The sequence below is a fragment of the Schistosoma haematobium genome, chromosome 1, assembly GCF_000699445.3.
Source record: "Schistosoma haematobium chromosome 1, whole genome shotgun sequence".
In the NCBI taxonomy this organism is placed as follows: Eukaryota; Metazoa; Platyhelminthes; class Trematoda; order Strigeidida; family Schistosomatidae; genus Schistosoma; species Schistosoma haematobium.
Window position 1 is genome coordinate 93,029,717 of NC_067196.1, and position 72,089 is coordinate 93,101,805.

Here is a 72,089-nt window from a genome sequence, read left to right on the forward strand (position 1 = left end):
TAACCTTAACCTAACCCTAAACCCTAATCTAACCCTAACCTTAACCTAACCCTAAATCCTAATCTAACCCTAACCTTAACCCTAATCTGACCCTAACCTTAACCTAACCCTAAACCCTAATCTAACCCTAACCTTAACCTAACCCTAAATCCTAATCTAACCCTAACCTTAACCCTAATCTAACCCAAAAACCCTAACCTTAGCCCTAAACCCTAATCTAACCCTAACCATAAACCCTAACCTTAACCTAATCGTTAACCCTAATTTTAACCCCAAACCCTAACCCTATGGACGAGTTTCTATACAATATGCATTATGAATTCAGAACTTCTGAACCTTTATCAAACCTCAACAAGTTTTTAAATCATGTAAAAGAAGAATATCCACTGTAATTCATTACTTTCTTGTAATATATTTTTACTTTATACTGTCTTCTGATTGGCTAATAATTGAAATTGCTCAGACGCTTCTCATTGGCTCGTCCCTAAATTATAGTTTCGCCGTCCCATCTGTTGTAACCTCTCATTAATCACCTACTCTCTAAAATCCGCTGTGAACCGATCGTATGTTAGCAGCGCGTGTTGAACTTGGCTCCGTGACCTTGAAATTGCTCAAACGCTTCTGATTGGCTCGTCCCTAAATTAGAGTCTCGCCTAATACTCTTATCTCTTAACCTGCGTCGACCGTTTCACTCGATGGCCAGAAGCAGTACCTATCAAGGACATCACTGCTGGAACAGTGGCTCGCGCCTTCGTTGAACGATGGGTAGCAAACTTCGGCTGCCCTTCAACCATCACTACAGACCGCGGACGTCAGTTTGGATCTGATCTTTTCCGTCGTCTGACCACACTTTTAGGAATCACTCGATTCCGAACGACCGCCTACCACCCACAGGCAGACGGGTTGGTGGAACGTTTTCACCGACAACTAAAGGCTTCTCTATCAGCTGCAAACGTTTCACAGTGGACTGACGCTCTTCCACTCGTCTTACTAGGTATTCGCAATGCAGTGAAAGCTGACATTGGATACACTGCAGCTCAACTCGTTTATGGAACGACACTTCGACTTCCAGGAGAATTCGTGGATCCTTAATCCTCTTCAATGAACACGAATCTAACCTCCTACACGAACAGGCTTACAAACGCAATGCGTTCAGTTAAATCTGCTTCCACTCGACCACAACCTGACTCACGATATGGTACACACGTCTTCGTATGTCGAGACTCGCATAGACGACCATTCGAATCAGCATACGAAGGACCTTTCAAAGTTCTTCAACGTGAATCTAAGTACTATATAGTCGATAAGAACGGAACAAACGATAGCATCAGCATCGATCGCTTAAAAGCAGCGTATTTAGAAGGAAATCATATTCACGTCGACTTTCCTTCGGTACAATCGCACAACACGACTCCTACGCTTACAATACCCCAACCGACAGGCAACACACACGATGATACTTCCGTGGTATCAGAAAATAAACTTAAGACGATGCGTTCTGGAAGAAGAGTAAGATTTCCAGAACATTTAAACGATTATTGCACGTAAGGCACTACTTGACATTTTATATTATCTCGATTTTTCTTTTTACGATAAATAATGTTTAAAAAAAACGATTTCAATATGCTTAGATATTTATATTTTCATTTCAAAAAAGACAAACACAAAAACAACATAAAAACCCTTTTTAACGATATTACGTGTACATGAGTTTATTTTCCATTTATTTCGTCGGCATTGTGTTCTTACGCGCGTACGAGTGTATTTCGACATGCACTTACATTTTCTTCTTTCTTTTCCAGGACGGCTGGGGAAGAACGATGAAGTTTACGAGGAGCCAAAATTTTTATTGTACTTTTTTCGACACTGGATGCTGACCAGATTAGTTTTAGTGGACTAATCTAGCTGAAGGCACTCGGTCATGCATGCGCACCAGATCACGTGTGGGAACGCCGTGCTCAACTGCTACTGCAATCGCCAGCCGGATTAGATCAGATAATTCCGATATACTGGCAATCGTCAAATACAACTTCTGATCTACTCGATTCTGTCTTTTGATTTCTCTTGGTGGGTACGAGTTATATTAGGTGTTACTGGTAAAAGCGTTGTCAAACACTGAATACCTGTGCCATCTTCAACACCGTCAGACAATAGCTCATACCAAGTTCTTCCGGTTGTGTACAACTAATGCAACCTTTGAAAGATTCGCTTAAAGGAAAACCAAAAGAATTCAAGCTGACTTCTGTGTCTATTAAACAACCAAGGAATAAACCGGCTCAAGTACCTACGATGACATATCCGAATTCCCATTCCCCACTCACTTTGATAGTGGAAGATTGGGACAAAGCAGTAGGGGTATCCTTAAGCAACTAGTTGAAAACTCCTGGAAACCGATTGCACTGTTCTCAAAAAGACCTACTCAAGCAGCGACAAAACATTCTACCTTAGGATGAGAACTTCTCGCAATCCACCTAACCGTTAATCATTTCAGACACATGTTGGAAGGTAGGAAATTCACAGTTTATATGGATCCTAGACCACTAATCAACGCACTGAAAGCTAGAGCCGATAAATATTCTCCTATATAGGTCCGACACATGGAATGTACATCACAGTTCACCTGTGATACACGACATGTCAAAAGTCAGGAAAACCAGGCAACAGATGCAATATCTCATCCAAAAATAACCATAATACAACAATCTAACGACAATTTCGAGGCGGTCTGAGAAAGCCAATGAAAGGGTCAAGAAATAAAAACCTAATAACAATAAAAATTTTAGTCTTTAATGAGCACAGCTACCATCATCTATTGAAGAAAACATGATTAAATATGACATGAACAAGGTGATGAATTGATACTTCGTTCACCAAAATATAGGAAAATCAATATTTAGTAACTTTCAAAATCTGCAACTTCAACTGCAGCCCTTCTAGTGATACACCGGTTCTAAGCTCGAGAAAAAGAGGAGGGTCTGGCACAGAGTCAGCAATACTATTACGCGGAAAACAACCTTGCCGAAAGCGCCGAACGACAGGAACAAATTAAACTATTTAAATTCTTCATTAGGAGTTGAAGGATCTTCATCCAGAAGAATTATGACACCTCATGGTGACAGTCAAGATTCTTCGAAAGCCACGAGGTCAATGTCCATTCTAGCAACAACAGCAACGGTTAACATAGATAATTGAAATGTTCGGACAATGTGCGAGACTGGAAGGACTGATCTAATAATTAAGGAAATGCGGAGATACAACATGAATGTTCACGGAATCAATGAAAACCAAATCTGCACAGTAAAGGTTAGATTCAGGAGAGCTGCTGCTGCACTCTGGTTACGAAGAAGGAAATGCTTTACACACTCAGGAACTTGCTCTGATAATGTACAAAGAAGCATATGGAGCACTCACAGGATGAAAACCTTATCAACCCGGAATAATCAACGCATCTTTCAAAAGAAGGTAAGGAGGGAGTCACAATGTTATCCAATGTTATGCACCAACCAATGATAGCAATGATGATGATAAAGATCAGTTCTATGAGAGGCTACAATCAATCGTAGCCATGTGTGCAGGGAAGGACATGATGGGAGACCTAAACGTTAAATTCGGAGTGGACAACACCGAGTATCCAGATATCGTGGAACGACACTGACTGATTGGGAGAAACGAACGAGAATGGTGACAGATTTGCAAATTAGTATGCATTCAAAAAAATGATCATAGGTGGTACTACTATATTTCTCCACAAACACATACACAAAGTTGCGTGTGTCTCACTGGATTATACCACACAAAACCAACTCGATCATATTTGCATCATTAAAATATTCACAAGGTCAATGGAGAACGTGAGAACCTGGAGAGGAACTGACATAGCTTCAGATCACCATCTACCTGGTGGTTGCCAAGAAGAAAACTGATGCTAGAGAAACACTGGACAACTGGAGAAATAGTACTCTAAAAGTTCAATACAGACTTCCTTCGATATACTGACAAACTCAACCAATTCAAGATAACTCTCAACAACAGGTTTCAAGCCGTACAAGATTTACTCAAAGAAGAAGAAAATACTATGGAGGACAATTGGAAAGGGATCACAGAGGCGTTAACATCAACGTTTCAGGAAATGCTAGGTCGCAACAAGCATCACCATAAGGAATACATCTCCATCAAAACCCTCAACAAGATTCAAGAAAGGAAGAACAAGAAGACAGAAACTGACAACAGAGAAAGTCAAGGCACAAACTGAATACACAGAAGCAACAAGTAAGTGAAGAGGAACATTGGAGCTGACAAACAAAGATATATGGAAGACCTAGCAACGAAGAGGGAAAAAGTCACAACAGGAGGAAATATGAAACAACTATATGACAAGACGAAGAAACTGACAGGGAAATATAGTAAACCAGAGCGACCGGTCAAGGATAAAAGGGATAAGACCATCACAGAGATTCAAGAACAGATGGGTAGAATACTTCGAGGAACTCTTGAGTAGACCCGCCCCACTTAACCCAACGGACATCGAAGCATCACACACAGACCCTCCTATAGTTGTCACTACACAAACGAACGAAGAGACCAGAATGGCCCGTCATCAGACAAATCAATAGTGGGAAAGCAGCACGAACTGAAAATATGCCACTTGAAGTACTGAAGTCACACATAGAAGTAACTGCAAACATGCTCTGCTCTCCATTCAGGAACATTTGGGAGAAAGAGCAAGTGCCAACTAACTGGAGATATCAGCTAATGTGAAAACTACAGAGGAATCACACTACTATCGGTATCAGGATAAGTTCTCAACAGTGTTGCTGAACCGAATGGAAAATTCAGTAGACGCTCAACTCCGAGTTCAACAAGTTGGATTCTGTGAGGACCAGGCGAGCACACGCCAAATCGCGAAACTATAGATCATTGTTGGGCAATCAATTATATGGAACGTCTCACTATAAATCACCTTCTTTGGCTATGAGAAATCAAACGACGGCATGAGTAGGAGAACCTTATGGAACCGACTTTGACACTATGGAGTGAGTAACTGAGGAGATCATCGACATCATACGGATTTCTTACAACGGACTACACTACAAAGTCGTACATGGATGGCAGGTGACAGACGCATTCCAACTGACAACTGGTGTCATATAGGGCTGCTCTCTCTCTCCGTCTCCCTCTCGTATGTTGGTTAACTAGATTATGAAGACCCTCACACGTGATGGGATGCACGGAACACAATGAACAGCTCGGAATGAATTCGCAGATGAACTGACCCTTCTATCCCATAGACACCAACAAATGCAGACAAAGATAATTAGTGTAGCAGAAGCCTCTGCTTCATTGGTCCTCAGCGTACACAAGAGAAAAACTGACATCCTCAAATACAACACAGAGAACACCTAACAAACCAATCACACTTGATGAAGATGATTTGGAATCTTTCATCATAGATGAACGAAAAGGATTTGATGAAGACGTAAAGGTGAGGATTGGCAAAGTGAGGGCAGTATTCCTCTAGTTGAACGGCATATAGAACTTACAACAACTGTCAACCAATATCAAAGTCATAATCTTCAATACGAACGTCGAGATAGCTCTACTGTACAAAGCTGAAACTTCAACAACTACTACAACCGTCATCAAAAAAGCACAGGTATTTATATGGAGAATTCTGGTCGATGACCTATGCTCCTCCATGAGGGTTGACTGTCGTAGGGAAGTAATAAGGGATGCTTATTAGATGTTTAGTGAACTGAATTCCTGATTGATCTCAATGGCAAAGGGATAAAGAACAAAGGAATCTGATTTTATGTCACTAAAAATTTGATTCTGTTGAAGATGTTACAGGTATTTGTAGTTTGACAACGCTTTGACTAGTAACACCGTACCCATCAAGTGAAATTAAAAGTCAGAAGCGACAGGGTTCGAAGATATATTTGATAGGTCATCGATATATATAGGATCGACTGATCTAAACTGGCTAGATATTGCAGGGGATGTTGATCACGACGTTCCCACTCGTGATCTGGTGCGGATGCATAACCGAGCGCCTTCAGATAGGTGAGTCCATTAAAACTAATGTGATCAGCATCCAATATCAAAGACTTACAGAGCTATTTATTTTGGGGATTTATTTACTACTACATTGTCTTTTGATGTTCACCCCCAGCAATATGCACATTTTTGATGGTTATCTTTATTGATGTTCCCCCTGTATAATCGCTAGCCGTCCCATTCCTCCGTTTAGTAACCGTCCTTTTCATTGGATGCCATATAGATTGCTTCTCCAAAATAAGATATTAAGAGAGTGTATTATTAATTTTTAACTTGGTAACCAGTGTCATATGTGATTAAATCACAATTATCTTTATCTAAGACTCCATGTAATCCGTCGACTTTATCATTACTCTGAGGATCAGGTCAACAACTAATTTGTTTCCATCACCATATTTTAAGGATGTTCAGTGATACATTTCAAATTAAGCTGTATGGAAACCTTCATAACAATAAACATCCATATAACCACTAGATTCCAGCTGTTATTAATCAAGAAATCATATCTCTGATGGCATCATTATTCTATTGTTTAATACAGTAGTTTGCCGTAAAAAATGTTTAAACAATTATTCCTGTCGTGAAAACTAAAGTTTGAAGGTATACATTGATTTTACTGTTTAATTTAACCAATTTTCACAAACACCACAGTAACGGATAAAATCAACAGAAATACCTGGGAAATACTTATTGAATCTAGAACATGGTCTAGCTGTTGAAATTACTACAATCTCCACAAAGCCCCTTCTGATACTTGTTGAATTATTTTTTTCTGGTTAGTGTGTTTTTAGCGAGTTAAATTTCTACGGGATGGGGTCGCTAACCCCATGCTCAACCCTACTTTTTTATCCGGGCTTGGAAGCGGCAGTAACCCAAGAGGGGCTTTGGAAGGATTTAGGGAACTACTTGCAAGACATATCTAAAACTGATATGTATTCCTTTTAATACTTAGGACGCTAATTTCTTTTAATAATAACTTTCTTATTTATTTAACCTTAAGCACAGAGTCTAGTTCATACAATTTTGAAATGATCCTACTCGTATAATTAAGATAGTGGACAATTATCAACTAAACATAATAAGCTTCAGATTGAATACAATATTTATAAATAGTTGTCTATGCAAGATACTCAACATCCTTTGGCCGGATACAATCAGCAACAGCCTTATGTGGGAGAGGACAAACCAAATTAGGAAAAGACGATGGAGTTGGTGGATAGGACATGCATTACCGAAATCACCAAACTGCACCACAAGACAAGCCCTATCTTAGAGTCCTGAAGGGAAGCGAAAAAGAGGAAGGCCAAAGAACACATTACGTCGGGAAATAGAAGCAGATATGAAAAGGATGAGTAACAACTGGAAAAGATAGCCCATGGCAGGGTTTGATGAAGAGTGCTGGTAGGCAGCCTATGCTCCTCTACGAGGAGTAACACGCGTAATTAAGTAAGTAATATTTGTTTAGCAAGGTTTAATCATTTTCCTGAGCAGTAGCAGTACAAAAAACACACTCAATTTATGATATACTAATCAATTATTATATTTAATATTCTTACGAAACACTTGTTAACTGTTATTCATTTTCATCTCTGTTGATATTAGATGATACCTGTAGTTAGTAATTCACCAGTGTATTGAATTTTACACACCTAAACAATGCTGGCGATTGCGCTCAACTGAAAATTAATGACAGAAAAAAATATAATAATGTGAATGGATATTATATTGATAAACAGTGTATAGGTTATCATTAGCTTCTACTAGCGAAATTAAACAATCAGATGAGCTACGTTAATCCTAGCCATTCACAGTACTGTAGAGGTATTCACACAAAAACTGAGTAATTTACCATCTTACTTGTTCTCATGGAAACTGAATAACGTCTAGAATTTTTAATATATGAAATGAACAATTTAGTAGTGTGGTTTGACCGCATGGGAATCCAAGTAGATGATATACAATGTTATATCACTCAGTTGATGTTGTTATTATCATAAAATACTATGTGCTACAGTTTCGAATGTTTGGTGTTTAGAATATGATGTATTAATATCACGTCAGGTAAATGTTTATTCATTCGCTACAATGGTCTGTATAAATAGTCATATGCAGTTTGTTAAATTTCGTAGTTTGCACAATAATTATGGACTTAGTGATACAGAACCTGATGATAAAGTTATTGAAAACAATTTTAAACTCAAAATATTCTGTGAGTAATTTGAAACTGAACAAATCAATATCCAAGCCATTACAAGTCAAAGGTCAACAACATCCAATCAAAATCAAGATTGATAGATTGAATTGTTTATCATATGTAGATAATAAGAGAGGGGATTTGTGCATATTATAGCAATTTCTATAGTTGAGATCATGAGTTAATTGAAGATACACCAACATGGAAAAACTGGAAGCACTGGATGGAACACAAATAGAATGACATGTTCCACTTTCTTGTTATTGCCATAAAACGTAGAGGAGACGAGACAGTTCAACGGTTGGTTGGTCAAAAAAGTATCTGGATTTCAATTGTTTTTGTTCAGTCAGTTACAAGAAGACACTGGTCAAAACACTAACTTATGGGGTAAAAAGGATATGTGCCACCGACAAACTGGAAGAATTGATCAACGTTGAAAAATGTCTAAGAAACAACTGCTACCCACATAAACGTGATGATGAATATAAAAACCTAAAGAAAATAGGACAGAAGTGGTTATGGTCAATAAAAACCCATATCTGTGAATCTCAACTTCAAAAGTGATAATGTCGTAAACACAATCAGCAGGAAACTGAATACTGCACTAACCAGAACTTATCCCGCAGCCGAACTATTAATTCTGTATAAAACAACAATAACCCAATCAAAGGTCGACAAGAACCCCTTTCATATTACCGCCAACTGTGTTTATAGATTTACATGTACCTGCCAAAGAAGCTACATTGACCAAACAGAAAGAAGAGCATATTTTAAATTTTTTGAGCATATCTCAAAAAGCCCCAAAACAAAAGAAAGAAAGACTAAACAATGCAATCAACAAACATCTCTTGGATATAGAATATCAGGTCGATACCTTGCAGTCTTTCATGGTAGTTAATAAACAACCAAATTACAGTCTTCTGAAGTTTTGCTGAAGCCGTTACTATCGGACATCAAAAACCTGATTTATGTGTTCATAAGGAGACGGTTATCAATCATTCCTTGCCTTGGTGACAAATATTCCGTCGTTGAATCTTAAACTTCTTTCTTTAACTCTTTCTTGCATTTATTGCATCATTGAGTTTTATTTCAACTATCTTCCAGATTTTTATGCTGCATTGGTAGTATCATGCATAAGTAAGTAAGTAATCTTATTTTATTAACTGAGTTCTACTCATTTTATACATATCAATGTTGACTCATTATGTAATCACTTGTTTCTAACCGTTTTAACTCTTATCACAATCGATGTTGTAGAGTGTTCTTTCACACAAGCTCTATATTTACAATGTTCAGTCAGTTAAATTTATTTACATCCTTGTTATACTATACTAATATGTCTTCAGCATAATTTCCAACTAAATTATATGTAATTCTGATATTTTAAGACTCGAATATTGCAAGAACAATTAAATAGTACTATAGAGATAAATAGAATACTTTAATAACTAAATCACCTTGTTGTAGTAACGCCGGATACCAACGACGCCAAAACAAGCATTGACGGTGACGTGGTCTTGTGCTAACGAGAAGGTTTGCCGGAGCTGAACGAAAAACGATGTAGGCCTTTGTACTATTTCGAAATTCAGGCCATCCAATGAATGGATTTTTACGCCCTTGTTTATGATTCAGTGAATCTTCTAACTCACCTCCAGTTATTTCATCTGGACCTTCTGGATTTACATTATCAGTCACGTGTCGACCATCTGGTAAAATATTAGGATCCCTTTAAACAAAAATTTAATACCAATTATTGAAAGCCGACAATATGAGGTCCGCTTATGAAACTGCAACAAAACTATTGCTTTCGAAATAAAATAAAAACTAATATGGGTTAATTATTAAATTACATAAAATGAGGATGTAGATTTACGAAAATGAGCATCAGATACCACGTGGGACAAGGAACATAAATGAATTGATCAAAGTTGCCATACCACATTAGCACAGCAAGGTGAACACCAAATTCATAGAAGTAATTACTTCAGTGGTAGTAAGATATAAAAGGAAGATTGTGCATAACGATATGATACATGGAGAAAGAACTAGTTCGTAAGCATAAAGGTATGTCATTTTAATCTGACGGTTTAAGGGAACACAAAGAGTGTATACACCGACGCTATTGTGATCGATTCTGAACCATGTCTCACAGGGTCTCCAACCATTGGTTACGATAGTCACGCGGACCCCAACCAAGTAGTCTGCATCTACCAACATGGCTTAGACTAGAGATTAGTGTCTTCAAGCACTGATGCCACGTTTTGGTTTGGCCGCCCCTAATTCTCTTCCAACCATCTCTAACACCCGTTAGCATTGCACGACGTGGTAATCGGTGTTCAGGCATACGTAACACGTGGCTCAACCATCTCAGTCGATGAAGATTTACAACCTCAAGTCTGAATCTAACCTCACTATTACTTGCTTAGTGATGCCAGCAGATGCGAGCAATATTTCTAAGGCATATGTGGTCAAATACTAGTGGCTTGCGAGTATCTTCTACTCTTAATGGCCAGGTGTCGTATCCGGAAAGAAGAACAGAACAAACTGCCGCGCAGTATAATCATCCCTTAATTGATAGATGGATATCTCACCTTTACCAGAGGTGACGTAAGTTGGTAAGAGCCAAGTGAGCTTTCTGAATCCGTGAAGAGATTTCACCACACACCAAACTATTGCTGCTGATCAGACTGCCCGAAAATTCTGTCGACAAGAGCACTATTTTCAGCAGCAGGCCTATGATGAAGTTAGACAAAATTGGAGGTAGTGGACAGCGTAGCCGAACACCACTTAAGGTTGCGAAATCAGATGACCTTTTGCTATAGACTCTGACTCGACTGTTAGTGTTCGAGTAAAGAGCCTTTATAAGGTTTATGTACACCTTTGAATGGTTACTTACTTACTTACGCCTGTTACTTCTAATGGAGCATAGGCCGCCGACCAGCATTCTATAACACACTCTGTCCTGGGCCTTCTTTTCTAGTTCCATCCAATTCTTGTTCATTTTTCTCATGTCTATCTTCATTTCCCGGCGTAATGTGTTCTTTGGTCTTCCTCTTTTCCTTTGGCCTTGAAAATTCCATATGAGAGCTTGTCTTGTGACACAGTTGGGTGCTTTTTTAAATGTGTGTCCTATCCATTTCCAGCGCTTCTTCCTAATTTCTTCCTCCGCTGGGATATGGTTTGTTCTCTCCTACAGTTGGTTGTTGCTATTAGTGTCCGGCCAACGGATCCGAAGTATTTTGCGTAGACAGCTGTTAATGAGCACTTGTATCTTCTGGACGATGGCTTTCGTAGTTGTCCAGGTTTCCGCCCCATACAGTAGAACTCTCCTGACATTTGTATCGAAAATCCTGACCTTGGTGTTGGTTGACAGACAGTTGTTTTGAGTTCCAGATGTTCCTCAGTTGTAAATATACTACTCTTGCTTTACCGATCCGCGCTTTCACATCCGCATCAGATCCACCATGTTCATCAATAATGCTGCCCAAAACTCCGCCTGGAGTCCCCCCGGGGGCTACTGCCGATCCCAAGCCCGGATAAAGGAGGGTTGGGCATGGGGTTGGCGACCCCACCCTGTAGAAAAATAACTCACTAAAAAACGTTAACCATAAAAAAATTCAAACCTTTTGAATGATAGACACTACTAAAAAACCTATCGGTCTACAGAGCCAAATGCTGCTTTTAAGTCAAGAAAAACTATCATTGTCGGGCGCTGATAAGCATGCCTGTGTTCTAAGATCTGACAAATGGTGAATATGCGGTCGATGCAGCCACGACCAGGTCTGAAGCCAGTCTGATTTTCTCATGTTTGCAGTTCATGAGTCTTTGTTAGGTGTCCGATCATCATTGAGGCCAGTATTTTAGATGCTATTTTAGTTAAACTAATCCCTCTATGGTTGTCGCAGGATGATTTTGACCCTCTCCTATATATATTGGGACAATGAATGATTACGACCAATCAGATGGGATTACGTCCAGTTTCTAGATTTTAGCTAAAATATTAGTCAACCAACCGATGTGAGTATTGCAATAATGACAGTGTACGGCGAAACAATATAGTTGTTTACTACTGATTTTACAACAATTTAAGCAAATACTCTGCTTAGATATTTGTATTCAAACTAGTCATTCAATGTAGAAACATGCACAAGTTGACAGTTTTTTAAGCGAAAATGATCCTCAGAATATATTTAGGAAATAGAAATGGTAATATAGTCAGGAAATAAGTGGACCATAAACATTACTGGAGGGCTAAAATTAAAAAACTTCATGTATCAAGAGTGCACATCTTTACAATTGATTGATCCCTGGGTAGTGACTAACGTTTTGTGTGTTATGTCCTTCTTAGTGTAGGTCGAATTCTATTGATCAAACTGCAACGTAGCCACTAGGCTAGGTGGCGCGACATCGCATGCTCTATGTTGTGAAGCCAAGTGACACGGGATCGAATCCATCAAGAAGCATCAGTTCCCTCAAGATTACATGTATGCCTTGCTGAAACGGGTTCTAAATAACAAAAAACCTAAGTCCAGGGTTTCTTGTTGACTACCTCCAACCACCACATAATGTATATCTTAATCAAAGTAAAGTTTTGTTAAATGAAATTTAGTCCTGAACTTTTTCAACAAGCAAACATAGTTCTTCGAATCAACTTACCCTGTGCGTGCAAAGTTAGCCCAATACGTCATCATAATATCACTGAGTTGACGTTCTTCATCAGTGAATCGATAAAAGCTAGCTTGAAACTGAGGACTAAATGGAATACCAAAAACATATTCAATTTCATAACCATGCATTGTACCAGTCCATTTAGGCATTGGTAATGAAAGTGTTCTATGTTGAAATTCATAAAAATATACAGGAAGCGTATGAGCACGACGTCGACCTGGTATACGATAATCATTAGTTACTGCAGTTGCCATATTGATCGTAGGACATTTGAAACTTCTATCACTACTGATTTCTTCTAGTCTTTCAGTCCAACTTTCAAGTGTAGGCTATGAGGAAGATAAATTATGAAATAAAATTAAACAGATCTCAATTTAAACAAGTCTCATGATTTTACTGCCTCACAATAAATATATTTATCATCATCAGACGGATGTTTTTGTAGAAATTTTAGTAATTTTATAGTTGAATTCACGAGTCAATTGAAGCTAGTCCACCATGAAAAACCAGGGAGCATTGGATGGCCGTTTCGTTCTAGTGCGGGACTCCTCAGCAGTGCTCATCCACGATCTCGATCCTCCAGATTTGAACCCAGGACCTATCGGTCTCGCACGCGAAAGCTTAACCTCTAGTCCACTAATCTGGCATCAAATGATGCTAATGTCTAACTTCAACCAATGAAGAACAACATGAGTGAAATTGCTATAAATGTCGTTTGAATTCTCAACAAAAATTACTTCCCAGATACATAATTATGTAATGGACTTTGATCCAATCCATTCAAATGAGAGTTGATGAAACTATGCTAGTGTCCAAAACAAATAAAGATTAAAGAAATTCAAACGTTCCAGTTCAAGGTTAGAAGTAGACTGCTTCAACTCCATAAGCTACATAACTTTAATCTAACACTGAAAGTTATAAACAGTGAGCACAATAGACTGTTAACTTGGTCTTATAAATCAAGCGAATGAAATACCACCTACTTATTATTCTCAGAAACGTCTTGTGTTCATATTATAGTAATTTAATAGTTGAGTTCATGAGTCAATTGAATTTCAGTTTCGTGGATTGGTTGAAGTTGGACAGAAACAACGTTGAATGCCGGCTCAGTGGTCTAGCATTTAAGCCTTCGCACGCGAGACCGATAGGTCCTAGGTTCAAATCTGGCGAGGTGGGATCGTGGATGCGCATTGCTGAGGAGTCCCACAACATAACGAAATGGCCGTCCAATGCTTCCAGGTTTTCCATGGTGATTTAACTTCAAATGACTCAACTATTAAAATTAAGAATAACATGAGTTGAGATCAGTTAGTTTAAAAGTAAATAAGGTTATGCCTTCAAAGAAAGTGATGAGATTGAAGTAAAATATAGAGAGTGTGAACAGAAGAGAATTACAAAACCAATGTAATAAACTGACGAGGAAGTCTATATGGTAAGGATAGATTTGTAACTGTTTCTTTTTGGACATATAAGTTCACCGTAAGTCGTTTGACGGCTATGGCTTCGGAGAATTTAAGAAGAACGGAATTCGAATGTCGATTGGTGGTTCTGTCTGTCAACCAGATATCCTGTGTACAGAGATGTTTCGCGATAGCACTGTTTAAGAGCCCTGAATTCCATTGACCTGAGACCTTTTTGGGATATGTTCTTGAAATCAAACGTGGGCCCTTCCTACTGTTCTATCAATGTAACTGGTTTGGCAGGTACATGTAAGTTTGTAAACACAATTAGCGGTAACATGGAAGGGGCACCTATCAATCTTTGTTCGGAGTACAGAACATATTGTTTTATACAAGATAATCAGCTTGGCTACAGGGTAAGTTCTGGTCAGTGTGTGAATGATATTACGACCAGTCGAGGGCTCAGATGTTGTACTAATGCACACATTCAATTATATTACTAGAATAAAGTCCACTTTATGCAACAATTTTGGGTCAAGGCTAATAGATATAACGAAGACTTAACTGACTAAACAGATAGACGAACCACGAGTATACACAGGGAGCTATTGGAGAAGAAAATTATTAATTACTCTAACTATAATGATTTAAGACCTCGTAGATCTCATTTATTACATACGTATGGCCTACCAAAGATTCATAGACATAATCGTGTTCATAATCGTTCATAATGGCTCAGATACATCCAATCTTTGTCCTTTCTCAAATTCGGAGCCAATGAATCCCTCAAAATGTCCTTTTTTCGTGTTTTAATTTTACTAATTTATATTTTCTTACCGAATCGTAACTTTTAGACCTCGTCTTTCCACTGTTACCACCTCAACAATTCTGGGATTTGTCCTGACTTTTTCATCTTTCTGTGCTGATGGGGTATGGCAAATTGAACTGATGTGCATACTTAACAGGTTTTACGACTTGTCTGACTGATCCGATTAAGGAATCTGAAATTTTCCATTTACTCGCCTTGACTCCTAGAACGGAATCACGCTATCTAATAAAGACACTGTATTTTTTCATTTCGAATTGTGATTATTAGTTAGGATATAGAAAATTGGTATCCATAATCGGAATGGTGAAATAGTAGTAATAATTTTAAAATGATATAAATATAACACCACAGAGCTATTCCATCAGTTGAAACGAAAAGCTTGTATATTTAACAAAGCGATATAGAAATAACTGTGGTTTCTCAAAATAACACTGAAATTCAGATAAACGTAGGTGATTTTTTAAATTTAGAATTTCAAGAACACAAAACTATCTTGACTATGAGGTCGACCAGAGCCATCAAACGGATACTGCCTATCCCATGCACAAACAAATGGGGAGGGTCGGGCATGGGATTAGCAAACACATTACATAGAAAACCTTGTCAAGAAACGCTGACCAGAAAAAAGTCATTCGAAACATTTAAACTATGCCCTCTGTGTAAAAGTATCTTGATGCAGAAGAGTTATGGCTCCTAATGGTGAGAGCCGAAATCCTTCAGAATTCACGGGGCCGATGAGATGTACAGACAACGTGGGAGACCGGGAGGAGCAATCAAATTGTTATGGCAACGAAGAGATGCAATTTGACGGTGCTCGAAATCAGTGAAATCCATTGGATCCAATCTAGGCAGAAAAGATTAAGTTCCGGCTAGGTGCTGTTGTACTCTGATATTGAAGAAGAACACGCTTCGTAACCATAAGAAGTTGCGTGAAAGCTATTTAAAGAAGAACGGAAAGCGATTATAGGATGGGGATCCCATAAATTATTAAGACTACCACATCTCAGGCAAAGCAAGGAATACAATGAACAGCTTGGATGCAACTAACTGATTTAGACTTCACAGATAATATAGTTCTTTTATCCCATACACACCAACAAATGTGGGTCAAGACAACCAGTGTAGCAGCAAAATCCTCTATATCAGTAAGCCTCAACATACAACGGGGTCAAATCAACCTCTTCAAATGCAACAGCTACACAATTACACTTGATGGAGAAACTCTGAAACAGCTGGAAACTTTCGGTACATGACATGGTCAGCATCATCTATGAACAAGGAGGTTGTGATTCAGATTTAAAGGCAAGGATTGGCGAAGTAAGGACGACATTCCTGCAGTCGAACAATACATGGAACTTACAACAACTGTCAACCCATATCAAAATCACGATGTTCAACACGAACGTCGAGATAGTTCTACTGTAGCAAGCTGAAACTTCAACAACTACTACTACATTCATCAAAAAGGCATATGTATTTATAAACAATTCTCTACGCAAGATACTCAATGTCTGTTGGTCGGATACCATCAGCAACAGCTCACTGTGGGAAAGAACAAACCATTTTCCAGCTGAAGAGGGAATTAGGAAAAGTTGTTGGAAGTGGATACGACATACATTAGGGTAACCATTAAACTGTATCACGAAGCAAGCCATAGTTTGAAATCCTGAAGGTTAACTGAAATGAGGAAGACCAAATAGCACTGTGTCGAGAATTGGAATTAGACATCAAAGGGATGAGTAGCAACTGGAAACAACTGGAAAGGATTTTCCAGGACAACGTTTGATGAAGAATCCTGGTGGACGGGCTTTGTTTCCACACGGAAGTAACAGGTGTAAATAAGTAATGAAATGAAATTGAAATCTAGTTGAACTGACATTACATTTTTTAAAAAAATTTTCAACTAGTAATCTTTAATTGATTAAAATATTTTACGAGATGATGTAAACGATTTGTAGCTCAAATGGAGACGATGACATAATGACATTGTTCAGAAGAACGATGAAAGCTCCTCGACCAAATTATCCAGCTCAGATAAGAAAGCTTCATGAAAATATAATCACTCTACATATTGATAATATAACTTACCAATTGTTGATATGTTTGATATTCAAAATCTGTATAACGTATTAATGGTTCTGTAAATTCTGGTCGATCATCATCATCAAGATCTAGAACTTGTCGAAGACATCTTAAATAATCCATACGATTTGTAATTGGTAAATCAGTTAAATTTTTCATCCATTTTGAATTAGATACAAATGCGTATAATAAAAAATAACTACCTTCATTTTTATTAATACCAAACATTAAAGCACCGGATGGTTTAAGATATTTTAATTGACGAAATGATTGACTATTCTCATATGGAAAAAAATTATTATCTAATACAGGTGGAAATGGTACAGAGAAATAACTAGCTGGATCATACATTGTATCATGTGCATCTAATATTTCTGTAATTGATTTTGATCGTAAACATTTAATTTGATCCATTGATGATCGATATCCACAGCCAAGAATTTTTGCAAGCCTATAATAATATTTAGAGAAAAAAACAAACTGTTTGTATACATTTACATGTATCTGCTAAAGCAATTACATGGATAGAATAGAAAGGAGAGCCTAAGTCCAATTCGAAGAAGATATTCCGAAAAGTTTAAGATCAAATAGATTAAAAGTATTCAGGAGTTTCGTTGTAAGACATCTCCTTGACATAGGACATGAAGTCGATACACTAAAGTCTTTCAAGACGATTAATAAACAATCAAACTCTAATCTTTTGAAATTCGCCGAAGTGATCACAGTCAAATGTCTGAAACCAGATCTATGTATCTAAAAATAAACAATAATAAATCTTTCTTTACACTGGTAATATTACCCTCCCCCTTCTTTATTGATTACGTCATTCATTATTTCAACTCTTTCGAAAGTTTAAATTAGATCATTGTCATTTCTCTTTAATTCATAATTGACTGATCTCAATTCATATCATTCTTTATTACCATCAATCATATAGCAACTGACGTTCAATTGAGTTTGTTCACATTTGATTCGGTTAAATCATTTTGTTAACTGATTAACGAACTGAGTCATCCGTACAACAACAACAACAACAACTTATCTATATCATTGTATCTTAATTATTGTTGCAAATGTATGAACATGTATGCTTGAGCATTGCTTACTGCCTACGCATCTATTCACGCTGCTAGCCTTACTACTAACCGCTTAATTGATTCGATGATTCATTCATTTCACTTTATATATATATATATATATATATGTATGATATTCATGTTCATTGCTCTCTCTCGCTTACTCGTACTCATATTCGCTGACTTACTCGCTTGCCTGTTTGCCTTTCGGTACAATTCTTCTATGCTTCTTTAACGCATCTGTAATTTTGGATATCTGTGTGTGGTCCCATAATAAACGTAATGAATATTTCGTATTCGCCTTTTGATTAATATACCGTTGAGGCGTTATCTAGTGACGGTTATCAAGACGAACTGTATACGAAGTTTAAGGATTATATTGAATACCGTTCACCCCATAATCTATTTTCAGTTACCTCAATAAATAATCATTTAATGTTTGTTAACTTCATGATTTCTAATTACTATTTCAATGTTCTGGAACTTTCCCTCGCAAACTTTATTTATCCGAAACAAAATGTTTTTCTGACTTTGTTAACTCTATCGGAATCTTCGTTACATCATGTAACGCATATTCATCTTTAACCACCCTTTTATGTATAAACATGTCAGTATATGTACTAACGTTGATTTTAAATATTATGGGTTGTAAGCAGCTAATGAGAACCTAACGAAATGAGATGAATCCAGTCATTACTCTGCACCAATCTTCCTTATTGCTCTCATTAATGTAATAAAGGAAATTATATGCATGAAATGTACCTTTGTGTTTGATTTAGTGATACTTCACTAGTTGCAAGACCCCAGTTGCTAAAAATTGAACCAGATTGCATTATTGCATTGTTATAATATGAATGAGACCATGGACTGACGACATGTGTACTCACGCTTACAGCTCCAGCTGATTCACCAAAAAGAGTGATACGATGTGAATCACCACCGAAATTTTCAATATGATTTTTAATCCATTTCATAGCTAAACGTTGATCCCAAAGACCCATATTACCTGGTGCCTAAAATGAGAAAAAAAGTTTAAAAATTCATGAATAACAATATCTAATAAGTAGTATATTTTGGAGTAAATTTGATTTAAAATGCCAAATTTAAATTCAAACAGATAAACTTTTCAATGGTTGAGATCATGAGACAATTGAAGCTAGACCACCATGGAAAACTTGAAAGCACTGGACGGCCGTTTCGTCCTATGGTTGGACTCCTCAGTAGCAACTATGCCGCCTCGCGAGATTCAAACCCAGGACCTATCAGTCTCGTGAGCAAGCTCTTAACCACTAGGTCACTTTTGATTCAGGAATATTTCTATAACTTTTTTTTTTATTAAACTCCAATCATTCCGTTGAATGATATTATTCTTGATCATTTGAAAGTTGACAACTTCTTTCTTCCTATATTAGTCATGTATTATGATTGCATGTTATATGTAAAGAAAGAATAAAATATTTCCTACTGAATTGCAATGAAAGTATCAGGTATTCTTAAACAATAGTACACAACTCCGAAGTAAAATAATTAGTTTTCATTGTGAAATACGAATTATCTGGAACTGAATATCTTTTAAAGAATCTTAATAAATACTGAAGATAAGATGGTGGTTGGAGGTAGTCAACAAGAAGTCCTAGACCTCGGTAGCAAGGTGCACCTGTAATCTTGAGGGAACTGGTGCTCCGTGACGGACTCGATCCCGTGCCACGCAACTTCACCAGCAAAGATGTTACCACTGAGCTATCCGGACCGTAACTGAGCCGTTATCCGACTGAGATGTATTTACAATTGATTGATCACTGGTTGGTGATCAATGTGAACACGAAACCTAGATTCAGAGTTTCCTGTTGACTACATCCAACCATTATCTTATCTCAACATAGTGCACGCAATGTCGAGTCACTTGGACAAGTAGCCACATTGCAACTTGATCGATAAGATTCGATCTGCATAAATTCTATAAATTTTGCTATCAATAAACTGAATTTCTTTATTAACTTAACCCTTAGTGAGTTAAAGCCGTTCATATTGTTAGAAATGTGTTCTGAATTTTTTATATAGTGAAAATTCCCATTTTGCCATTTGGTAAATAAAGAAGGAACGAATTGAGCGAAGAAATTTCTTTTCAATTAGTTTTTCATCATGGCTCTACACTAATATATATATATATATATATATGTTTTACAATAATAATATAATACTCATCGAGTAGATATGTTACGTAATAATTACATAATGACATTTAAATTAACATTGAGTAATTGGAAGAAAGAGGATTATTAATATTCAAAGTAATCAAGAAGTTGCTAAGTTGCGTAATGTAAGAAACAAAGAAGAAACAGAATTTTAACAAATGGTCAATAGGATGGTAGTTACGTAAGAATCAAGAAATGAATGTTGAGAAGTTATTAAGTACATAAGCAACAGAAATAAAAAAAATGGAAGAAGTATGAAAAATAGTTCTTTTGAAGGAAATCTTAAACTGATGGCCAGGGCAGGGAAAGTGGTTGTACGAATCTCTTTTGAATGCAAAGGTCAGGTTTGTGAACATGGATTGCGATGGCTTCCGCAATGTGCAAGAGGCGCATGTGGCATATTAGATGGGATATTGTAGATGACCTTAAAAGCTTTATTCAATTCGACATGATGACCTGTGTCAACCAAGTGAGAGAGAATAGAACTTTTAATCACTTTTACCTGTCCTTTGTTTAACCACGACGGATGATGTTCAGTAATGCGATGACGGACTTGCCGAATTGTACGCCCAATATAACTGGCTCCACAGGAGCAGTTGAAACGATAGATACACATAGATTTGGCGAATTCAGGCAGTCTGTCTTTGTTGGCTGTTCTTATCTTGGGATAGTTGTAGAAGATTGCATTTAATCTGGCAGCATTAAATGTTTTTTGTACGGCTCTTCTTAGTTTCTGAGTCAAGATTTCTTCAATGGTGTCATTTATGAATTGTAATTTTATGAATAGTACCTTCTTATGGACGGTGGGTATCTTTGTCCTTGTTTTCTTCTCCATCATATGTTTGTCGATGTGTATCTATCGTTTCAACTGCTCTTGTGGAGCCAGTTATATTGGGCGTACAATTCGGCAAGTCCGTCATCGCATTACTGAACATCATCCGTCGTGGTTAAACAAAGGACAGGTAAAAGTGATTAAAAGTTCTATTCTCTCTCACTTGGTTGACACAGGTCATCATGTCGAATTGAATAAAGCTTTTAAGGTCATCTACAATATCCCATCTAATATGCCACATGGTTTACGAGTGCGCCTCTTGCACATTGCGGAAGCCATCGCAATCCATGTTCACAAACCTGACCTTTGCATTCAAAAGAGATTCGTACAACCACTTTCCCTGCCCTGGCCATCAGTTTAAGATTTCCTTCAAAAGAACTATTTTTCATACTTCTTCCATTTTTTTATTTCTGTTGCTTATGTACTTAATAACTTCTCAACATTCATTTCTTGATTCTTACGTAACTACCATCCTATTGACCATTTGTTAAAATTCTGTTTCTTCTTTGTTTCTTACATTACGCAACTTAGCAACTTCTTGATTACTTTGAATATTAATAATCCTCTTTCTTCCAATTACTCAATGTTAATTTAAATGTCATTATGTAATTATTACGTAACATATCTACTCGATGAGTATTATATTATTATTGTAAAACATATATATATATATATATATATATTAGTGTAGAGCCATGATGAAAACTAATTGAAAAGAAATTTCTTCGCTCAATTCGTTCCTTCTAAATTTTTTATGTTACATTTTTAATCATGATTGTTAATAGGATCTTTTCTTTTCTTTATGTTGATGATAATTACTAAGCAATATCTCTAGTGGATAAAATAACCAACTGCCTAGTATTGTAATGATATAAGGATTTTAAAACTGATCTTCTGAAATTGTTCCCATTCAGCCACATCAAAATGTAACATTTTTCATTATTCGTTTGTACTCTAATAGCTGATTATTAAACGTAGGCCCAAAAATTTATCTAATTTGCTATCTACTGTAGGTTGAAGATAAAATAGCTCAGATGATGATTAAAACCAAAGTATGTTTGTAAGTTTTGACATTCTCATTAAAAAAGAATTACAGCTGCAATTTATGGTTTCTTCTATGAGTTATTAGGGGTTTATTTAGGGTCAAAATGAATATCAAATAAGTAATTTTATTATGATATGTCTTCGATTACTAAAAGTGTATGACTTTCTTTCTATCAAACTATATTCTTTTTTATATCTGATACGAATGTTAATGTCTTCAGGATCCTAAGGGAATAAATGGCGTATGGAACTATTTGTTGGTCACCAGCTACCATGGGACTGCATCTCCTGACGTTTCGCCACTGCCTTGTGGATTAGACCTTTGGGTCGAAGATTCCGGCTGTGTCCCCCTAAGAAAATCACCTGTTTCGGTTTGGGCAGCCGGGTAGTATCACAGCACACATACAATTCAATTGACTGTGTGGCTCATATCTATTTAGTGCCCTTTTGTACCAATGTTTATGTGTTTAAATAAATAAATAAATAAACTTACTTCTTCTGTATTCATATAAAGGAAACCAAATGAACCCAAACGATAATTCATTGATGCAACAATAACATTTTGTCTAGCAGCTAAAAATCTCGCATCATATACGCTCAATGTTGCTGTTCCCATATAAAAGCTACCACCGTATATCCATAACTGTTTTAGAGGAAAAAGTTTTCAGAAAGTAATTACAAAACATAACACCCGCCTACTGAAGATTTTTTAAAATACATTATGGTAAAACAAATATCTATGAATCTGCTGATGCATAGTTTTGGTTTCTTATACTACTCATTACAATCGAACATATTTCAACATGGAATTACAGAAGGTCTTAGTAAAATGTGAGAACCACACCAATCATCCTTTTTTCTCATTCTCGTTTATTTATTCTTCATAACCTTCTGCCTCCAGGCATTTCAATTTTGATTGATGATACATACTACTTATAGCTGTCGAAATCAGTAACACACATCACATTAGTACAAATCATGATTCAAAAGATGATCAATCAGAATTATATCTCTGTATTCGAATGTTTAGTTATCAGAAATTATTTGAATTAATTGTATGAGTATTGCTTGCATTTGTGATAATTAAGGAAGGGATTGGAGATTATGTATCGTTCTGCCACATTATACCATTGACTGATTAACTATTTGACATGAACTATTATAATGACGGTCACATGAGTAATTTGTTTAGCACATATAAGGAAAAATATGAAAACCTTATGTAGTATTTAACAACTAAAAGTACTTTTCTTCCGAAGAAAAGGCAAATACAATGATTGATACAGAATTACACAAAATCAGTATGGTTCGTGGGTTCTGTTGAGAAGCTTACAACTATATTCATATCGATACATAGTTCACAGTTATATAACAATTTTACACTGGTTTTTAGAAGAACCGGTCACCATCCAGACTTTCACGTGACAGCTCAAACAGTACAGCTCAACCCCGCTTCACAGACGAACCAGTCACCATATAAGCCTGAACGCTACAAACTAGATAGTACAATTCAATCGTGTGGCACAGGTACCAAGCACCTTGGTAGACCAATATTGATATACAAAATAACACTAAATAATTGGATGTTGATAAATGATCTTTTGTGTATTTGTGGATAAGAATATGTAAGGTCATTTGAAGATGTATGTATAAACAGAAAGTGGGTGATGCCGTAAGCAAATTAGAAATAAATGTAGTTATTACATTATTATTATTATTATTGCGTTCTCGCGGCGGGAGTGTTGTTTACGAAAGCGACAGGACGAAAACCGAATATCTGGAGCCTGGGTTGGTGGACAAGGAGAGTTCACCTGGGGAATTGGAAAACCCTGATTCCCAACCAATGATGAACATTGGCTTCAGGATCCTGAAGGAACAAATGGAGTATGAACCTATTGTTAGTCACTGGCTACCATGGGACTGCATCTCCTTGCGTTTCTCCACTACTCTGCGGACTAGAGCTTTAGGTCAAAGGCTCCAGGTGTGTCATCCTAAGAAAACCACTTGCTTCGGTTTGGGCACATGAGCAGTATACCTGCCCTCACATAAATCGAATGATTTATGTGGCGCATATCTATCTGGTGCCTCATTGTAAAGTAAGTTTAAGGTGAATAAAACAATTGACTAAGTGAATATTTGATAACACTATACATAAGGTATTGTACATAACTCACCATAACTGCAAGTTTTTCTTTTGAATTCGAATGGCTACTATTCGATTCTTTTAAAGGTACCCAAATATTTAAGAAAAGACAATCTTCTGACATTGGTGTATTTGGTACCCACATTCTAGCTGCCGCTGAATTCTAAAATCAAGAATGGATACAATTATACTAGCTTACTTTCCAATTTTCTACCTAGTTTCTAAAATTAGCTGACATGTTACCTTGGAGATATGCCCATTTTTATGTCTATCAGACATGTTGGAATTAAAGACTTCTATTTCTCAGAAGTTCTATTTTTACGTATATGGTTAGAAGATTAGTCAGCAAATTACCCGATGAGAGATATCTTTTCATTGGCTATTATTAGTTCCTTAGAACCACTTTTAAATAGGTTGTGCCATTTAACTTGAATGAGATGTTTTTAGGTTTATTGTTATTATGATTGGTTATGATAAGACCACGTTTAAGAATCCAGGAGGAGGTTGTTCAAGATCTAACATCAAGACATGAATCCACTAACTGCTGATCTGAGACATATAGATATATGAAGACTATCTAGTTTGAGCATATTCAATAGTCGTAATCAATGATTCATGACAGTGGATGGTTTTGAAGGAAACAAGTCTAGGTGACACGATTGTATTCATTCCATATCTTCTAAATCATTCTTACCATTTCGTTCTTTAAATTCATTTATTTCTTGCGAATTGAATACTTCATATTTAATTTACTATTGAATATAAAACTAATTGTAATCCTTTACTTCTCACTTAAGTGATTTTCTATTTCTCAATACTGATGTATGGTGTGGTAACTTACCGATAACTCCGCCTGGAGCCCCTCTGGGGTTACTGCCGGTTCTAAACACGGTTAAAGTAAGAGGGTTGGGCATGGGGTTAGCGACCTCATCCCGTAGAAAACTAAGTCGCTTAAAAAACGTTAACCAGAAAAACTATCACCAATGCATAAAGATACCAAGTCATACATTGATAATGGCCATCTGAATTTAGCCAAATTTCAGTTCTAATAATGGTTTTAATATATAGTACTTATTCACTGGACAATGATATTTTGTTTATGGATATACTAGCAATAGTATTATTAAAGTCATTATTTTCATCTAGCCATATGAGATTTAAATCTGTTGTTAATTTGTCAAAGATAGTCAGCGACAAACCATAGGTTTAGGTTTCTTGCTAAATGATACTAGTTTGAGAACAAACCTGAAATCTTAGGGTGAATGAAGACCTAATGCATTCGATCGACCATCTCTAATCACCTGATATCTCAATATCGTGTGCAAGATGTCTAGTCAAATGATCTAATGACCATATAGCAACTTGACTGGTAGAATACTATAGAGATTAAGAGCTAAATAAACGACACTGATCATGATCATGACTTGATAATCAATGAATCTGACCCAAACAATCAATTTCCTTTATTATATATATTATAGAAGATATTTGATGTAACATTCAGCATTTGACACTGAATAAAGTAGAATATCGTGTATTCCTAATACTTTACATATACCTGTAGTGTCGGTTGGTATGTTAAGCCCATATACTTTATTCTAGCTTCTGGACAGGCCAGTTTTATCCATTATACCTGAGTCACGTTTTGATCTTGTTAATTATTCACTTATCAACATTGACTGCTTTTATATGGGTGTATATGTGTGTATACTTCTTATTCTACTTATCACATGTCTGTAGCTTAATTTTGTCTGACTATAAATGTTGAGTTGGTTCACACGCCTTTTCCACTACGCGTCATTTCGCTTCGCTCACTTCTCTTTTCTTCATTCCCTGATTGCCTGTTCAAATCAATGGGTGCATGAAATATTCATTCGCGTATTTGGTTTATATAATTCTATTATTTACTAACACGATCTAAGTCGATAATTATGTACAAGAATAGTCAGGATATACATTTCGACAGGAAACATTCATACTATCGAATTGGAGTCAGATCCCAGGCAAATAAATATTGTTGATTACATAATACAGAACAATATAATTCTTTCATGAAAATAAAATGATAGCCATTTAGTACATACCACTATTTTCAATGTGTTTTTTCTGTGGTGGGGGAAGGTTAAACACTTACAAAATCTCAGAGTTTTGGTCTTCTTTCATTTACAGCCCAACTACTATGGATATTCATTAGATTAACTTGACTGTGAAGTATTTGTAAAAATGAAAGTTCTCAACTAAACTTAATGCAAATTAAAATCAGAAGGGGTTTTGTAATTTTAATAGTTGAGATCATGAGTTAATCGAACCTAGACTACAATGGATTAGTTGAAGTTAGACAATAACAGCGTTGGATACCGGCCGGCTCAGCGGTCTAGAAGTTAAGCATTCATAGGCGCGACTGATAGTTCCTGAGTTTGAATCTCGCGAGGCGGGATTGTGCACGCTCACTGTAGAGGAGTTCCACAATAAGACGGGACGGATGTCCAGTGCTTCCTGGTTTTCCATGGTGGTCTAGCTTTAGTTGACTCATGATCCCAACTGTGCAAATTAAAATATTTATTTGTTTTTTATGTTGATAAAATTCCCATTCCTCCCCCCCGCCTTCAAAATACAATGTATAAAGTGTATAGATTGTGATTAAATTGTTAATATTTTAAAGAGAAGAATTAAAATATTGTGAATTAACTTACTTGAAACATTGTATCTTTTGGTTGTGGACAAGTAGAAGGTAATTTATCAGCCATAAAAATTTTCTTTGGTTCAGGAATAGGTTCTACAGGTTTTTTAAAACGTAATGAACCAGTAGGTGATTGAGCATAACGTATACCTTTGTAAAAAATTAAAATAATATGGAAAAAGTTATTTATTTATTTAGTTATTGTTCAATTACATGGTGCATGTCAGTTTTTTCAATGTTAAAGAGTGATTTTACTGGTCTAAAGAACGGCTGATGCCTATCAACGCAACAAACTTTGTCTACATGAATTTTGGAGATACAAAGGTTAATAGGTACAGCATAGGGGAAGTACCTGTACCTGTGGTCCTGTTTCACAAGGATCTTGTGGTGACAGTGAGTCATGATCTTAGGACGACGGCCCGTTGCTGGTCGCAGCTAGGCATTTATAACCCTCTGGGCTTTAAAACGAACAATTAATAAGTTAGATACTACCATATTCACTACAGTATACATAACCTTAGTGAGAACTAAGCTTGAGAACTGTATTCAGGCTGCAAGCCCCTGTTTAAAAGGTCACTCATATATCCTGGAAAATGTACAGAGAACAGCTACCCGTCCAATTCCAGAATACCGATGTATAATATACAAGAAGCGGCTTGAAAAGCAAAACCTCTTTAATCTGTCCTATCATAGACTAAGGGGAGATGTGATTTTGACGTATGGAATACTGAGAAATGATTTTGCACCTAATATATCCTCTCTTTTCCTCCCACAAGATCGGGACATCTCAAAGGATATAGCAGGCGATTAGAAAAGCCAAGAATTAACAAAATACCGGTGGCATACATATTTTCACATTGAGTCATCAATTCTTGAAACCTGTTAATCGAAACAGTGGTATCCGCAGCTTCAATTGACGCATTCAAGCGTAGACTAGACATTCACAAAAGCATAATAAAAAAGGAATACCATAGGCTGTAGGTCCTCTATCCTTACTACAAAAATCTTAATCTGATTTTATCAAAAAACCATATAAACTGTAAAATCATTAAACACGAACTGCTGAAAATGTAGTTTGCTTCATTTTGATATGATACAAAATTTCTTTAGAGTTTATTTGTGTTTTGCTATACCTAAACACATCTTTTAACTTATTATTATTTTAAATATAAAATAAAGGAATTTAGTAGTTGAGTTCATGAGTCAATTAAAGCGAGACCACCATGGAAAACCTGGAAGCACTGGATATCCATTTACGTCCTAGTATGGGACTCCTACTCTGATAATAGAATGAAGTGCTTATTTCTCTTCATGTGTACTACGTGGCTCAATACTCTGTGAGCTTATGCCTTGATATTGTTTGTAGTTACAAAAAGTAACAAACTTTTTTATGTTTAAGCCACCAGTGGAATTCGGGAGATATCTATATCTTTTCATTTAAAACTTAGAAGCTGGATGCACTTGTTTCCAATATTTATGTTCATAATAAGACTTGAATCTAGTAAATATCACTTTAACGTCAACAAGTTGTATGCTAAGCTACTGAACCCAAATAGTTACTAACTTGTTCATCAAGTATGATATTCCTTATTTGCAATGTCTGTTTATTATTTAGATCATTGATGATACACCATACCTAGAAACCAAATTTTTTTTTTCAAATTGGGACACTGATTAAATATTAATAAATATCATAGAATTTATTTATTGTTTAACAATAAACGTGGAGGGGGGGCGGAGGTTTTTGTTCAGTTACAATTATCAGATTTAGAACAATGAAAAGTGTTGACAAACTAATTAGTTGTCTGTAAATTACTTTAAAATGTACTCTTTATAATATAAAGTAAATGTTTGACAGATGTTTACAACTGTACTTGTAAATACATTAATAATATAATTATGAAATCTGGAATTATATCAAAGTTATATGTCATAATATGTCAAGGGGTCTATATTGTTCAAATTGAATTCAATATAACCAAGTTTCAATAATTGAGATCATGAGTTAATTGAAGCTAGATCACCATAGGAAACCTAGAAGCCCTGGATGGCCTTTTCGTCCTATTGTGGGACTCCTCATTAGTGTGCACCCATGACCCCGCCTCGCGAGATTCGAACTTAGGACCTATCAGTCTCGCACGCGAGCGCTTAACCACAATAGATATAAACGGCTGTCCAGTGCTTCCAGGTTTGCCATGGTGGTCTAGCTTCAATTAACTCATGATCTCAACTATTGAAATTACTATAATATCCACACAAAAAACCCTTTCTGATAATAACCAAGTTTCACGGTACCATTTATCTGATCATCGCACTAATTACAAAAGGTAGTTTTTGGATTCAATTCTATACGGTATTGTAAAAGTTTCAATTTCTTAGGAACATTTAATTTCAACGAAAAAGTTAGCTATAAACTATTGATCTTTATAGGATTTCCATTTAATATCAATAAATGATAATATTTATCTTGAATGTGTGGCATCCTGTTTGAATATCTAGGTTACCTGTTCCTGTCATTTAGTGATTTCAACACGTTGCTTAATTTTTGTTTGTTTTTAATACTTCGATATTTTAGTTCAAAATGTATTTGACAAATCTATTACATAACTCTCATAAACTTTATCTCACACTACACTTTTTTAATTTATCATAGACACTAATTATTCTAATTATATCACTTAATTAAAGTGTAAGTTGATGAGATCAGAATTAATGAATTATAAGCAAAGATGGATAATAGCTAACAGTGGAATCCAGTTTGACGCACATTTCGTCTCATTGGAGACTCGTCAGCTGGATATACCTGTATCTCAGAGTCGATGTTCATTCTGGGATTCCAACCCTGTACCATTCGCTTCAAATGTCATCGCATTATCCACTTAGTTACTAAGTCATTATGAGTTGAATAATATGTCAAATTTTATTGATATTATCGTATCAGATTTATTGTCATAAATTGCTTTCATTTAAAATCATTTGATTATAACAATTAGATAGATAGAGGACTATAATGTTAATGATGTAATACAAATTTCATCTAACAAATGGTTACTAAATTTAAGTTACATACTTACTTACGCCTGTTACTCCCAATGGAGCATAGGCCGCTGACCAGCATTCTCCAACCCACTCTATCCTGGGCCTTCTTTTCTAGTTCCATCCAATTCTTGTTCATTTTTCTCATGTCTATCTCCATTTCCCGGCGTAATGTGTTCTTTGGTCTTCCTCTTTTCCTTTGACCTTCAGGATTCCATGTGAGGGCTTGTCTTGTGACGCAGTTGGGTGCTTTCCTCAATGTGTGTCCTATCCACTTCCAGCGCTTCTTCCTGATTTCTTCCTCCACTGAGATCTAGTTTCTTCTCTCTTACAGTACGTTGTTGCTAATAGTGTCCGGCCAATGGATCTGAAGTATTTTGCGTAGACAATTGTTAATAAACACCTGTATTTTCTGGATGATGGCTTTCGTAGTTCTCCAGCTTTCCACCTCATACAGTAGAACTGTCGTGACATTTGTATTGAAAATCCTGACCTTGGTGTTGGTTGACAGTTGCTTTGAGTTCCAGATGTTCCTCAGTTGTAAATATGCTGCTCTTGCTTTGCCGATCCGCGCCTTTACATCTGCATCAGATCCACCGTGTTCATCAATGATGCTGCCCAAATACGTAAAGGTTTTTACATCTTCCAAATCTTCTCCGTCAAGTGTGATTGGATTGGTGCATTCTGTGTTGTATCGGAGAATCTTGCTTTTCCCTTTGTGTATATTGAGACCTATTGCTGCTGAGGCTGCTGCCACACTGTTTGTCTTCTCCTGCATCTGTTGTTGCGTCTGGGATAGAAGGGCCAGATCGTCTGCGAAGTCTAGATCATCCAACTGCATCTTAGATGTCCATTGTATCCCGCGCTTTCCTTCAGACGTTGACGTCTTCATGATCCAGTCGATCACCAAGAGAAAGAGAAAGGGTGAGAGTAAGCAACCTTGCCTAACACCGGTCTTCACTTTGAACGACTTTGTCAACTGTCCTCCATGCACGATTTTGCAGTTTAATCCATCATACGAACTCTGTATGATATTGACTATCTTCTGAGGCACGCCGTGGTGTCGAAGAAGTTTCCATAGTGTTGTTCTGTCTACACTATCAAATGCCTTTTCGTAGTCAATAAAGTTGATATAGAGTGATGAATTCCATTCAATTGATTGTTCCACAATGATCCGTAGAGTTGCGATTTGGTCTGTACACGATCTATCCTTACGGAATCCTGCCTGTTGGTCACGAAGTTGGGCGTCTACGCAGTCCTTCATCCTGTTTAACAATACCCTGTTGAAGACTTTTCCCGGTATTGAGAGAAGAGTGATGCCCCTGTAGTTATCACACTTGCTGAGATCGCCTTTCTTCGGTATTTTGATCAGTAGTCCTTCTTTCCAGTCTGTTGGTACTTGTTCCTCATCCCAAATCTTATTGAAGAGAATGTGGAGTATCCTTGCAGTTGCCGCTACTTAAGTTACATACATTGTGATTATTATGAAAAAGTGCATACTATCGTTGTATCCCGATGAGAATAATAAATGGTAACTTTTGGGATCCATTATGGACCGATACAATGCGTATATTTTTATCGTATAGTTATTAAATAAGTAAACTATTCATATCTCTCTTATTATGAGCTTTATCTTGATCTATGAACTATTGTTATACGATTTACCCTTATTGAGTTATGACCTGTTTATCAACTACTATGTCCCTGATCCACAGCCACATTTGGCTAAATCGTGTACAAATGTTGTTCCCTATTTTATGGTACGATGTGGTCTGTCCGGTTGTTATATAAACCCAGTATGTTTGAAATACAAGATTTGTATCGCAGAGATTGGTGTTGTGGTCTTAACAGGCTGGGTTAAGCGGGACGTAGGACGGATTTGAACTCTAGGCTGCTCGAACATGTCTTATGCGTTATTGGTCCGATTGACAAATTACTGTTCTGTGATTAACGGTATCAGTACATTACACATTAACAAGGCATACAGGTCACAAATGATAACAATTATTATCTTAATAACATTTTATTAAACCTAATTAAACAAAAGATTATACAATTTAATTGATAAAATTACCATAATAAACATCAACCATTGATGCTGGTCCATTAGGCCAATGAACTATTTCACGTAATCCACAATAGATTCCAACAGATGTATGGACAATTGGATTATCCGATAAACATGTTATTGTTTTATCATTATGTAAATCAGTATGAACAAGATTAGAATTATTATTATTAATCATGGTATTTTCTATTGATGATTGTAGATGAATATTGTTGACATTATCAATAGTATTTGTTTTAAATGATAAACCATTATTCAATAATATAAAACTAGTTATTAGATAGTAATTCATATTCTTCATTATTCCAAGTGACATTTCATAAAGAGCACATTCTTCTTCTTCTTCGTCTTCTTTTTCTTCTTCTTCTGTTTCTTTACAGATTCAATAAAATAACAACTGGATTTGAATAAAGAAAAAAACTGATATTTCAACCCCTTTTACATAGTATTACTATATATAGTTAATGTATCTTTACTTACCATTCAACAATCATGTGTAGTACAATATCGATTCATTTGTAGGGAAGACACATCAATATTAAGGTTATACAGTAATACGTCTAAGAAATTTCCATTTCTTTCTCTTTCTCTCTCTCTCTCTTTGTGTTTTAGGTTAAAAATGACAATGTAGTAAGGTATACTTGTATAACAAATGTTTATTACTTGTCAAAATGTATTCACAATATAAAAAACAAAAATTAAAATGAATGGTAGTTTTAGTTTGAATTCACTTAGTATTACTGTTTACTTGATTCTTCCCATGAATGCTTAGGACTGCAATTGATCAATCTCTTATTGACTGTATGTATTGCTTTCATATATTAGCTTTAATTCACAAGTATTATTTAGGTAAAGATGAACGGTACATTGCTAGTCACTATTCAGCTATGTATATAATAGTAGTTTTAATTGTTTATTTTATTACTTAACTACAAAACTGACACTTTTAATATGTGATAGAATGAAAAAAACTCAAAGTCAATTTCTATGTTTAGTCACGTATGTTGCTAAATTAATAAGGACATCAACATTACTATAATTAATAGGTAATTGTAATTGGTTTATTCTACTCTTTAATTGATTAATATCGGATGGGATTTCATAAATATTATAGTAGTTTTAATACTTGAGATCATGAGTCAACTGAAGCTAGACCATCATGGAAAACCTGGAAGCACTGGACCGCCTTTTCGTTTTATTATTGGACTCCTCGGTGAGATTCGGACACAGAACTTATCAGTCTCACGCGCGATCGCTTAACCTCTAGACCACTAAAATGATATCCAACGGTGTTATTGATGTCTAACTTCAAACACTTTACGAAATCAGGAGAAAGATTCACTATTGTCTTCAGTGAGTTTCTATCTCACAACAGACCTGGTTGAACTCCATTGGCCACTGCTTCTCATTAATAATGTCCACAAAACTCCTCCTGATATTAATCAACATATGCTAACTAATGACCGGCTTCAAGAGGTGTATCCTGGAGTTTTAGTGAGAAGCAGTGACCAGTGGAGTGAGAACATGATCTTGTAATGATCACTTATGTATACGAATAACAAGAGTTCAACATGTTGTGTTGTTCAGCTTTCTAAAGAATAGTTTTGTAATTTTCCTTTGTAAAAGTATTGAGAAAAGATCAAAGGTTTATCTGCCAATATGTTTGGTCTCCGTAATACGAAAAAAATAGTAGAAAATAAGGTGTTTTATGTTATTAACTTTGAGCCCAACTATTCAAGTCCTGACCTTTGCTGCTACTTTGATGTGGTGGTCGAGTTTGCATGAGTATCCAGAAATCTTTTAGAAAAATCTTCATTGCAATAATTCGACTCCAAACCTCAAATCTATTGAATATCATAATCTAAACTGTATAGGTACAATACACTTATTTATAAATGAACTAGAAAGAGACTTCTCATAAAGATCTTATCACCTTTGAGATCTCTTTAACGATTTACAGTATCATTTCAAAGAATGTCGCTATCATTATATGTGGTGAGACGTATACTATTCAAGATATCCTCAACTTTCATAATAATTCACATCCATCGTTTAAACATACGATGGAATAAGAATGTAATTCAAAACTCCATATCTTTGATATCTTACCTATTGAAAGAAATGATGGACCAGTTATAAAGAACAAATAGAATAGACAACTAATAAATTTTCACATTTGGTTCCCAATAACTAGAACATGAAATCCCATTTATTCATTACACTCACTATATCGTAAAATTTGTTCACAGGACTGTCCATTTTTAGAAAGTGGGTAGTCTTTGATATTTATAGAGAAAAATATGAAGGAGAAAAAAACATTCATCATTCAAAAGAATTCAATTTTTAGGGGAGATATTGTTCGTGATGCACTAAAAAGTTATATTGTGATAGACCTTTAATGCAACAAATCAAGTTATTCATCGAAGCCACTTTTTCTTCACATTCGAGACCATCTACCCCTGTGAATTATATATAGTCAAAATATGTAAATTACATTATCGATTCTTCAATCTGTGGTGGAAACAGGTTGGTCAACCTCGGACTCATGACTTGACATCATTTACAAAATGCAGTTAGATATGCCAAGATGTTTACGACTTGACCTACCTTACATTACAGAAGCACTGGTTATGTATAATGCTATGCATGAGTTTACGTGCAAAAAAAGATTTGTAAGATCTATTTCTTTACCATTATCCCGGTTTCTAGTCGAGCTTTCTTTACATATCTGTACTCTCACTTTTACAGTTCTCATTCTTACGTTTATAAAATATTTCTAATTCACATTAAATTACAGTCATTAGAATTGTTCTTATTACAAAGATCATTTATAATTGCATCACTTAATTGCGCATCACAAAGCTCCATATCAACTTAACGACATTCATAATTACAATATTCACTCTATGAATTATATATTTCTCATGTTTCGTAAATTCACTCCTTAAATGTCTATTCCCTTACATAAAATGTCCTAGTTTTTGATGATGGTTTGTTCTCTGAATTAGATGGTTTGCCATGGAGCTTTGATTGTTCTTCTGAACAGCATCATCAGTTCGAATTTCAGGAAGAAGTGAAGGGTTTAAATTTCTCCACATATAAATCGCAGCTTATCCTGCAGATCTCGATCTCGATTGGTTATTGTTGACCTTTAACTTGTCACTGTCCACTTCCTTGTTTTGATTGCATATCCCATTGATTTGATTCTTGGTCATATATTTATCCATAATTCTTCTGATTGGTTGATAAATTGGATCGATTTCAATGTGCTTGTCGTTTGCTGATTGACTTGAGTGCCAAGTTTCTAAAAATTCTTTGGTGTTTTTCGAATTCCCTCTATGCAGGATGTCAACGTTTTTCCAGTCGGATATGTGTCCACAGATGTCCACATGCCTTGATATAAGAGAGGATATGTCATGGCGTTTTACCGCTAACTGGTGTTCGTGTTGGCCAAGATGAAGAAGGTGTAGTGTTTTCACAGTTGAAACAATTTATTTTGTATATAATGTTTGGCATTTTTTGTCATTTTATCCTTTGGTTTGCATAGGGTTGATTGTAGTGGTTTTGTTGGTTTGTGTGATACACCTATTCCAAAAAAGCTTCGACAATCTCGTTGTAATTTCTGATATTTCCTTTACTTATGGTAGGATGATCCATTTGTTGGCTTCTGTACTGGAAATATATGACCAAGAATCAAATCAATGGGATATGCAATCAAAACAAGGAAGTGGACAGTGACAAGTTAAAGGTCAACAATAACCAATCGAGATCGAGATCTGCAGGATAAGCTGCGATTTATATGTGGAGAAATTTAAACCCTTCACTTCTTCCTGAAATTCGAACTGATGATGCTGTTCAGAAGAACAATCAAAGCTCCATGGCAAGCCATCTAACTCAATGGACAATACATCATCATAATTATAAGTCACTTAACTGAAAAACGAACTTTCCCATGAGGATCTCGCCGACTACCATATACGTTTTTCTAATTTTAGAATTGTGTTTTGTTACTATCATGGAGCTTCACATTTGATCCGCCATTGGATTCCTTCCATTTTTAAAACTATTTTTTCTGAATGCTCGTGTATTGTTGCTGTTTTCCGTGAACCATGTAGGACAAGATGCTCTAATATGCCTTATTCATTATAAAATTAATTCATTCCCAGTTATTTTTTTATCAAAGTTTATACTACTCCCTGAATAAGCAATATGAATTTTGAATGACTCGAAATAAATAAACAATTTAATAATTCGTTCTCTGTACAGGAAACCGGTTATTTTCAGTAAATTGAACGAGAATTACTGCAATTCAAAAAATACTACTTAGTATTAGTTAGTAGTGTGGAAAAGATATGTAGCTCAGGTGAATAATTTTGATGGAGTTTTGTTCTTTGAGCTGGATGGTTTATAGTCGTAGTGTACATGAACACAAATCACTGACTATTAATAATATGTTTTACTGTCATGTATTGTATGCAGTAATTGTAACGTGGTTATCTCGTAATATGTCATAAGATTAATTCAGTAATAATTTTGATGTAGTTTGTTGAATTTTGAAAGCACTGGATGACCGTTTCGTCCTCGTATCTCGTCAGTGAGTATCCACGATATCGCCTCGCGAGATTCGAAACTTAGACCTTCAGTTTTGTGCACGAACGCCTGAACTCTAGACCACTGAGCCAGCTGGCATCGGTAAATAGAAGCAAATATGAAAAGGATAAATAACAACTGGAAAGAGCTGGAAAAGATTGCCCAGGATAGGGTTAGATGGCGTCTGCTGGTAGGCGGCCTATGCTCCTCCACGAGGAGTAACAGGCGTAAGTAAATAAGTTGTAGAAGTTTCATTAAAATATAAGTTATATGAGTTATCAAGGTGACCAGTAAACACATGTTACCACCAACTGCATTTATAAATTTACATGTACCTGCCAAAGAAGCTACATTGACCAAACAGAAAGAAGAGCATATTTTAAATTTTTTGAGCATATCTCAAAAAGCCCCAAAACAAAAGAAAGAAAGACTAAACAATGCAATCAACAAACATCTCTTGGATATAGAATATCAGGTCGATACCTTGCAGTCTTTCATGGTAGTTAATAAACAACCAAATTACAGTCTTCTGAAGTTTTGCTGAAGCCGTTACTATCGGACATCAAAAACCTGATTTATGTGTTCATAAGGAGACGGTTATCAATCATTCCTTGCCTTGGTGACAAATATTCCGTCGTTGAATCTTAAACTTCTTTCTTTAACTCTTTCTTGCATTTATTGCATCATTGAGTTTTATTTCAACTATCTTCCAGATTTTTATGCTGCATTGGTAGTATCATGCATAAGTAAGTAAGTAATCTTATTTTATTAACTGAGTTCTACTCATTTTATACATATCAATGTTGACTCATTATGTAATCACTTGTTTCTAACCGTTTTAACTCTTATCACAATCGATGTTGTAGAGTGTTCTTTCACACAAGCTCTATATTTACAATATTCAGTCTATTAATTTTAATTACACCCTTGCTATACTGTACGAATATGTCTTAAATATAACTTCCAACCAAACTCTCTCATCTAAATGATGTAAACTCTTATGAAATTATTATTTTAAATATCTCAAGTTGAAAGCAGCTGATGAGAACGAAATCAGTGAAGAATAAAACCGGATAGACGAGTACTCCGTCGATTCTACAGTAGGCCAAGAATACACAAACCAAGCATCCCACTACGTTCAGTTGTAGCGATCCTCGGAACCACAAGATAATGATTTGTCACGAGAAACTTCACGAATATTGAAACATTTAGTGGATTCACACAATCTAACTACCCATACATTTCCTAGATCAGATTAAGGACATTCAAATCAACAACGACGAGCTGATGAAATCTTTCAATGTAACAGTTTTATTCACATCAATTAAATCAAGCTTAGAATGGAAAACTCTATCCCTGATTCTCAACAATTATACGAAGCTTCAATGTTAAAATTTACTACAAGTCATTGATTTATGCCTAGCAACATAATTTCAATTCAACAACAACATCTACCAAAAAACGAAGGGAACACTGATGGGATCACCAATATTCGAACTTATCACACAATCAGTGATACAGAGACTGAAAACCTCGATCCTATCAGTGATCAAGTCAAATATTTGGATTCGTTATATGGATGACACATTCGTCATCGTCAGAAAGGACGAACTGGAAGACACCTACAATCTGATCGACAACATCATCGATGACATCAAGTTCATGATGGAACAAGAATCAAACAACAAACTATCATTGTTTGATGTATTAATCACCAGAATTGGCACAGGCGAACCGGTGATTCAAGTATATCGTAAGTCGACCAACACAGATCAAATTCTCAATTACAGTAGCGACAACCCACGAACTCATAAAATTATCTGGGTACAAACATCATTCAAAAAGGCGAGAACACACTGAAGCACACTTGCAGCGCGGTAAAACGAAGAAAAAATATCTGAAGACTGTCATATGTGGAGTAATTTAATTAATTCACTTTTCCTTGAAGTTTGTTCTGATGATGTTGTTCAGAAGAACAATCAAAACTTCGCAAGCAAACCATTTAAATGAGAAAACAAAACTTTACTAAAATCATCCACCTAAGCCACAAATCTCCACCATCTCAGAGTCATATAATGTAAGTAAAATTTGAATATGTAGATTCCACTTTGAGTTTCAGTATCTTGAGAATTATTTTTTTTTATTTTAGTGTTTAGTTTTTGATCTGGAAACTTTAAGGTTGATTCGCATATATTTTTCTTGTTAGTAGTTTTTACTAATGCTGTTTGCTAACCCTCAAAGGGAAAAGCAAGATTCTCCGAAACAACACAGAATGCACCAATCCAATCACACTTGACGGAGAAGATTTGGATGATGTAAAAACCTTCACATATCTGGGCAGCATCATTGGTGAACACGGTGGATCTGATGCAGATGTAAAGGCGCGGATCGGCAAAGCAAGAGCAGCATATTTACAACTGAGGAACATCTGGAACTCAAAGCAACTGTCAAACAACACCAAGGTCAGGATTTTCAATACAAATGTCAAGACAGTTCTACTGCATGGGGCAGAAACCTGGAGAACTACGAAAGCCATCATCCGGAAGATACAGGTGTTTATTAACAATTGTCTACGCAAAATACTTCAGATCCATTGGCCGGACACTATTAGCAACAACGTACTGTGGGAGAGAACAAACCAGATCCCAGCGTGGGAAGAAATCAGGAAGAAGCGCTGGAAGTGGATAGGACACACATTGAGGAAAGCACCCAACTGCGTCACAAGACAAGCCCTCACATGGAATCCTGAAGGTCAAAGGAAAAGAGGAAGACCAAAGAACACATTACGCCGGGAAATGGAGATGGACATGAGAAAAATGAACAAGAATTGGATGGAATTAGAAAAGAAGGCTCAGGACAGAGTGTGTTGGAGAATGCTGGTCAGCGGCCTATGCTCCATTGGGAGTAACAGGCGTAAGTAAGTAAGTCTGCTAACGCTATGCTCAATCTTTCTCTTTTATCTAAGCTAAAGACTGACAGTAACCTTAGATGGGCTATAGAAAGAGGTTTATATCTATTTAGTTATGTCTAACTAATTTTACATGGATTAATATTATTCCTCAATCGATAATTATTTCTATTTGTAGTTTAGAACTATAATTCTAAGGTGCTACACTTCTTCTTATTGATCTGTTCAATAGGGATTTTAATTCAAATATGTATAGTGATAATTATGATTCAATATTATCTAGAATATTTAAGCACCTAGAATGTTTTGACATATAAAAAGTAGACCTATATATACATATAGAGATACACTAGATTGTCAACTATTCATCTTATTTTACATACATTTCATAAATAATCAATATGTAACTTGTTAAATTCATACATGAATAGTTTCAGTAAACATGAATGTTAAATACTAAAACATTGAATAGTAGTACTATCATCTCTATATTGTTTGTCTTGTACTCAGTCAAATGGAACTATTCATCAATTGACACTTGATTTAAGCATTAGACATTAATTGTAAACAACCTTATCTATTTATAAACAGTGTTCAGACAATAATAAATAAAAACATATTCAATAAATGATGATGATGATAGAAATTTGATTTGTCCAAAAATTTATTTTATTTTATTAATTTACTTGATTAATCTACTTCATTAATACAGAATATGGTTTACGACTACGTATGTCTGAACACCGATTACTACCATGGTTGGAAGAAAGTTAGGGGCAGCTAAACCAAAACGTGGCATCAGCCCTCGAGGTCACTACCTTTTGATCTGAGCTATGTTGGTAGATGCAGACTACTTGGTTGGGGTCCGCGTGACTATCATAATCAATGGTTGGGGAATCTTGGTAACATGTCTCAGAATCGATCACAATGGCGTAGATGTATGCGCCACGTGTTACGTATGCCTAAACGTTGATTACCACAAAACGCAATGCTGACTAGTGTTGTGGATGGTTGGAAGAAAGTTAGGGGAGGCCAAACCAAAACGTGGCATCAGCCCTCGAAGTCACTACTTTCTGGTCTGAGTCATGTTGGGAGATGTAGACTACTTGATTAGGGTCGTGTGACTATCATAACCAATGGTTGGAGACTCTTGATGACATGCCTCAGAATCGATCACAAAGGCATAGGTGTATACACTTTATGCCTTCCATTAAACCATCAGATTAAAATTGATTTATTTTTCCCTTTCTACGAGCTAATTCTTTCTTCCTGTATTATATCCTTATATGCAATCTTTGTTTTATACATTACTATTATTGAATTAACTACTCCTATAAATTCGGTGTCCATCTTGTTGTGTTAATGAGGTATGGCAACTTGGACCGATGCATATATGTGCCTGGTTCTACATTGTAGCTGAATGACTGACGATAGTCGAACGTTGGAACTTCACTGTTGGCAAATTAAAAAATAGAAGAAAAGCTGGACAAGTGTTTATTTTGATAAGAATTGAAATGTAAAGAAAATCATGGATATTTATAGATGTTAGCATTGGTTAAATCAACAATATAATTCGACCAATCCTCAACGAGACATATTGTGCTACTGTTCAATAGTAGCATATCATGTTGATATTTTAGAAAGCTCCATTATGTTCTGATTGGATGGAAACTCTTCGGCTCATTTAGGGTCTCTGGAGGCTTCATTGCAGTTCTCCGAAGCTGATACGATAGAAAATACCAAATTAAACAATGTAGTTTCTAACAACATATTAAATATGTATTTATCACTGAGTAATGTATCTATGATTTGAATGAACCAGAACACAATTGGGGGATAATCGAATGTATTTGAACACAACATTACACAATAACTTGGTGAAATATGAGAATCATACAGTAAATAATTGATTTGCAAAATATCAATCATCTGTCTTTGACTTCATTGCTCTTACGTTTCTACATCAATCATTTTTTGTTCTCATTCTCTTTTCATTGATCTTCTTAACCTTCTACCTCCTGGTGTTTCACTTTTGATTGATGGTAAATACTACTTCTATCTATCGATATCAGTAGTATACTCCCCCAAGAACATTAATAATGATAATATAAATGTTAATCTTAGTAATCATAATTAGAAAAAATAGTTGTTATCTGATTGCTATTGGTTGTTCATCATTGTAAGTCAATTTGATAAAGTATCATGTCAACCCGTCAAAAGAATGAATAAATGAATAAAACAGCTTCTAAGACAGCTTGAATCAATAGTATAAAATCAAAGAGACAGAAATTGACTTGGTGCTTTTTTGCTACAACAACTTATTCAATAGATTAATGTCTTTATTATAACACTTTCTATATTGAAAATAATCCTGATATATATATATATATATATATATATATATATATATATATATATAAATGGTTGTTATGTTTATCTCAGTTGACAGTTTAGTATAGTTCAGTACTCTCTAAAGAAGAACATTGAATAAGATATTAGCGGACCAGAGTTATTTCATACAATTAATTCCCTTTATGAATTTTAATAAAACCAGAACAAACATGGATGCAGAATAATATGAATTACCAAGGTAGTAATAAGTTTATAACTGTGTCTTTGTAGATACACAGATAGACATACAAGTTTGAGTTTTTGCTTCAGAAAAACTGAAGAGAATCAGTATTTATTTTTATCTCCTAATAATTTTAGAAAGCTTGACGAATGTCAATAATATGCCAGGTATCAAGTAAATACCAAGTTATTTTACTGTTATGAACCTTCACTCCCTTACAATCTCAATTTCTTTGGAACATACATGAAAAATGTTTGAAACATATACTCCTCTTTCCTCTCTCTTTCTCTCTTGGTTTTCCCAATGTATATGCTTTACCATGTACATGAGTTATTTTTATTAGAAATGTTAACCAATTTTAATGTAAACCATAATGACAATCTGAAAATATCACATTTGATGGCAGAAATCTTTACATCTCTTTCTCTATATGTATATGTATATATGTTATGGCATTTTATATCAATTCACTTATGATACCGATAGCATATTCCATAAAATTTATATACATTAACATAAATATGCTTATTCAGGTCATAGAAACACAATAAATTATGACAAATAGTTTTTTATCTTTCTTTTAGTAACTAACTAGTCTAAATTGTAGTTTGTTAGTTTGTTTTTTCAAATGAAATCGATAACAAACTGTGGGGGGAGAGGCTTGTTGTTCATATGGCTAAGTGATTGTGAATAGATAATTTTGGATTTTATTCTTAACAAAATTCCATTTAGAAAATTGAAAGAAAAAAAAAAGCAATTTAATCATTAAAGATTACAGAATTAACTGTCTCATTTGAAATGATATAAAATATCCACTGAAGTGAATAGTTTCCTTTCAAGAACTTTGTTACATATTTCTAGATATTATCATCAGGAAACTGTTCTAATTTGTGCCCTATTCATATATGATGTAATGATACTGCAAATTAGAGTACAGGAAGTTATCGACCAAACTAATGACGCATAAAGCCATACGAGTAGTTTAGCGTCTTTACCGGTCTATCTCCCTGCCTAGCTTTGCCTGCCTGTCGGAGTCCAAAACACTAATCTCAGCCTCTCCAATATGACATTAAATAAAAAAGAAAGATTAGTTCAGTGAAGAGTTCTCTTTTCGTCGAATTCATTTTCAAAGCTGTACAATCACAAATATATATACTTATTTTTACAGGGTGATAATAATACAGATAATAAACTTCTGTTATACATGGTGACAGTGAGGTTAAATAAACAAACGTATTACAAAAAAATTTCAAACAAGGAAAGTTTAATAATCGTTTGATAGTTAATGGCTTAAATATTCATTGGGTAAGGATGGCTCAGCATGATAAAATAAAATGTTGAAACAGAGATGAAATGTAATCGGAATGATCGTGGAAATAAAAACAAACCGGTTGGGGGTTGGGTTCCCATCAGCCGAAAAAGAAACTTAATAATAACTCTCGCCACAAGAATACGAAGAATCTGTACCCCCAAGGTCGTAGAGGAAGAATTGAGCCTTTTAAAAGAGATACTTATCAAAAACGGATATCCTCCTACATTCAGTGATAAGAACATGAAGCCGAAAATGCCAAAACCACAAACAATTACAGTAGAAAAGAAAATTTTATACATGAACATCGACTTCAAAGGTGATAGAGCCGCATATATCTTGAAGAGGAGAGTTTCGGATTCTTTAAAAAAAAACATTCTTCGCAGCAACATTGCGAATATTATTCTCCAGCCGATCACTGTTCACCAATAATCTGAAAAATAAATTATCGCATCTGATCAACTCAATGTGCATTTACCAATTTACCTGCTCTTGTGGAGCTAGGTATATGGGTCGTTCGATGCGTACTTTACCCAAAAGAATTCAAGAACATTATCCGGCGTGGCTAAAAAGAGAAGGCAACGGCTCAATAAGAAGTTCTATAATCGAACACCTTGTGAACACAGGTCACTCAATCAAGACAGACTCTGCGTTCAAAGTCATCTACAAGGTAATTAGAAGACTTCCTAAGATAATTAGACTGCATCTTTGCATTTCCGAAGCAATAGCCATACATTTTGAAAAACCAGAATTATGTGTACAAAAGAGACTGGTACAACCTCTTCTTCTACCATGGTCTTAATGTATTAAAATTTTTTTCTCTTTCTCCATACTCTTGTTCCCTTACAGCCACCTGCTTCACCTTCCATATTCCCTTTAAATCTTCTACCTCCAACCGGTTTGTTTCTATTTCCACGATTATTCCGATTACATTTCATCTCTGTTTCAACATTTTATTTTATCATGCTGAGCCATCCTTACCCGATGAATATCTAAGCCATTAACTATCAAACTTTCCTTCTTTTAAAAAATTTTTCTAATACCTTTGTTTATTTAACCTCACTGTCACCATGTATAACAGAAGTTTATTATCTGTATTATTATCACCCTGTAAAAATAAGTATATATATTTGTGATTGTACAGTTTTGAAAATGAATTCCATGAAAAGAGAACTCTTCACTGAACTAATCTTTCTTTTTTATTTAATGTCATAATGGGTGTATTCCGTTTATTAAAAAAAATCTCCAATATGAATCATATATTTCAAACATACTGGGCTTATATACAAATCAATCAGACTAAATTGTACCATAAAATAGGAAACTATATTTGTACAAGGTCTAGGCAGAAGTGGCTGTGAATATGGAAGATAGTAATCGATAAACTGGGCATAACTCAAAAATGGTAAATCGTATCATATTAGTGTGTGCGTCAAAATAAATCTTATAATAAGTGGAACACGAATATGCAGATAATTTAGTTAGTTAACAATTATACCATAAATGTATACGTATAGTATTAGACCAGAAGTTATATATTTATAATATACCCTTGTGGGCCAGGGTAATTTTACATTGGTTTTCAGGAGGACCAGACACCATCCGGACTTTCACGTGACAACCGAAACAGTACATCTCAACCCCATTTTATAGGAGAGTCAGACACCCCCAGGCTTACACTTTATAAACCAAGCAGTACAGCCTAATCCTGCTTCACAGGAGAACCAGACACTGTATAGGCTTTAACGCTACAATCTAAATAGTACAGCTCAATCCTGTGGCGCAACCACACAAGTACCAAGCACCGTGGTGGACCAAAGTTATATATTTATAATATAGCCTTGTGGGCCAGGGTAATTTTACATTGGTTTTCGAGATAGTGGGATTCCAACAATTACCATTCATTATTCTGATTGAGATCTAAAAAGACACTTTGTAATGAATTGCTTCATTTTAAAGTAGGAATTCGTGTGTTTTGTAAATGAATTATTATTAGTTATTGAATCAGTAAGTCAAACAAATTCTAATTGTTCAAGTCAATCTATTGTAATGATACAGTGATTGTAGGACGACTGTTCAAGATTGTTGAAAGATATGCGTAATCTCCATTCATCTAGAAGATTAAAATAATTTGTAGATTTACATAAAACTTTGATTTATTTTATTTTTTCCATAATAAGAGTGCTTGTACAAGTACTCGAAATCAATTCAATATCTTGTATGAACCATACATAAAGTCTATTTACACATTCATTATAGAATATCCTGAAGGGATTAGTAGTAATCACAGTAACAGGAATTAGAGTTAAGAAAGATTCATTCTATAAAGTTATCATTTTCTATCTCTCCTTGTTTAACACACAATTCATATACATCTGAGTATGCCGTAATTGATTGTAATATTTGTCATTACATTCATATGATGTCGTTTGATGATGATGATAATAATAATAATACAATAACTGTAATCATGTGTATAATGTTACCCTTTAGTTCCCTTTAGTATAGATTTGATAATCGTGTCTGACAACGATCCACTTAACCAAATTGAATAGAATGTAAAATGTTATAGTGAATTATTATTATTATTATTAACTCTTGATGATGATAGTCAGTCATATAACCAAGAATAATGTTGATCTGTATTAATAATATCTAGATGATCTGTATTATCTAGATATTCCATAGATTTGAATAATTGACTGATTGATTGATTGATTAATTGATTGATTATTAGAAATAAATTGAAAATTGTAAAGATTTTGTTTGATATTTTGATTGTCATATTTCTCAATCGTATGAATAAATGAATAAAGCATTAAGATATGATGATGATGATGATGATGATGATGATGATGATGATGATGATGATGATGATGATGATGATGATGATGATGATGATGATGATGATGATGATGATGATGATGATGATGATGATGATGATGATGATGATGATGATGATGATGATGATGATGATGATGATGATGATGATGATGATGATGATGATGATGATGATGATGATGATGATGATGATGATGATGATGATGATGATGATGATGATGATGATGATGATGATGATGATGATGATGATGATGATGATGATGATGATGATGATGATGATATAATTTTTATCAGTAAACAAACTATGTAGATATAACTTTGGATATAATGTAAACTTGCAGTGTGAACACTTTATAGCCTTGAAAGAACAATTAAATAAGGTATAAGTTTTTATTTAGTTTAATATTTGAACATTAAATTAAAATTCTTTATTCCTAATTATATTGCGGTATGATTTATGAGTTGTTTTATGTTAATTATTATTGTTAAGTGAGAATATCTTGGAAAAGAACGACACTTTTATCTGCTATCAAATCATATGAACAGTCAAATGCATCGACAACTTTACTTATCTTGGAAGTATGATCAGTCCTCATGGATTGGTGTCTGACGAAATCTCAGAATGGAGTGAAAAAACTCGTCTGACATTTGTCAACGTACGTCACCTATGGCGAAGGTGAGATATCCATCTATTAATTAACAAATGAGTATACTGAGCAGAAGTTCGTTCCGTTTTACTTTATGGCTGCGAAATATGGCCATTAAGAGTAGGAGGTACTCGTAAGCTATTAGTATTTGACCACAGATGTCTTAAAAATATTACTCACATCCGCTGGAATCACCGGGTAAGTAATAGTAAGGTTGGACGCAAGGTATTAGAGAATGATGGTAAACTAGTTTATGAAGTTGTGAATCTTCATAGGCTGAGATCGTTGGGTCACGTGTTACGTATGCCTAAACGTCGATTACCGCAAAACGCAATGCTGACTAGTGTTGTGGATGGTTGGAAGAAAGTTAGGGGAGGCCAAACCAAAACGTGGCATCAGCCCTCGAAGTCACTACTTTCTGGTCTGAGTCATGTTGGGAGATGTAGACTACTTGATTAGGGTCGTGTGACTATCATAACCAATGGTTGGAGACTCTTGATGACATGCCTCAGAATCGATCACAAAGGCATAGGTGTATACACTTTATGCCTTCCATTAAACCATCAGATTAAAATTGATTTATTTTTCCCTTTCTACGAGCTAATTCTTTCTTCCTGTATTATATCCTTATATGCAATCTTTGTTTTATACATTACTATCATTGAAGTGACTACTTTTGTGGATTCGGTGTTCATCTTTTTGTGCTAATGAGTTAGGTATGACAACTTGAACCGATCAATATATATGTGCTTGGTCCTACATTGTAGCTGACTGACTGACTGTTTAATCTCAATGAATAGACAAATCGTATTTCTGAAGAAGTGGCTTACATCACATTATTATTAACTTTCTACCCAATGCTCAGTTTATTTGAAACTATCAAGTACAGCCTTGGCATCGATACCTAGAAATGCTTTTATGTTCCTTAGCAGTTTGCTGTAGAAATTTCGCTAAATGTACGAGTGTCTATAGATCCTAGTGACACTATTCACCTATGTATTTCGAATAATTTATGTTTATTGCTATCATAGTTAGTACCATACTTACCCCATCATTGTGCTTTGATTTTATGTGTTGATCAAGAAAGTATCACTAATTTATGACTAGAGACTATACAGAAATCGATAATAAAGTGACTTGGATATAACACAATCAAATTCAAATTGTTTATCATCCAAAACTCGGAAAAAACGAACTAGGAAATAGCGAACCCGTACAATAATGAATGACTTCAAATTGTTTTATCAACTAATAATAAATAAAGAAACTATTACATGAGTGTTATTTAGTAAAAACATAAAAAACTTTTATGCAGATATGTTGATTCTCTATTTTACAATCTTCCCTGACTATTAAGGGCATAATTCGTATAATCAATGGAAAACAGATCGACTAAAAGTTTTTTTAAAAATCAGGACCCAGAGACCAGTACCACAGAGTTAACGTTATTTATTATCTATTGATATCGTTTTTTTTCTATCATTGCTATATAATGAAGGGGGAATAGCTATTTAACTTCCATGAATGAATTCAATCATATTCAGTGATTTTCAGCTATTCTTCATAATACAAGAATGATCTGATAACAAATACATTACTGTATTTATGTGAGCAGTGGATTTTTTGAAAATTCACCATTAAAAATATGTTTCCCTCATTAAACAAATGTGTGTTTGCATTTGTTCACATTTGAAAAAGACTGAAATGCAATCGAAACCAAATAATTTACATTGATCAGTTAGTCAGTCAGTCAGCTGCAATATAGGACCAAGCACATATATATTGATCGGTTCAAGTTGTCATACCTAACTCATTAGCACAAAAAGATGAACACCGAATCCACAAAAGTAGTCACTTCAATGATAGTAATGTATAAAACAAAGATTGCATATAAGGATATAATACAGGAAGAAAGAATTAGCTCGTAGAAAGGGAAAAATAAATCAATTTTAATCTGATGGTTTAATGGAAGGCATAAAGTGTATACACCTATGCCATTGTGATCGATCATGAATCATACCACTCAGACTACAACCATTGATAACGATAGTCGTGCGGGCCCCAGACAATTTGTCTGGGATTTAACAAAATATATATACTTATCCCCTTCCTATTAATGTTTTCAACAACAATACTATCCAAGCTTCATTCAGCATAATGATTGTAGAAGTGAATTAAGCGGGGGCGATTGAATTTATTTAACTGCTAGGATGCTCGCGTAACATAAAATATTATTTATTTAAAAACATAAAGTTGCTTATCATTCGACAATTGTGAAAATATGCTATGAAAAATTTTCAAAACCAGTCTATTAGAACTAGAGATGGATGATAAATAATATTAAAACTCAGAACACGCGTTTCGTTCTATTTTCAACAGGATTTATCTAGATGTATCTTGGGTCCATTTACTCTCCCAGACTTGGACCAAGTATGGTTCCCCTCTAATACCATTACGATATCGTCTTAGTTATTGAGTTCACATAGCCAATAGCTTGTGAAATGGGGTGAAGTTTAATTCATTTGTTTTGGTTATGTGAGTTTTTCGATCGATGTCTAAGACTGCAGTTGATAAGCTGCTCTGTAGAATATGTTCATCCTTAGATGATTGCCTTAATATTCCCATTAAGTCACAAGCATAGTGGTTAGCAGTAGAGTCTAAGATGAGCGTTTCATCCTATAATGTACTCAAAACGTAAATGTTCCTCTAACGATGTAATTCGCTATAAACTAATGAATAATTCTTGCATTTTGTATTATTTTATTTACTGATTGTAACAAGATCTACCAGATATGGTCTTAAGTAGTCCATTTTTGTTTATTGCTAGGTGAGATATTAAGTTTTGTTTTGGATAATATAAGCTTCATTATTTTGTATGCTTTATTATCAATCGATAAGTTTTGTTATAATAAAAATATGATCTTGGTTTGCGATCATCGGTGTTCCCTTTTTTTTCTGTTAGATAAATAAATGATTGGATTAAGAGAATGTTTTGGTGAAATTTTCATGTGTTCAATTAAAATTATCCATGTCCTTGAAGTTTATTGTAGGTTTACCAACTATAGTTTATGATGGAGTTTTGTTTTCTGAGCAGGTTAGTTTAGTTGTGGAGCTTTCATCGTTCTTCTGTACGACATCATTAGCATAAACTTCAAGTAGAAGTGAAGCTCAGAGAACAAAACTTGATCAAAACCATTCAGCTGAGTTACAAATCTTCTCTATCATCTCAAAATCATAGTTTAACAGATTCGTCAAGTTCAGTACATGTTGGTGAGGTAGAAAGCTTTTAAGAATAACAAATATATTCTTCTATTTCATAAGTATGAAATAACGAAAGTTGAGTGTTCGTGCCACTATTTATAAAACTTTAGTTTCGAAACAGTTCTGTGTTTAACTATTTGAAGGGTTTTGATTTCTACAATCATTCCACCATTATAAATGAAAGAATTCATATTTCATGAGTTGTTTCAATCTTCCCATTGACATTTGGGACTACAAGTGATCAGTCTCTTGTTGGTTTACGTGCATCTTGGGTGAATCTCTTCGATATTATCTTAACTCACAAACATTATAAGCAGAGAGTGATGGTCCCGCCATCTAAAAATGAAATATATATTGAGATCTGTTGAACAAGTATAACTTATGATCAAAATTACTCAATTTAAAGTTTACATTACAAACTAAATTCACCTGGATAACTACTGAAAACCAAGTGGCTCTTAACATTTTTGGTCGTATTATGAGAACTGAAGTTTAAACGTTATGGATCCATCATGAATCCAAAAAAAATTCGGATTCGAACTGTGGAAGCTGTTTGAGTGCATATGCCTGATAAGCTACAAGCTAAAATGAAACAGTTATTTAATGTTTCTTGGTCTTAGTTGACTGACTAGTTTAAATCAGTTAATGATTCAGTTATCATTAAGTAATCTGATCTCCTTAAATCTCTCTTTCAATTCAATTGGTATTGTTTACTTGAATCTTTCCATTGATATTTAGGACTGCAATTGATTAGTCACTGATTGGCATATGTACATACTGTGAGTCCTAGAGTGAACATCAATTCTGAGATGCAAATACATCCAGCTGACGAGTCCCGAATATGACGAAACACGAGTCCTGGATCCTACCGCTAGCAATTATCCATCTTTGCTTTGGTTCCTTAATTGTTTTTACAATAAGCTGAGAAGAATATTAATGATTACTGAATACTTGTATTCATTTTCAGAAATAGAATAGACATTACATATATTGATTGACAACAGATGACTCCAATTACTTACTTTTGTGGGTACTGATTGATCTTTGATCACTTCGTGACATTAGATTGTTCATTATTATTTGGAAGTTATCTGTCACATAGACATAGTAAATGTTCGTAGCAATATAATTTGAACTTCACCATTCATGAACGGACTGAACTAGAAAATAAAAATTTATCTTTAACGTCTGGGTGATAAAGGATCGAATCCGTCAGGGAGCATCAGTTCCCTGAAGATTATAGATACACCTTGCTGACAAGTCGCAATTAGCATGAAACCTAGGTTCAGGGTTTCCTGTTGACTATCTTTAACCACTATCTGATATTCTTAACTTCAATAAATAGTTATGATAAAATGTTTAAGAAATATGAATTGTACAAATGACTAATTGTATTTACAAACAAAAACAAATTACTAGACAAACATTTGACACTCTTTCGATACTTTTGTTAATAGTTAGCTAGTGTTTGTAAGACTAATATCTAGAAAATGGATTATCATCTTAGTTCATGGAATCAGTTTATATTCATGTATTATAATGTTAACAAATCTTTCATTCAAACTCAGTTGTATTCAAACTAATCTCATGGAGTAAAGTAAAATCTTTTCTCATCCTAAAAGATCTTTACTATTTTCTTCATTGAACAAAAATTTATGTCTTTGTCACTTTGTAGTGGACGAGAATACAAGTGTGGGACAATCAGATGAGTTTCAACATGAAATTACAGAAGATCTTAGTGAAATTTCAGAATACTGTAAATATTTCATTTGTAAAATATCATCAGTTATCCTAGACTTCATTGTTCTTACGTTTCCACATCATTCATTTTTTGTTCTCGTTCTCTTTTCATTGATCTTCTTAACCTTTTTCCACCAGGCATTTTACTTCCGATTGGCACTACATGCTACTTATATCTGTCAATATCAGTAGTATACACTGCAATTTCATTTATATTTTGTATTATTCCCCTTAGTATGGAATGTTTATTCTTTTTTTTCAATATAAAGAGTGAGAAAACACGCTAAATATGATGAAATTAAGCATTTTGAGTCATACACTAAGAATAGCATAGATCACAATGACATTTTATGATGTTTTAATACTTTGGCCTGCAGAACAAGCTGTGAACCACATGTGGAGAAATTCGAACACTTCATTTCTATCTGAATTTTGTGCTGCTGCTGATGTCGTTCAGAAGAACCATGAGAGCTCCACGACCAAACCATCCAGCTCAAAGAACAAAACTCCATAAAAGTCGGACTTTTTTATTGTGTACACTTATCATTAGATGTGTTCAGACAACTTTTTTTAGTTCATGTAATCATTGGATATCAGAAATCAATAAACTAAGATTTCTTTTCACTTTAAAGTTCTTGTCACGACGTGTTCGAAACCGAAATATGGAACAGGTACCAAACTGTCAAGTTCTATCGAGAACATGATAAAGGTTAAACTTGTAGAACTTGGTTAATCCATGAAGATTCAAGGTGATGAAACGTTAATTGATGATAAACCTTTATTGGAGCATTAAATTTTGACGTAACCACTAAAGAGTTAAAGTAATTAGCATCCTTAGTTTAATAAGATTAACTAATTTACTTCTTATTTTAGTAAACTATGCAATAAATTGCATGACTGGGAGTAGTTATTCGAAAGAAATCATTGAGAGATTTGGGGTAATGAATTGAATATAAATGACTGAATTCAACAAAAAAACGCAACTGGATTGATTGTGAAATTTATTACACTGGCTGAATTAACAAAATGCAGCTGATGTTCTTCCTACTACAAAAATTTGACTAAAAACCTAATAAATCTTCACTTATAGCTACCTGCAGATTTAATAAGGAACTCAAAACTAATCTACTTGCTAATAAAGCCTGAAAAGATTATCCAAGTGCCTTACTTACTTAGTTACAACTGCTAACCCTTGTGGATGAGCATAAGCTACACACCGGCATTCTCCATACAAATCTGTCCTGACCAATCCTTTCCGGTCGTTTCCGGTTGATATTAATCCTTTTTATGTCTGCTTCTAAGTCCCGACACAGTGTGTTTCTTAGTCTTTATCAATTCCGTTTCCAATCATAATTCAAAATTAGGGCTTGCTTCGTGATGAAAATTGATGATATATGTAATATATGACGTATCAACCTCCAGAATCGTTTTCTGATTTCCTTTCCATAAGGAAGCTGGTTTTTTCTCTCCCGCAGTATGCTGTAGATGACAGTATCTGGCCAACAGACATTGAGTATCTTGCGTAGGCGATTGCTTATAAGTACCTGTATCTTTTTGATGAATGTAGTAGTAGTTGTTGAAGTTTCAGCTTGGTACAGTAGAAATGTCTCGACGTTCGTGTTGAACATCGTAATTTTGATATGGGTTGACAGTTGTTGTAAGTTCCATGTATTGTTCAACTGCAGGAATGTCGTCCTTACTTCGCCAATCCTTGCCTTTAAATCTGCATCACAACCTCCTTGTTCATAGATGATGCTGACCATGTCATGTACCGAAAGTTTCCAGCTGTTTCAGAGTTTCTCCATCAAGTGTAATTGTGTAGCTGTTGCATTTGAAGAGGTTGGTTTTACCCCGTTGTATGTTGAGGCTTACTGATGTAGAGGCTTTTGCTGCTACACTGGTTGTCTTGACCCACATTTGTTGGTGTGTATGGGATAAAAGAACTATGTTATCTGTGAAGTCTAAATCGGCTAGTTGCATCCGAGCTGTCTATTGTACTCCGTGCATACCCTCAGATGTGCTGGTCTTCATAATTCAGTCAACCAACAGAAGAAAGAGAAAGGACGGGAATAAGTAACCTTGTTTGACTACGGTACATAATTGGAATGCATCCGTCAGCTTTCCTCCACAAACGAATTTGTAGTGTAGTCCTTCGTATTAATCCCGTAAGATGTTCACGATCTGCTCAGCTATTCAATCTATAGTATCGAAGACAGTTACATAAGGTCCTCCTATCCACAGTATCAAATGATTTTTCATAGTCAATGAACTTGATGTATAGTGACGAGTTCCATTCAATTGATTGATCAACAATGATAATTAGTGTCGTGACGTGGTCTGTGCACTATCAATCATCACGGAATCCAACCTGTTGAACTCAAAGTTGAGCGTCTACTGAATTTTTCATCCACTTCAGCAACACTGCTGAGAACTTATCCCGATACCGACTGTAATGTGATTCCTCAGTATTTCTCATATTTGCTGATGTCTCCTTTCTGTGATATCTTGATGAGATTTTCTTTTCAGTCCGTTGGCACCTACTCTTTCTCCCAAATGTTCCTGAATAGAGAGTGGAGAATGTTTGCAGTTACTTCTATGTGTGACTTCAGTCCTTCAAGTGGTATATTGTCAGTTGGTACTGCTTTCCCACTGTTGATTTGTCTGATTTTCGGTTAGCCCGATTTTTTGGTGGAGTGATAGCGTAGAGTCTGTGTGTGATGCTTCGATGTTCGATGGAGCCAGTGTAGTCGGTCGTCAGTTTCTGTCTTCTTGTTCTTCCTTTCTTGAATCTTGTTGAGGGTTTTGATGGAGATGTATTCCTTATGGTGATGCTTGTTGCGACCTAGCATTCCCTGAAACGTTGATGTTAACGCCTCTGTGATCCCTTTCCAATTGTCCTCCATAGTATTTTCTTCTTCTTTGAGTAAATCTTGTACGGCTTGAAACCTGTTGTTGAGAGTTATCTTGAATTGGTTGAGTTTGTCAGTATATCGAAGGAAGTCTGTATTGAACTTTTAGAGTACTATTTCTCCAGTTGTCCAGTGTTTCTCTAGCATCAGTTTTCTTCTTGGCAACCACCAGGTAGATGGTGATCTGAAGCTATGTCAGTTCCTCTCCAGGTTCTCACGTTCTCCATTGACCTTGTGAATATTTTAATGATGCAAATATGATCGAGTTGGTTTAGTGTGGTATAATCCAGTGAGACACACGCAACTTTGTGTATGTGTTTGTGGAGAAATATAGTAGTACCACCTATGATCATTTTTTTGAATGCATACTAATTTGCAAATCTGTCACCATTCTCGTTCGTTTCTCCCAATCAGTCAGTGTCGTTCCATGATATCTGGATACTCAGTGTTATCCACACCGAATTTAACGTTCAGGCCTGCCATCAGGATGTTCAGGTCCTTCCCTGCACACATGGCTACGATTGATTGTAGCCTCTCATAGAACTGATCTTTACTGTCGTTTTTGCTATCATTAGTTGGTGCCTGACATTGGATAACAATCATTGTGATTCCTACCATCTTGGTTTTCAATAATGCTTTGATGATTCTATATTCATAAGATTCACATCTTATGAGTGCTTTACGTGCTTTTTGAACAACATCAGAGTGACATCCTCAGTGTGTAAGGCAGTCTCCTCTTCGTGACCAGAGTACAGCAGCTTCCCTTCTGAAACTATCATTTTTTCTCCAGATTGGTTCCAATGCGTTTCGCTGATTCTCGGTACTGCCAAGTTGTATCTTTTACTTTCTGTACCTATTTGACTGGTCTTCCTGGTATCCTATATTGTACGGACATCCCACATATCTATGTTTATTGTTGTTGTGATTGTTAGAATTGGCATCGACCTCGTGAGCTCCGAAGAATCTAAACTTTCACCATGAGGTATCATCATTATTCTGAATATAGATCGTTCAACTCGGATATCAGAGTTTAAATAGTTTATTTTGTTTAATCTGGTTGGCATTGTTTTAGCAAGGTTGTTTTCCTTGTGACTGATGTTGCTGATCTCATGTCCAACCCTTCTCCTTTACCCGGTCCTGGTATCGATAGTAACCTTAGAAGAGCTACAGTCCTATGAAATTCTTCTTACTTAATTTCATACACACACACAATGATTTTTACTACAGCTATTCTATCTCAGACCAGAATGTGTCTTAAGGTACTTAGTATTGCATAACTAATATTTCGTAAAGTATAATTGGTTCACATAAATATTGGGGATCATGTTCAATATCCGAAAACAAAGAAAGAACTGGCTAACAGAAAAGGTTTAGTATATACGTGACTTCTAGATCGTTTATTGATACTTGAGTAAAATATCAACATAACTACATGCATTACTCTGACAAATCTTTTAAACAGTTCACAGTAAGACAAAATGTGTATACTCAGGAGTAGATTATTGTAATCTGACTTTATTCATACTTAAGAATTAAACAGCTGGCGTCCCAAAGTTGAACTAAACATCATTATAATCATCAATAACACGAGTGCTTACAAATAATTTACGCTACTATCTGAAGTTTGTGCTTATGATTTCGTTCAGAAGAACAATGAAAGCTCCACAACCAAACCATCTATCTCAGAGAATAAAAATCCATCAAAATTTACGCTTTGTGTTAATAAATAATAAGTTTGTGATTATAGTAAAATGTATATTATAAAAAGTATTGCTAATTGACTTATTCAGTAATCCACTAAGCCCTTTTACATGTTAATATGTAATCACTTTAATGTACTTCGTTTTTTGTAATAATTTCTCCCCATGTTGAATAAAGATTTTAATAAGGTCAACAACTTGAAAGTATTTCTAATCTTTTAGATAAGTAAGAGAATGATTGGTAGCTCTATGAAATACAATATAATATGATAATGCTTGATATACATGGATCGTATTTGATCCAGATATACGATTTATGATCAATAGTTGAAAGTCAAAAATTAAGCCAGGCAGTAGTTTAATTCAACCAATTCATAGAGTAGAGTTAACAATGAAACCAGAATAGAAATCAATAATAGATAGGAATTTACCGTAATAAATAGTGTCACACATATGTAAACTTGAAGTTCTGTTCATTTTCGTTTATTGATCAATCAAATCGTACTTTACTGATAGCATATCAGGTACATTTTGGAAATTCAATAAATTTTAAGAAGAATTTGAGTTTCATTCGAATTAATTTAAGAGTATAAATCTGTTTAAACAACTTTCATAATATAAAATGATCTATTGACTTATCTATCGTTTATATGATTGTACCAGTCGAGATAATAGATATCATATTTGTTGTAGAATGTGAAAATGAGAACTTAGATCTTTAAAATGTAAGGTAACATCTAGGTACTTAGCAATGACTTGATCTTTATTCATCATAAAACCTCATAGTCATAAAGAAGTAATCTCCTAGTCACTTATGAGATCAAGAAAATATCTAGAGTAAACTACTAGAAATATGAGATGATAGAGAAGATTTGCAGCTCAATTGGTTTCTTTCAAACCATCCATCTCAGAGAATAAATCTCCACGTAGAATTAAAAATATACTAAATCTTGGCTTACATTAAAGCTGATAAATCATTATTGTTAAGCGTTTAAATAAAGTTACTGTTATCTTTCTAATTATCATATGGTTTAGACAATGTAATTAACATTACAAACTAGTTATAGTCATTAAATGCTGTTATGTTTTACTAAAAAAGGATCCTAGATACAAGCATGGTATCTAAACATTTTGTAGCTCTATATTTCATTAAAGTATTACGCAATTATAAACATTCTGGAAATCAATATTTCTGTATGACATTTTGAACATATTAACAATCTACAATGATTTCAATTCAAACGTTTGACTATTACACCCCATAGTGTTTTACTTTTGTTTTAGAATGCCTAGTGTTCTTCACTAATCCCTTGAAATTTCTACGGTTATCAGCCGAATCCAAAACTATTTGTTCAATTGTGTCAGTAGTTCCATCTACATATTTTACAAATAAATATTCGAATCTTTGGGGGGGGGGCGGAATCATAGATGAACACTACTGAGGAGTCATATACTAGAACGAAATGGCCATCCAGTGCTTCTACGTTTTCCATGATGGTCTAGCTCATAAACTCAATTACTAAATTACTGCTATCTCTACAAAACCCTCTGTTTGAATACCATATATCTTAATTTTGAATGAATCGCATAACATTCATACCTGATACAATTTAATACTAAATTGATAGATTTAGTTTTGTCCTTATTATTATTGTTATTACATATTAATGAACAAATTAAAATACATTTTGTCTAATCTATATCATTAACTCAATGCATGTTTTATAAATATGAACAAGGACATTTTGAAATACTTCTATAAACTATATATGGACATGACCCCTAAACTGTTTGAATAGAATGGTATATTTAATTATGAAAGTACATTAGTTGAATTGTACAAATTAGTCAATCATAGTTTCATTTTAATTAAGAATGTTTACCTACATACTATGACGAAATGAGAATTATAAACCAGTATAAGGAATTAGAATTATGATTTATAGTTGATAGTTAGGAATAGGGATTAGATTAAGAGTCTTCATCACAAATTGACATCAGTTATAATGCTAAAACTCTACTTGACTAAATGAATGAATTAATTTCGCGGTAAAAATCCAAGATCTATTATCTGATTGGTTCGTCTATAACTTATGATCTCGCCATCGTTATATATTATTTTCGAACAAATTTACAGAATGGAACATATATTATCTAAAGGAAACTTCAATAGTCCATCTTATCATTCATATTAATACTTAATGATAATTTGAATGGTTAAGATCATGAGTCAGTTGAAGCTAGACCACCATGGGAAACCTGGAAGCACTGGACGGCCGTTTCGTCCTATTGTGGAACTCCTCAGCAGTGCGCATCCACGACCTCACCCCTTGCGAGATTTGAACCCAGGACCTACTGGTTTCGCGCGCGAGCACTTAACCACTAGACCACTGAGCCGGCATCCATGATCTTAACCGTTGAGATTACTACAATCTCCACAAAACCCATCTAATTTAATGATAAGCTTCAATGTTAAAATAGACTATTACAGGTATGATAATGTCAATTCTATAGTAAAATACAATTGTTTCAAATGTTTCTCATAATAAATTACCAGCCATTGAAATTAGTTCCTTATAACACTTCACATATCTATATCAATCCGTTGTATGAGAAATTAGACAACAGTTTGGAATTGAACTAACAACATTACACTTACTGTTCTTCAAATTATAAATTATGACACCAAAAAAACAACCCTGGGACTTTTATTTGTTGGATATCATAATTCCTGACGATTCGTTACGAATAAATTGAATTTATTTATCAATAAAAATGACTATTTGGAGCCGACAAAACACTAAACTAAAAGTTTCATAATACTGAATATGAGATGTAAGAGATCCTATTGCTTTTCTTCAGCAATCTCGTAATTTTTGTGATCTTAAATTGTTTTGACAAATATACTTTAAAATAAAACCGTTTACTTGAATCATTCAATTGTTGTTTAGGATTGCAATTGTTCAGTCTCTTATTGACATAGTTGCAATCTGTACGGATAGTCTTAATTCGCAAGCTTTATAAACAAAAAATAGGATCCAGATTGATGCGCATTTCGTCTTATTCAGGACATATCAGCTGGATGTATCTACATCAGTATATTTTGGATTTTTCACAGCCTTTTTTTGATTTCACAACAAAAAATATCTACAACTATTTAGTCATTGAGAAATGGACCTAAATAAACCTTTGAATGACTTGCATTTTTTATGATCAAGATTCATATTAACTATCATTAGATAAATAAATGAACCTGAACTACAAATCTTCTCCAACATCTCAAATAAATCAACCTATTTATTTACATTTTTCGACTTCTACTTCTCACTTACCTTTATTCTAACTAATAACCTGAAAAGTATTCATTGTAACTATAGTGATAACATCTAAACAAGATTAGATTCATTCAAACTCAATGGAGTAAAGAGAAAAGAGAAGCCAAAAAAAGATTTTTTCGACAACAACAAAAAAAAGAAAAAAAAACAATAATTTTTTCCATTAAAAAAACTTTATTTTCTTCAATAATATAATAATAATAATAATTATTATTATTGTTAGTTATTACAAGCATAAATGAAAGAACATTAAGGTATAATTGATATGTATATTGTTTTTTAACGTCGATTGACATTAAATGAATAATAATGATGATAATAATAATAATAAGAAGAATGAAATTGTTACTATCATCATTATTGTAACTATGAATAGAAATGACAAAGATGCCCAGAACACATAGTAACAAGAATTGTCTGTTAATATGATCATTATTATCATAATGAAATAAAGTTAAATGTATCATTATCATGTAAAAGATTATAATAAAAGTAATTGAAATAAATGACTAGAAACTTATTTACTATTATGTATACAATTATAATAAGCAAAAAAAGAAAAGAAAAGAAAAGAAAAACAAAAACAATTTGGAAATGACTAGTATTATTAGTATTATTACAATGTTTTAAGTACAAGATGAATAACAAATTTTAGAACAACCGGGACGACATAATAAATGACACATTAAACCACATTTTGAATCATTATTAGTAATAAAATCTTTTCTTATAGATAAACGTGAATCAGTTGATTTAGAATGACGTTTACGTTTTAATAATGATGCAAATGGATTACGATATGTTGTTAATAATTGTTGATTATCTATTAAACGTTTAGAACGATGTGTTGTTTCGTGTTCACCTTCTTTTATGTCTTGTACACTTTCAGTTTCTTCAATAAATTGTTCAGGTATGGATGAAAATTGTATTTGTTGTGGATATAATCTACGATTAATAGTTACTTGTTGAGTAATATGTATAAACCATAATAATAGAATCGTATATATAAATAATAATTGCATTATTCTTTATATTGTGATTCAATTAATAATGGTTAATAAACCTTAACATGACAAAATTTACACTTTATATACTATTTTAAATGTTAATATTATTATTAGTAGTAGTAATATTGTAAATAAAGTTTACCGAAATGAACACAATTTCATTGGTTCAATTAAAATGTATTAACTTATCCATGAATTTTGTTGTAATCCTGTTTTTAGTTCTTTTTTTTATTTTTGGTTGTCAGCTAATCACATAAATAAAATTTAACATTTCGATTATGCATAGTTTTATCTCAATGTAACTATGCACATATGGGATGATCTGAGAGATACAGAGACAGAGAGAGAGAAAGAGAGAGACAATTATAACTATTCATCTGTCTATGGTATCTATGGTACCTCCCCCTCCCGCTCTATATTATTTAGCCAATCAACTGAATTGTGGATATATACAAATAAATTTGTGTTGTTATAATTATTCTGAGTTATAAGGCATTTCGAGACATTCATTTATAAACCGGTTTTTGTATTCAATGACCTGGAATTATTGAATTTTGTAAAACAAAAATTTTTTTATATATTTTAAATCGATGATATAAAGATGAATAATTCTCTCATATTAAATCAAGCTATACTACTACTTAAGGGTATATCGAGGCAATCTCCTTAGGATGCACATATGCCAACATGAAACTAATCAATTGTAGTCCTAAAACAACAATGAGAAGATACAAGTAAAACAACACCAAGTGAATTTATACTACTACTATATGGGAATTACGAAACTTATGCCAAAGCATTTAACATATATCACTGGTTAACAAATTCTGTCATGTTTTGATGATTTTACGGTTATAAGAATGAAAGAATTTAGAGAATGCTACTTTTAATAGAGTTTATAATTCAATTGTGATCATTTGCAAATAACAACTTGATGTAATCTCTGTTTCTGAAGCAACTGTTCAAGAGGGATATAGTCAATGTTGTACTACAGGATAGAGTGACTAAAGCAATGAAGTTAATCTTTTATTTGAAACTTTATCAGTTATGTTTCCGTTCGACAGTTGGTGATTCCTCAATTAACGGATACGTCTCCTGGTTCTATGACATCCATGTATATCTACGAATTCATATATTCTTGTGGATAAAAATGTATTCAGAGTACAACTAAAGAAATGAGCCAAAGAGTTAGTGAGCACCACCCACCTTCGTCATCTGGAATGGGTATGTTCAAAACAATACACAGCTCCACTCTGTCACACTTGGTCGACAGTGATTGTGTGGTAAACAGAAACAAATAGCTTGGAGTAATTTACGAAGCATTTTCTTCTTCATGGCCGGAGTATAACAGAAGCTCTCCTGAAGCTAGTCTTTGTAGTCCAACATGCGTTCAATGTGTTTCACTGATTCCAAGCAACTCCACGTTGTATCTCCTCATTTCTGTAACAATTTAACTGACTCTCACGGTCTCCCACATTGTACGAGCATTCCATGTACATAAATTAATGGTTGCTCTGGTTGTCAAAAAGGGCATCAGCCTCATGACTTCCAAAGGGACTCGGCTTTCATCATGAGGCGTCATAATTCTTCAGAATGAAGACTTTCTAACTCCCAGGGCAGAGTTTAAATGGTTTGAATAATTCTTTTCTGGTTAGCGTTTTTTTAGCGAGTTAGTTTTCCACGGGATTTCATGCTACGTAGTCTGCCTTGGACTCATCAAATGAGTACAACATTTAATATGAATTGTCACTGGATAGATTATTACAATCTTGAGCGTTGTCTGTGCACAGACCAAATCGCAACACTACAGATCATTGTTGGGCAATCAGTTGAATGGAACTCGCCACTATATACCAACTTCATTGACTATGAAAAATCATTTGATGGCGTGGATAAAAGAACCTTATGGAACCATCTTTGACACTATGGATTAAGTAGCTGCGAATATCGTCAATATCATCCAAAATTCATTCGATGGACTACACTGCAAAGTCGTGCATAGAGGAAAACTGACATACTAATTCTGAGTGTGGACCGGTGATAGACGAGTTTCCTTATTTTCGCCCATTCTCTTTCTGCTGTAGGTTGACTGAATTATAAAAACCGTATTTCAGGGGAAGCACGGATATGTATGTGTATACGGTGTAAGAGCTAGGTCGAATCCTCTAGCTCCAAGTTGTTTGCGTATATATGAAGGCAGACCGTGAGGGCGCATCAGCAGCCTCTGAATCAGAAAGCTTCATTATATTTAAGGGAAAAAGCAAGAGCCTCAATATTCACAGGAGATAAGATAAAATTTTAAAATACAACACGAAGAGCAACAACCAGATTACACTTGATGGAGTAGCTTTGGAAGAGGTGAAAACGTTTACGTACATGGACAGCATCATTGGTAAACATGAAATATCTGATTCAGATGTTAAAGCACGAATTGGTAAAACAAGGACAGCATTCCTACAGTTGAAGAACATATGGAACTCACAACAACTGTCAACTGGTATCAATACGAACGTCAAGACATTTCTACTGTACGGAGCTGAGACTTGAGCAACTGTCACAACCATCATCAAACATCTACAAGTATTTATAAACAATTGTCTACACGGAAGATACCGGATATACGTTCGCCAGATTCCATGAACAACAGCCTACTGTGGGAGAGAACTAACCTACTTCCAACTGAAGAGGAAGTCAGGAAAAGACTATCAAGGTGGATACGACATACATTACAGAAACCACCAGACTGCATCACGAAGTAAGTCCTATCTTTAAATCGTGAATGGAAACAGAAATGATGAAGACCAAGGAACACTGCGTCGGGACTTGAAATCAGACATGAAAAGGATGATTGTCAACTGAATTATTATTGATATAATGTCATATATCAGTATGAATGGAATCTTAAACAGCTGAACAGAAACCACAAAACACCAATAGAATTAATATTATTGTGCATTAATTATCATTTTAGTTTTATCAGTATAGGGTCGTGGAGATTATTATATTATTGATTGAGATCAAGAACTGATTGATGTTAGACCACCATTGAAGACCTGAAAGCACTGGACGTGGATGCGCACTGCTGAGGAGTCCCTTAATGGGACGGAACGTCCGTCCAGTGTTGCCAGGTTTCCCATGGTGGTCTAACATTAATCGGTTTTTGATTTTATTTTTATTCAAATTCGTAAGATGAACTAATTTTATGAAGTATATAAAGTGTTGTATACAATGAACATGTATCCCACTTTATTGACTAATCTCTAATATTTTTTATAAGGTAATCGTAGTTTTCACACAGAAAACATTTATCCACATTAGGTATGGGTATATTGAGAAACGATCTTGGATCAGACCACCTGTAATTACAGAAATAACTTACCTTTTTCACCTCGTTTTTTTTGAGCCAAAGAGCTGGAAATAAAATGCGTATATGAAGTGTCTATGTACTTATATATTTCGTTAGGAACAGAATTGTTTTGTTACTTACCTACTTACTTATGCTTGTTGCTCCCAATGGTTCATACGCTACCGACCAGTATTCTCTCGTAGTAAACTAACTCGCTAAAAAACGCTAACCAGAGGATTGGTTTATACTGATGAGAATTTTTTCCACTCTTGTATAGTTATTAGTATTCCTTTGAGTAAACATAAATTCCTGTTAAAAATCTATACAAAAACATACAAAAAACTTTAAATGTTACCCTATGGAATTCAGTCTTTCATTTATGAGTTCTTCTAAAATTTATACAATATATGTTGAGTAGTGACTGTCTTCAAGAGGTATTTCCTGGAGTTCTAGTGAGAAGCAATGACCAGTTGAGTTCAACTGGGTCTGCTGTGAGATAGTAACTAACTGAAGACAATGGAGGACGGTGACCCAATTTCGTGGATTGTTTGAAGTTAGACATTGACACCACTAGATGTCGACTAGGTGGTACACCGGTTAGGCGTTCGCACGCGAGACGATAGGTCCTGGGTTTGGATCTGGTGAGGTGGGATCGTGGATGAGCAGTGCTGAGGAGTCCCATACTAGGACGAAACGGCCGTCCAGTGCTTCCAGGTTTTCCATGGTGGTCTAGATTCCATTGACTCATGATTTCAACCCGTGAAATCTCCACAAACCCCCTTCTGACAAGCAGTATGGATCATCAGTCGAAAGTGAAATGCCTGGCAGCAGAAGGTTAAGAAGATCAATGAAAGGAGAAAGAGAACAATGCAGTTTGAGATAAATGATTGACATTTTGTCAATGAAATATTTACTGTATGGTTGTCGGATTTTATTAAGAAATCCCCTAAATTTATGTTGAGACGCGTTCGATTAATCCGCACTTGTGTTCTCGATCACTACAATGTCATTAAACTTTTGTTATATATTTTTAAAATTAAGAATGGCGGCCCTCTTGAACAACTGAGTTACCTGTTCCTGCCATCTAGATATTTCAATAAGTTCTGTAATTTTGTACGTTTCTAAAATGTTTACAACCTTTCACTATACAAGTTACAAAATAAGCCAAATCAAAGATATTGTGATTGCTGACAATACGCAACGTAAAGAATGTACATTATTTAGATATCAATTGACTGGTTTGCTAACATCTAACTGGCGATCACTTAATATTTTATCGTCAGGATCTATCAAGATGTGAAAAAAAACGGAAACTTGCTGAAATACGTTTGTACTGAGATTTCTATATTATACCAAAACCTGTAATATTGAATAAAGCCATTACATAATCTGGTATTTCAGACAATTTACATTATTTCAACAACTACAACAACAACAACAAAAAGAAGAAAAACAATATTCAATCCACTTTGTCTTATGTAAATTTGCTTTTAAAAATTATTTTAGTAAAAACAATTTTTGTTTGTCATTGAAAAACTAAATAAAACCATAGTGACAAACACATGGGTCGACAACGTATTTTGTTCCATTTATAGGACATTCATCTAAATATTCTATCATATGAAACTATTTATAACATTTAAATAGTGATTCAATAGATTAAACAGAAATTTGTGAAAGTTTGTTAAGGTTCGACCAAAAAAAAGTACATCGGTTGAATAAAAGTAGAAACTATTCCATGTAACCTACTTATTTGTTAAATGGTGTATAAACTTAATCATTCCAACTAGATATTAGATATCAAATGACTATTTATTTATGATCAAACGAACAGCTGTAATACTGAAACAAGAACAAACAAACCACTCATGGTCTAATACAAAAATTGAAATAAGCAGACTTATGTGACTTAATGTTTTATGAACTAGTTTTCAGTCTTTAGAAGTTAATATATATATAGAATGTGAATTAATAGGTAGTTCAGTTGACTAATCTTATCTCCTAGATTCAGGTTAAATGTTCATAAATTTAATAGAAGTTTTATGCATATTCAGAGTTTGATTTCATTAGCTAAGTTCTAGTGTATTGACTTGACAACTAGAGAGATAAGGAGTTTAGTAGCCCGGGTTCTGACTTTCAGGTGTGTGCTACTTATATTGACATAAGTAGTATATCATGTTAGTCATGAACAGAAGGTCTGGCAACAGAGAGACAAGAGGATCGAATAGTAAGGAATGGAAACAAAATGCAATTTGTATGAAAATGCAAGAACAATGAAGTCTGAGTCATTTTGAGACAATTGATGGACATTTTGCAAATTAAGCATTTACTATATGATTGTTAGATTTTATTAAAAGTCCCGTAATTTTGTGTTAAATATACTCGATTGTCCCCACTGGTGTTCTTGTTTACTACAACTCCAGTTAGATCGTTTCTGATTGCTGCTGCTATATACATGTCAATTCTTGTATATGATCATCGACATAGATCGCGTTAGTGAATAATGGAATTAAATAAGTTAAATACGAGAATATATATATATATATATACTCACTGATCTGGACAAGAAATCAGATGGATGGAGCAAATACAAGAGAGCGAAGCGAAATGACGGGCAGTAGAGAAGGCTTGTGGACCAACTCAACATTTATAGTCACACAAAATTAAGCTACAGACATGTGATGAGTAGGATAAGAATTGTACACACATATACGCTCATATAAAAACAGTCAAGATTGATAAGTGAATAACTAACAACGTGACTCAAGAAGAACAGTTAAATTGGCCTGTCCAGAAGGTAGAATATGTCATGTAGGCTTGACATATCGACTCTACAGAAGTTCTACATATTAGTAGTCAATGTTCACAAAAGTCCACAATTTTAATAATTTTCTTCTTATCATTATAACAGTTTAGAAACAAAAAACTAACCATAGATGTTAGAAATATAGGCAAGATTTGTTGAAACAATATCAGAATATATATCATGTAAAACATTTTTAAGCTAATACATAAATTACTCAATAGTGTGATGTATGCTACTAATGTCGACAGATATAAGTAGTATGTATCATCAATTGAAAGTGAAATGTCTAGAGGCAGAAGGTTAATAAGATCAAAGAAAAGACAACGAGAGCAAAGAATGATTGGTGTGGAAATGAAAGAACAATGAGGTCTGAGACGATCGACCAATAAATGAACATTATGCAAATGAAGAATTTACTGTGTGGTTCTCAGATTTTACTAAGATGTTCTGTAATTTTTTTGTTGAAATACGTTCGACTGCCCCCGCTTATGTTCTTGTTCACTACGTCCACAATCACGCTCGCGGGATTCGAACCCAGGCCCTTAAGTCTTGCGCGCGAACGCTTAATCTCTAGACCACTGACCCATCATTTCACAGTGTCAACGCCTAACCTCAATTAATTCACGAAATTGCGCGACCATCTCCCATTGTACTGAGGTAGATACCTGTCTCTACCTGACATGGGTTACCTCCACTGGAAGTTGCAAATTAAAAAAACGGTAATCATGAATGTATTTAAAATTAAGTTTTAGTTTGATTGAATTCAAATTATAGGCAATTACAGTGCTGCTTACGTCTTCGTTTACATTCGTTTTAAGTAGGGAGAATGTTAATCGATTGAACTTTGATCGCTTCTATTCTGATAAACTCATTAAGTAAGACATCATGATAATGAAAAAAAGTAACTATGTATTCATCAATCTTTATCATCTTAGTTCTAGTAAGAACCTGAAAACCCATCTAATTTCGACTGTGCTGTACATAATAACTTAGTAATATTTTTCACATGTTAAGTACGAATTTTAAGCCTAAAGTGTATGAGATGGTTTAGATTTATCCATTAGGTGTATGATTTTAGTGGAATTTGTTCTCACAGCTCAGAAAATGAAACTTTACCAAAATAAAGTGTATGGATATGGTTTTCCAATGTTGACTACCTTTACTGATGAATCTCTTAAATGTTTCAGCTATAATTTATCTTTTTATAAGTTTCAATGATTTATTCATTTATTTGAACACATAAATGTTGATAGAAAGAGGCAAAGAATACATATGCTCTATACAAGTCATTTAACTAGTGTATGGTCTGTATTACTGCTCAGATGCCTAAATTGAAGGAGGTGGTTTTCTTATGGAGGCACACCCGGAGCTCCACAAGGCAGTGGCACAACGTCAGGAGATGCAGTCCCATGGTACATCTGCCATTTATTCCCTTAGAATCCTGGAGCACTTGTAGATTATTAGTTTGAAATCAGAGTTTTCCAACTCCCCTAGATGAAGCATACATGTCCACCAACCCTGTTAAAGCCACAGACATTCACTTTTCACCCTCTCAATTTCATAAACAACACCATAGTCACGAGAAGTTAATGAGTAGGATTTCCCTGGTAATGCCCGTATACACTTGGCTATATGACAGCATTTGCAAAGATGTTATTCTTTTTTTTTTATCACTAATTAAATAACTGAAATTTCACTATTTAATAGACATTATAATCCATTTAAATTTTCATTCAATAATTCATATTAATCTATTTACATTACGTTAAAGTATGTTTAGATAAGTGTTATTGTATTTACTACTTATATTACTGAATTTAGTTTTCTCTCACTCACTCACTTACTCCTTCCCTCATTCACTCCTTCACTCCCTCTCTCTCTCTCACACACTTTGTAAACTTAATTCATATCTGTTTATTTATTTATTTAAATATGTTACCTACTTTTTATATGATTAATTAAAACAATTTATTCAATGGTAAAATAAACTTGGAAAAAAATTATGTTCACAATTTCAATGTATAATACTAATGATTACGTATAAGAAACCTGAAAATTTGCCAAATTTATTTAAGGTCAAAAATTGAATGAAATTGAATTACCGCCCAAAAAAATTTTTTTTAATATACTTCGCCAAATTTTTAATTGACCTAATAATGTATTCTATTTATATTGGTGATAATGTTATTATTATTATTATTACAGTTTATTATTCTTGTTTTAAATGATGATTTAAAAGTTTTGGTAAAATGAAAATCTCCACAAAACCCATTCTGATATTAATCAACATATGCTCACTAGTGACTGGCTTCAAGGTATATATCCTGGAGTTCTAGTGAGAAGCAGTGACCAGTGCAGTTCAACCGAGTCATTTGTGAGGTAGTAACTCACCGATGAAAGTGGTGGATGTGTCGCTCAATTTCGTGGATTAGTTGAAGTTAGACAGTAACACCGTTGGATACCGGCTCAGTGGTCTAGTTGGTTAAGCGCCTGGCGCGAGACTGATAGTTCCTGAGTTCGAAGCTGGTGAGGCGGGGTTGTGCATGCGCACTGCTGAGGAGTCTCACAATAGGATGAAACGACCGTCCATTGCTTCCAGGTTTTCCATGGTGGTCTGGCTTCAAATGACTCATGATCTCAACTGTTGAAAATGATAATCAACTATTGATATAAGATTATCCCTTGATATTGTTTAATTTGTATCTTCTCTATGATCAGTCTCTTATTGATAATATGTACATCCTCCTCTGAATTGTCTCGATATTGTCTTAAGTTACAAGGATTATAAAACGAAGATGGATAGTGGTTAGCAGGGGAATCTAGTTTGACACGCGTTTCATCCTATTTGGGACCCGTAAGTTGGATGTACCTGAATCTCAAAGTTGTTGTTCACTTCAGGACTCGAACCCAGTATCGTTCGCTTCACTTAGCTACTGAGTCCTGATAGCTACCTGCTTGTACAATAGGGCGAAGTTTAAATTCACTCGGTGTTGTATAAGTTATATCTTCTCATTGTTATTTAGAACTGCGATTGATCAGTCTCCTGTTGACATAAGCGCATTCTGTTTATATTCATTTAATATTATCTCTACTTAAATAAATCCTATTTGATATTGAATAGTGTTGTTAAAAAAGATGTGAGTTATTATTTGTGTTAAATTTTGCAGAGTTTGTACTCCTTGTAATCAACACTACTTTGTGTAAATATAAAGATGAACAATGATATTGTAAATTGATATGTACATTTATTATTATTATTATAAACATTGATTGTTTTGGCAAAAGAAAAACGCAACTAAATTAAACGACGTATAAAATGTAAACAGAATGAGTAGTTTGGTAAGAATCTGTGAAACACATGTGAGGATGGCCCAACCGGTGAACTCGATGAAGCTCTAAGAAGCTCAGAAAGAGTTGAAGATATTCCACCCAATCATCTTTTGGAAGAATATTTCAGAATTCCTACATGTAGCTTCCCTGTATGCGGATTGAAGGACTATAATGATGATTTCGTTTCTACTAAAAGCTATAAATTCTTGACAGTTTTGTACCATAATTGACACTGTTTTAGAATAACATTCTTTTCACTTGTCTTCTGTCTTCTCGTTTACGACTTGGAAAGGTTCTAGCGTTCGAGTGCTCAAGTTGTACGCCGTATATTAGGAATCTAAACTCTTGATATAACAACACAGTTGGAACATAAGAAAAATATATTTCATTCAGTATGATACCACAATCAACCAAAAGAAATACAGATAATGTAAAAAGATACAAAATGATAGGTCTATTTAAACTTATTACACGTGGTTGTTAGGAGATTATTTAATGGAGGAAATCATATGTAAGAGATAGAGAAGTTCTTACAGGCGCTAGGTAGATTATCCGTACACTTATGAACAAACATTAATTCATTTTATTTGAAAAGCTTTAACTGATCAGAGTTTATGGACATATATTTATCCTGATTGAATCACCAAAAATATTGCCTTCAGTTATTAGTTCGTTGCTGGTAGTAGGTTGCAGGATGTTTATTTTATTGTGGTTGAAACTTATCAGCTGAATGAAATCACATGGCAAGATTGATGTTTATTTTTAGAATCGAACCCGATACCAACCTTTTTTATACCCAAACGCGTTATCAGACAAACTGCTGAGCCCCTATAGTCACTAATGTGCTCGAAAGGGTATGAAGTTATGTGTCAGTGTTTAAGATTTAAGGATTCCGAATGACCATATAGAACGAAATTAGCGTTCCAGATCCCGTTATTAGCCATATACCAAATATACTAACTGATGAACTGTGCATCAGTTTTTGAACATGCGTAGACCGGCTTCAATCTAGAAATAATGATGATGGTTAGGAATTTTTGGGCATAATAATATTTAAAATAGTTTAAGTGAATGGAAGACCAAAGAATACACTACGTCGAGAATTTGAAGCAGACATCAAAATGATGACTATCAAATGGAATGGATTGTTCAGAACAGAGTTGGATGGAGAATGCTTGTAGATGGACTATACTTCTCCACGAGGGTTAACAAGCGTAAATAAGTAAGTAAGAATAGATTTGCTTATTCTGAAATCACAATTTTTTTGAAATCAAAGGATTCCGATTTCGGATCAGTTTTGATAATCTAATAGAGATAAAGTAAGAGGTTGGAACTGATTGATTCTTTTTGTTTTCATCTAATGTTGACTTGGATAGGCTTTAAATTGAACCGATTACAATTTGACATAAGCGTTTATTTAACTACACTATGAGATGTTTATTGGGAATTTATTGACCATTGTCTATATTAACTAATATTAAAAGGGA

The 72,089-nt window shown here is 34.6% G+C and overlaps 2 protein-coding genes across 2 annotated transcripts; both read right to left on the reverse strand.

Moving 5' to 3' along the window:
* Positions 1-7,609: 7,609 nt before the first annotated feature.
* On the reverse strand, positions 7,610-33,221 carry ACE1 (copper-binding transcription factor). Its single transcript, XM_051210090.1, has 9 exons — positions 32,308-33,221; positions 27,211-27,347; positions 24,549-24,680; positions 22,868-23,017; positions 19,066-19,316; positions 17,234-17,678; positions 12,905-13,245; positions 9,706-9,974; positions 7,610-7,730 (listed from the first exon to the last, which is right to left on the reverse strand). Exons 1-9 carry the CDS (start codon positions 32,615-32,617, stop codon positions 7,696-7,698), a joined length of 2,070 nt encoding a protein of 689 aa, XP_051075584.1. The 5' UTR covers positions 32,618-33,221; the 3' UTR covers positions 7,610-7,695.
* Positions 33,222-55,492: 22,271 nt separating this feature from the next.
* Positions 55,493-62,613, reverse strand: MS3_00002489 (uncharacterized protein; the record flags this gene model as incomplete). The annotated part of the gene is made up of 3 exons (XM_012946073.2): positions 55,493-55,764; positions 60,775-61,139; positions 62,525-62,613. 3 exons carry the CDS (start codon positions 62,611-62,613, stop codon positions 55,493-55,495), a joined length of 726 nt encoding a protein of 241 aa, XP_012801527.2.
* Positions 62,614-72,089: the final 9,476 nt, after the last annotated feature.

What these genes read in the sequence shown, in the direction of transcription:
- ACE1 (XM_051210090.1), bottom strand. Translation starts at nt 32,617, where the DNA reads ATGTCACTTGGAATAATGAAGAATATGAATTACTATCTAATAACTAGT. An exon ending in GCTAACTTTGCACGCACAGG is followed by an intron (nt 9,975 to 12,904) that starts GTAAGTTGATTC and finishes TTTTGTTTAAAG; the next exon opens with GGATCCTAATATTTTACCAG. An exon ending in TCCGGCGTTACTACAACAAG is followed by an intron (nt 7,731 to 9,705) that starts GTGATTTAGTTA and finishes ATTAATTTTCAG; the next exon opens with TTGAGCGCAATCGCCAGCAT.